This window comes from Heloderma suspectum, chromosome 3 (genome assembly GCF_057233095.1).
Source record: "Heloderma suspectum isolate Gila_16-S chromosome 3, 16-S_ref, whole genome shotgun sequence".
Taxonomy (NCBI): domain Eukaryota; kingdom Metazoa; phylum Chordata; class Lepidosauria; order Squamata; family Helodermatidae; genus Heloderma; species Heloderma suspectum.
Window position 1 is genome coordinate 318,187,669 of NC_139460.1, and position 71,835 is coordinate 318,259,503.

The window sequence follows — 71,835 nt, forward strand, 5'->3', positions numbered from 1 at the left end:
ATTCAGTCTCTTCCATTTTTAGTAGTGTTTTTTATTCAATCCGCTCATTATAATTGTTGTGCTTTTTAAATCAAGTCTGGTGGATTCAACTTTTCACTTTCTTATGGGGCCTTTCCGAGAAGCGTAACCCTACCTTAATCTGTTTCTAATAAATAGTGCCTATGATAAAATCACATCCCGGGCAACACCGGGTGTATCAGCTAGTGAATAAATAAAATCAATACCCAGCTATGCTCCAGATACAAGTCCAAAATTATTCATGAGGATTGGCAAAGGAGGTGTCAAAGAGACAAAACATGTGAATGTTCCATCAGCTGTTAGCGGCCTGGCACCTGACTCTGAATCTAGGACCTAGAATGGACCTAGAAACTGAGGCCCTCACTTTGCCTGAGCAAAGCGGCCCCACACGTATGGCCACAGAAAAGAAGGATGATACATTTGCACAATGTGTTAGGAGACTTCAAAGGAGCAGGAGAACACCCCAAAGACTAGGAGCTTTTCTACATGAGCCTAAAATCCCACACCTTTACTGGGGCTTTTGCTTCCGGATTCTTTGCAGGATTAAGATGGGTTCCTTTACATGAGTGGACACATGCTTTGATTCGGGGTCTTCATTTGTCTGCAAGTTCTATATGTTTAATTATACAGCCACTAGATGGCACTGGGGTATAGTGGAACTGCGCAATTATACTCAGCCAATATAGCAGATTAAAGGTCCTTGCCGTGTTATCTCTGATTTTCAAAAAATGGGGTAAAGGTGACAAAGCACGGGAGATGCCCTGGAGGTTGCCAACATCATGTTAATGACTGCAAACTTCTGTGAATGACCAATCACAAGCGTGCAATAAAAGCCTTGTGTAGAAATGCTCTAGATCGCTGACTTTAAGGAGCAAACTCTATCTTTGTTTTGTGTGTTGGAGATGGGATTGCATTTGGGGAATTTACTGATTTGTTATAGGAGTTTTTCTTAGAAATTTCCATATTGCCTTTTGGAGCTTATCTCACTATTCTTGATTTGTGTCTTGTGCATGCTAATCGTAGTGGTGCTGGGAATTCTAATTGATTTCTTTTAAAAGTACCTTGTTTAGATATTTTTACTAATATGTGCTTTTAATCCTGCACATTCTTCCATGTTTTGCTTAATGCTGTTCATTTGTGTCTTATAGGAGAGGCTATCATTTTTGTTGGCCTGTTTGTTTTTAGTGGTCTGGAGTCCAGATCATATCATATACATTACACTGGTTGTTTCATATTTTGACTATACATTGGGGCTCTGTCTGACCCTAATATCTACTAGTCAGATACTGGCATCAAATAGTTATTCAATTTACAGTCAGAATCTTAAACCACCAATGAAATGTATTCAACAATGGTTTTAATTTTTATCTTGTTAATTTTTATGCTTTTTACAAGCAGAGGTGGATTGAATCAGGAATCCCCTAGTCCAAGTGTGTGGTCAGGCCTTGGAGCACTTAGACACAGAAGGGAAAAGGTGTGTGCAGCATCGAGCTGTAGGTCAGTTGAACGGAAGATGCTGTGCACGCACAAAGTCCTCGGTTCCATTCTCAGCATCTCCAGGTAGGTCTGGGGCAGGCTGTTGTCTAAGACCCTAGACAGCCACTGCTAGCCCGTGTGAATCAGGGGTGTTGAACCTCTTGCTGCCTAAGGGTCAAATTCAGTTTTGGAGAAGCGCTTGGGTGGCTACATTCCAGTGGTGAGTGGGGCCAAAGACAGGGCAGGGTAAAAAATGCCAGCATATTTTAGCTCAAAGCTCTTACCGGCAGTAACAAAGCTTTAGGAGAGGCAGTGCAACCTTTTAGAAAGGGAGAAATACTGTGCAAAAGCCAGGAAACCACAAAAAGAGTCCATTGGTGGAGGGGTTGGTGAAAAGGGTACAGCCATCTGCAGAACCCTGGAGAGCCAGATTGGGACCCTGGGGGGCACGGGGCAGGATTTGGCCAACAGGCCTGAGGTTCAACACCCCTGACGTAGATAAATTAGATGCATCAATGTTCTGTTTCAGTATAAGACAGCTTTCTATGTACCTAACATCAGCCCTTGCAATTTGCAAGAAGTTTGAAACCTCTGGATTCTGTCCTGGCCCAGTCAAGACAGCAATATTTTCTGCCTGCTGCACTTGAGGGTTCTGCTCAAGATCCCAGCTTCCCACCACTGATTTCAGGAATCCTGAGGAGGAAAATCTACTCCCCCGTGCTAGATTTAGGTGCTAAACTAAGCAGAGGATTTGTGGTTCAGACAGACAGACCATAAGAATATTCTTTGAGTGAATCCTCCCCCCACCACCCCGCAATCAAAGAAATCATGGTATTTTCTGTATATAGATATTTTATTTTTCTAGGTGACACCTCATGGGAATATACCACGTGACCAAAGTCAACAGAGTTACATGTTTAGGCATTACAGACATTTTCATTTAAAGGAAATGCATTTCACTCTGTAATGGACTGTGATGGATATAAAGACAAAAGGCCTGGTGGCGGCTCATATTTAGGCTTCCCTGGACATGACTTTGATCCTGAGAAAACTTCAGGAAATGGCTGAGCTACTGGTTTCTTGTGTACGTGTCTGCCAGGCAAAGTGGGCTCCTTGTGCCTTCCATGTGGACCGTCTGGATGGTACAGGAAATTTGCACCAGGAGCTTGAAGGACATCATGTTGACCCAAAACTGGAATACGATAGATCGAATCAACTTTGATGTCATGGAAAGAATGGCGGTCTCTGAATGAATCATGCTTTTCTGAGGAGCCTCCACCTTCTCTTTCATTTGAGGTGTTGTTACACCTGCGGCCATGATGGTAGCCCTGACAGCAGCCATGTTTGTGAACCCGTCGAAGTGATGGATGATCACGGGGCCCATCGGGAGGGGGAGGAGGGAGACTATGCGGGCTGTGAGGAGGTGGGGGAGTTGGAGGCCCAACAGTAGGCAGGGGATGTTTACTAGAAGGAAGAAGTTGTGGGCCACCAGGGGGTGGAAGAGGGTTATGAGGTCCCGCAGGAGAAGGAAAGTCAGGATATTCTTTTTCGTCCTGTTCAGAGGAATTGTGGTGGCCTATGAGCCCTGTAAGACCATGGCGAGAATGGTCAGGAGGTGGTGGATATCTATAACCATGGCCATGTCTATGCCTATGATTGTGCCCGCAGCCATGATGGATGTGGTGCTGAGGATGCTGATGGTGATGATGATGCCTGTGTGATGGACCAGGTGGTGGATATCTGCATCCATCCCCAGACACGTTGCAATGATGATGGCGTTTTCCTGAATCATGGTGGAAGTGACGGTCATGGTGGAAGGGAAACCTGCCATACTTTCCGTGAGCAAATCAACGGGACACATCCACCATTGAAATGTGCATGAAACATGCGTGAGAATTGGAAACAAAGGAAAACTGAATTAGTCAGAAGTCCTTCACAGGGGATCCATCTTTATTGCACCTGTGAATGTATCCAACCAAAATCTTTATGGCAGTACCTCTCAGTCCTTGAATTGTGGTCTGCTATTACAGTCACCATATGGCGTTGGCTTGAAACAGCATTCCTGGGATGTTCTCTCCATGCCGCCGCTTGTGGGGCTTGTGCACCACTCTCCCTACGATTCTGATCCATGCCAGTGCCACACATTTCAGATGTTGATTGGTGCTGGCAGAGCCCAGGTATCAGGAGGATGGTACACTTTACCGTAGCCTGCCCAGGTTACAACCCCATTATTATATTTGCCTGTATCTATGTACCTACTGTGCCGATCTTGTGAGATTTGCTGGAGCCAATCAGAAGCAGTATTAGAATAAAACAAGCAATACTCTGAGCTGTGCCCCAGACCCTTCTCTAGAACAGGGAGTGGGTGCATGTGCAGTTAAACTAGGACTTGTAATTTGAGACAGAGAGATTTGTGCTTCCCTATGTGACATGCTCTCTCAAGAACTACCAGTCCCAGAATGCCTTGTGCATAAGCAGAAAGGAGGGACAACTGATAGGAGGGACAAAGCACCATCATAATCAGGGACATTGATCACAGGGACAGTGGGAACCAGCGCTGCTGGTAGTATTTAAAGCAGCCTTCCCCAATTGGTGGCCTCCAGATGTTTTGGAGTTGGACTCAAACTCCCAGCATTCCTGACCATAGGCCATGCTGGCTGAGGCTGATGGGAGTTGTCATCCCTAACATCTGGAGGGCATCAGGTTGGGGAAGGCTGATTTACTGGCTCAAAACATGTGAATTAATATCTAGTTCAAACACCATACTGGCTGGCTGTAAGGGGAGATAATTCATTATTCTGCAATGAAATAGACTAACAACACCAACAAAGCTTTAAAATGAATTACTCTATTTATAGACTGGTTGCAGCCACATTGGTCTATTAGAATAAAAAATAAAAACATCGACAGGATAATACCTTTAGGAAGCAATTCTGTGTCCCCCAGATAGTGTCTGGGGTGACATGAGATTGTTCAGTTTCCTGGCTCCAAGCTAGTAGGTAGGGCTCTGAGCTCAGAACCAGGAAACTGCACCCCCCTTCCCCTTGTAGCAGGCGCAGAGAGAACTGTGCTGGCTACCTCTCCTCGCTTGCAAAATGGAGTGCAGAGATGGGGAAAAGGAGGCGTTCCCAGGGGCGGGGAGGAGACTGGGGACTTGGGGCTACGAGGTATCTCCAGCTGTCCTCAGCCTCCTTCCTTTCCGCTCCCCAAAATCTCCGTTAGGCAGGAGAAATTGCTCGTCTAGCTAAAATGCAGAGCAAGAGGCACGGGCATCTCCTTCTCTGCATTGGATACTTGCAAACCTCCGAGTTCGGAGGCTTACAAGTACCCAGGGTGCATCCCATAGGACTGTGCCCTTCATCTGTTAATACAAGATAGTCTACTCCCTAGGGTGGCCGTGTGTCCTCTTTTACAGGGACAGTCCTCTATTTGAAGGGCTGCCGGAGGACCATGTTCTGTTGGAAGGTGCCCTCTGTTTGAAGGGCTGCCCTGCCCAATTCCAGTTTAAAGATAGAAAACCATCAGAATTGTTACCCATCAATAGTTAGCACCTGGACACCAAACTAAACAAGTAGGCACACAGGTCTCCTGGTCACAGTCTTCTGCACCATGGTGAGATGTACTGTATTTCATTTTAAATTATAATGATTAGTTCTAAATTTGCATCTATACATATCAAAGAGCATATGCAAATTTGTGTCATCTCTTGGGGATGCATTTCTGCTTTTTTGCCAGTTCGTAAATGGCCACCCTACGGTTCCCTGGGCAGCTGCAACGTTCACATACAAACATTCTGTGCCACCACACCGGCTTAGTCAAGAGGATCAGACGTTCCACTGCAGTAACTGGAGTACCAATTAAAGTTACGCTGGCTGGTTGGATGGGTTGCTGTGCTTTGTTTATACCAGAACATCTCTGATGCAATCGTCATAATATGGCTTCGCTTATAACCTTATATTTTATTTCTTCTTCTCTATTTTTTCAAGTGCCGAAGTGGCACTGGAGGTGGTCGAGGCGGGGATAACATTGGTTTTTCTTGGATGTCTGTTTTTCAGGCCACTTGGCAAACCATTCTCAAAACTGAGGAGAGCATTTGGTATTCTGCGATTCATTTCCATGCTGTCCACTAACATCCTTGCCTATAATGCACATACTTTCCCATATGGTAGCAGAAACATTGCAACAATAGGATTAAATTGTCCACTTACGCGAATACCGTAGATTTCACATGCCTCTACTTCAACGCCATTGGGGTCATTTGTGTCTTTAACTACTTTTCCTGTACAGAATCCCATGTACTACAGAGAAAAAGGCAACAACAACATCTATTTGTGCCCCTGTGGTCCAAGACTGGATGCTGCAGATACTCCCCTGGGGAAGCGGGAACAGCAAGTCCTAGCTTTTATGCTTAAGCTTCATTAACTTAATGAAGTTAATAGTTCGAGTGTTGGTTCTTGGTTCGAACACTTGGTTCGAGTGTTGGACTGGGAACTGGGAGATCCAGGTTCTAGTCCCCACTCAGCCATGGAAGCTCCCTGGGTGACTTTGGGTCAGTCACAGACTCTCCGCCCAACTGACCTCACAGGGTTGTTGTTGTGAGGATAAAATGGAGAGGAGGAGTATGATAATGTAAGCCGCCTTGGGTTCTTTGCAAGAGGAAAAAAGGTGGGATATAAATGCAATAAATAAATAAAATATTTGTTTGTATTTATTGTGCCCTGGAAGAAGGAAAAAGTGTTAAAAACGCATCGAGCTTTCTCTCCCAGCAATTGCTGCCTTCCCACTTTCTTTTCCTCCTGTCTCTTGGGATCCCTTCTGCAGCCACCAGTCCAGAGCACTGGTTTTCAGTGATACAAATTTGGTCCTCAAGGCCCCATCAGTGGGGCCTGACCCACAGTGTGCCTGGGAAAGGATAAGGATAAGGCAAGCATGGCTTAATCTGGGCCAGAAATCACATTGGGAACTTGTGGACTGAACCCTAGAACTTGATTTCTGTCTGTCTGTCTGTCTGGAGATTTCTACTCTCTGCCTTTCTAGTACCTAAGCACCACTCACAGCAGGTTACAAATTCTGTTTGCACAGTGGCCAACCAGATGCCCCAATGGGAAGTCCACATGCAGATCATGAGTGCAATAGCACCGCTCATGTTCCCCAGCAACTGGTAAACAGAGGCATATTACCTCCAATACTGTAGCTAATATTTTGCTATCATGACTAGTAGGCATTGACAGCCTTATGCTCCATGAGAAACCCTGATACCATATAAAGCCATGATGCAATAACTGTAAAACCATGATACAATATAAAACAATACATTCAATAAAAATACAAACAAACTATAACAACTGAGTAAAAATATGAAGACAGAGACCACAGGCAAAACATAGCTTTAAATAAAGCATCAGCCAAAAGCCTGCCATAATATAAATGTCTTCACCACCCAGCAAAAGGACGTCAGAGTAGAGACTATTCACACTTCATAGGACAAGGAATTCCATAATATTGGTGCAGCCACTGAGAAGAACCTATCGTCACCATCAATCATGCCTCCACTCTAGTTGGGACACAGAGTCAGACCTCTGCTTCTAATCTTAGGGAATGGGCAGGTTGGTACAGGAGGAGGTGATCCCTCAGGTATTCTCAGCCCAAACCATATAGGGCTTTAATGCCAGAATGCGGCCCTAGAGCATAAGCAGTAACAACTAAGCGTACTCACTGAGACATGAGCATGTTGAGAATGCATGTCCATCATGTAAATATGGCCCTACTTAGGCAACATCATACCTTCTAATGTTTAACATATGAAAAAAAGACATGCTTGTAACACCCCAATACTCATACCAAGGAGCATAGACTAAGGGGACCCACTGACACCATCACACATTGCTGAAGGCTCTATTGTGCCTATTATATGCTTGGATGTTTGTTCTTTTGGTTCAAGGTATACTAGAACTATTTGGCAACCTATGCTTGTATAGAACTTTAAAGGGAGATTCCGGTGTGAAACAGCTGAATGAGAACTTATCAAGATGTTTGATTCTATCCATTTGGGCTTGAACTGAGACGATGGTTTCCTGACCCACTACCAGTCCAGGGCTCTACAGCCCAGCCCCTCCCACCCAATCAAATAACCACCCAGAGAGTGGCAGGTGATCAGTACAGGGGCAAACATATTGACCCATATTGGCACCTTGTCATCATGGACATGCTAGGGTCCACTCAGGCTGATGCTGCTCACTGTAGGGCACCCGGCCAAGCATGTGCATGATTACAGATGATTATTTCATTATTTTACCTTAAAAATATAGTATCCTTTTCTATAACAAAATGGTGTTTACTCCCAAATATATGTGTTAGCATCAGGCCAGCAGAAGCAACCTCCATTTTATTCCTGTACTCATGATGGCGCTATCATTTAGAGGAGTTTAAAATGTGAAACTGCGCATATTCAGAGTATTGTTTTTTTTTAAATCAGGGTTGGCAAATAGTTCTTGGTTTTTGCTCTAATATATCAGGAATATAGAAGCAGTTGTAATGCATGGGATAACTGGTGGTGCAGGGGTGGGGGGTGGGAAGAGAAATGTTAGTTTTGTGCTGAAGTAATACGCATGGCTGACTAAAGGCCCCATTAAAGACCATCAAGTCCAGGGTAGGGATGTCCTAAGGATGTCAGAGAATTCCGCCACGGATTCCAGTGAGGCTGGATTCATTAGAATCTGCCCCCCCGGAATCTGTGGCGGAACGGCTTCCCGCCCCCCCCTGCGAAATTACCCCGCGACGGAACTTACCTGGGGCAGATGCGGCAGCGGCTTTGGCAGCGGCGACTTGTTTCCCAGCTGGCCATGGCCGGGCTGCTGCGGCCACCATTTGCGTCTTTGCACGCAGCCATGATAGGCTACGTAAGTATTTACGTAGCCTATCACAGCAAAGAGCAGGGGCGCAAATGACGTAGCGGCCGCCATTTGCGTCCCTGCTTTTTGCCGTGATAGGCTATGTAAATACTTACATAGCCTATCACGGCTGCTTGCAAGGATGCAAATGGTGGCCGCTACAACGGCCGCCATTTGCGCCCACGGCAGCCTGGCTGTGGCCGGAAGTCCGGCTGCAGGCAGCCCCGGCCAGCGGCTCTGCGGAGCCGGCCAGGGAGGATTCCAGGGGGAGGGACAGAGCGCCACCCCTCCGCCACGGATGTCCCTGCGCAGAGCCAGGTAAGGGATTCGTACATCCCTAGGACTCCAGGTAGGGTTGGCGGAGAATTTCTCCCCGAAACTTCGGGGGGCCGAGCACCAACGTGTTTGGCCCCCCGAAGAAATTTCAGGGAGAAATTCTCTGCACCCCCCCGCCCCCCTCCCCCGGGACGGGACTTACCTTTCCCGAATGTCCCTCCCGGCGGCGGGTCCCGGTGGCGGTTCGTCGGGTCTTCGTCAGGGGCGGGGGCGGCAGCCGATCTTTCGACCGGCTGCCGCCGCCACCATTCCAATAAAAGTAAAAAAAACAACAATACGCCCCCGTGATAGGCTACGTGACGATTAACGTAGCCTATCACGGCTAGATTTGCAAAGTCAGCCGTGATAGGCTACGTAAATCGTCACGTAGCCTATCACGGGTGACTTTAAAAAAAAAACAACGCGTACGGATAATGGCGGCCCCCATAGGGAGCCGCCATTCCCGTTCCTTATTTGGTTGCTGTAGTCTACGTAAATCTTTATGTAGACTACGGCGAAAATAAGGGCAACGCTATTTGCGTTGCCCTTATTTTCGCCGTAGTCTACGTAAAGATTTACGTAGACTACAGCGACCAAATAAGGAACGCGAATGGCGGCTCCCTATGGGGGCCGCCATTTGCGTACGCGCTTTTTTTTTTTAAGTCGCCTGTGATAGGCTACGTTAATCATCACGTAGCCTATCACGGGGGCGTGTTGTTTTTTTTACTTTTTATTTTGCGGCCGGGCGAGGCGAGGCGCCTCCTCCCCAGCCTGAATTTCAGCCAGGCAAGGCGGGAAGCCTCCCCCCCAGCCTGAATTTCGGCTAGGCGAGGCAGGAAGCCTCCCCCCCCAGCCTGAACTTCGGGGGGAGAGCAGCGAAGCGCCTCCCCCCCACCGCGAAAAGCTGCGAGACCAGGTAAGTGGCTTTCGTGCACTCCTACTCCAGGGTCTAAAATTACCTTGCTGCACCACTGCCCACTACAGTTGTTACTGAACGTAGCAAGCAAAGGATGATTGTGTTAACACCAATTAATGCTGTTGTCATGAATGGTTACTGTGCTTATTTTTCTTACATTTAAGTTTTAAATCAGGGGTGTTGTTCCCTAGATGGCCATGCCCCCTTCCCCGGCTCCATACCCTTTTTCCTGACTTCCGATCATTTGGTGGTTTCTCGGGTTTTTGTGCAGAGGCCCGCCCTGCCCATGCTCCATTCTAAAAGGTTGAACTGGCAGTAACAGCTTTAAGCTAAAATATGATGGGTTTTTTTTGTATTTTGCCCCCACATCTTTTGGCTTGGGACCCACCCAGTACTGGAATGCGGCCCCCAAGAGCTTCTCCGAACTGGAAACCAGCCCTCTGGAAGAAAGGATCTGAACTCCTGCTTTAACTGAATTGTCACAGACTGTTCTTTTTACAGTTTATAACCAAGGCTCCATCTATGTGGAAATGGAATGAGAAGCGCTTTCTGGTTATATCTGGATTTTCATGAAATTGCTTTGGTCTGTCAGGGGCACACAAAGAAAGAAAAGCAGAGTATACACTACCTAAAAACCTACTTTTATGGGTCACACAGCACATACTTCAGGGTTGGGTGGGCAGAGTAGAACTGAATGTCATCAACCCCATAGGTGCTGCTCAGCGAATGAGAGAGGCTTGTTCCCCGCCCCTGTCAACACTCCCCTGCTCAGGGAAGTTTACTGGAAGTGCTGAATTAAGCCCTTATAGTTTTCCCCACACCTCTCTGCTCTCATCCACAATTGGGATATTGTGAAAGATTAAAAGATACTGCACTATTGTGAATGCGAAAAACAGGCTACATAATCTAAATGGGTGAAGCAACTACTATGTTATTGTAAATGCTTGAAACAGCACTACTGCGCTATTCTGAATGGGAAATACAGGCTACAGACAGTGAATGGGGAAAGCAGCTACTGTGCTATTGTAGATGCTTGAAACAATACTGTTTCAATACTTTGATACTGTGAATGGGAAAAAGAGGCTAGATATTGTGAATGGGAAAGCAGCCCTACTGCAAATGAGGACAAAGAGGGAATAGGGGGAGGAAAGGGGGCGGCCCCACCCCTTGACAAGGTCACAGAAACAGGCACACCCAGGATTTAATGTGGAGGGACAAGGCACACTGCAGAGGAACTGCATGGAGGCACGTTTAAGGAAAAAAGATGCACTGAAAGAACTTTCCAAAAATGCGCCTTTTCCAGAGGGAAGCTGTGGGCTGGTGTTGCTGCGGATTGGCAATAACGTCACCTGTCATGAATGACCCTGATGTGCTCTCGCTCCACATGAAATCAGCCGTGTAGATTGGGCCCAATTACCTAGGGACAGTTGAGGAATTCCATCTTTGTGGATTCCGATTTAAAGTGACCTGATCTATACCCGGACTAATTTGTATGGAGTGATCTTAGTTATCCAAGTGCTTTTGCACTTCCTGAAAGTTTTGACACGGTTCTCAGCTTAATAAAGTATCAAAATCTATTTTAAAAATGTATGTATCAAAAGAAAAAAGGATTTAGAAAGGAGTTGAGAGGAAATGCATGTAAAATGTATGTGTGAATTTTCATGCGGATCTTTTAAAAAAATTGAAGTTATTGAAGCAGACTGCCACCTGTCAGGGATGCAGTATTTGCATCCTGTATTGCAGATGCTGCATTGGGCAGGAGGCTGGACTAGATGACCTCCAAGATTCCTTCCAGCTCTAGCGTACTATGTGACTCTAACCACTTTGGGAGTAAGGGCAGGCAAATCTATCTTTGTAGCCTTGGAACACATCTTTGTAGCCTTGGAACACACAAAACTTCTTAAATTCTGTTTTTAATCCAATTATTAATTACGGTTCAACTGCATGAGAGTTTGCTCTCTGCAATGCACTGGTAGTTTTGCCCCCTAATTCCATATTCATTAGACCCCTTTAGCTCTCTCCTTACCGCGTATCTGTCAGGTAGAAATTCGCATTCTGACACATCTGTTGGAGGAGTGGTTGTGGGGCAGGTGGCCTCCTTTATGGTAAATTCAATGATATATACAGTACGATCAGCTACCTGCATAGGACAGACCACACATGAGAATCAAGAGAATTAGCAAAGGCAATTAAAAGATTTGGCAATTCATTCATTTTATTCATTTATTACATTTCTGTACAATCCAACAGCCAGAGCTATCTGGACAGTTCACAAAAAACAAACCCCTGAAATACAACATGATAAAACATTATATAAAACTGTTAACATACAAACATTTAAAAACGATTGGAAACAGCTAAAAACAATTTACAATAAAATACCAGGACCCAATAAAACAACCAACAAACCTTAGAAAGCCCCATCATATGCTGTCAGATGCCTGAGACTGGACAAAAGTCTTCACCTGCCGCCCCAAAGATAACAATGATGGTGCCAGGAGGGTCTCACTGGAGAGATCATTCCACAAGGGCGGGGGGGGGGGACACCACCAAGAAGGCCCTCTGACTTGTTGCCATCCCCCGAGCCTCCCAACGATGTGTACATGGCAAATGTAACCAGCTGAACTAAAATGGTTTCCTCCAACAAACCCTGGGAATATACTTGTCAACCATGCTGTGCCTTCAAAAGCTTCCTGATACACAGAAAATGTAGATGAAAGCTTTTAGGGTGGCCGCGTGTCTTACTTTACAGGGGACAGTCCTGTGTTTGAAGGGTTATCCAGTCCAAGTCTAGATTCAAGATAAAGAACCATAAGACGGGAGAGAAGGGCCCTTGAAGTTGCACCTGGACAGCAGACTGAGCAAGCACACAAGTCACCTGGTCACAGTCTTCCCCACTATGGCAAGGCGTACTGTATTTCTATTTAAACCATAGTAATTATTTTCAAATTTCCATCTGTCTGTCTGTCTGTCTGTCTGTCTGTCTATCTATCTATCTATCTATCTATCTATCTATCGGGAAAGCTTCACCAGTTTAATTTTTCACATACCAGGCAGCTGATAAAAGCACAGGAGCAATGGGACCAGTAAACAGGGGCAGCTCCATCTTTCTGGGGGCTCCGGGCAAAATACCCTCTGGTGGACCCCCTCTCTGTTGGAGGGACCTCGTGAGCTTACCTGGCAGCAATGTTGGGCAGTAGCAGCATGCTCCAAACAGACCGGGTAGCTGGGAGCTGCCATTTTAATTTCCCACAGTGCCCCAGAGTGATACTGCATTGGAGGCATTGTGGGAAATTAAAATGGTAGCTAGATGCAGCCACAAGGGCAGGTGTCGGCAGTGGGCCCTGCCAGGACGTTGGGTCCTTGGCACCTGCCCGTGGATCCCAGGTGCTGCTGCTGGCCCATGCAGGAAAAATTGTGGCATCTACTGATGGGTGCTCCCCCCTATCTAATTCAGAATTCATTTTTAAGAGCTAATTCAGCAGACATCTACTGGAGCGTTTCCCCCCTCCCCAGGTGAATTGTGAGTGGTGGACCCCTGTATGCTCCCGATGATGTCACTAGGAGCACACTAAGGCCTCAAGGCCTCTGTCTGCAGCCTGCAACCCACCCTAATAGCTGTGCTGGCAGGGGATGACACAACCATAGCTGGGTTGACCACAGGACTAAGGGGGCTGCAGCCCCCAGCCCAACACCTTTAGAGCTTTCAAATAAAAACAGTCTCTAGCCCTTGTAGAACTGAGATATAAGGCAAAATGTTCTGGTACATTTCAATCACTTTGTGAGAAATGGACAATTGTTTTTTCCAATCTTTTTTGTGAGAAATTAGCCTGCTACCACCTTTCAACGTATTTAGCCAATGAGTGAAGTCACAGCTATGATCGACAATTGGCCATAGTGGTAAGTAAAGAATGAAGACTTGCCTGCAGAAGGGACTTCCAGGTTCATTTTGAGCCCCCTCCCCTTTGGTTTACCCTCACAGAATAGTGATTACTGCCCATAGAAAACAATTTGGAAATCCAGAATTTTAGTGTAGCTCTGATTGGGCAGTACCATACCTGGCCTCAAATAGTAGGTAGCAGGAATAACAAGAGTTCATGTTCCTTGTGGGTCAGGTCTTATTTCATGCAAAAAAAACCCCCACCACCTTTTTTTTTGGCTGCATTGGTAACCATTAAAAAACACCCACCAACATAAATAAAGTCTGTCATTATACCCTTATTGGGGGTAGGGGTGGGGTGGGGTGGGGTGGGGCTGTTGCTGACCATGGGTTATTAGCACTGCTTGTTATACCCACATTGCTGGCAGGGAGAGTAGTGAATGACATCACTGCCGTGTAGTTCAGAGTTGTTATAGTCTGCTAGTAGTTTTTCTTTCTTCCTTTCTTTTTAGGGAAACACAGTTCAGGTGGTGGCGGCTGTGCGTATTTAATGAAAAGAAGGACAATTGCCTTCATTTCCTTCATTAAATATTTTCTGCATTTAATTTCTGCACTTTTTACAGTCCTCTCCCCCTGCACCATATCTACCATATATATATATATGGTATATAATATATGGTATATATTATATATATATATATATATATATATATATATATAGCTGAAAACCCACATAATACTCCATGCATCTGATAAAGTGGGCTACAGTCCCATGAAAGCATATGCAAGAATGCATTTGTTAGTCTTTAAGGTACCGCAAGACCTTTTTGTTTTGTTTTTGCTGTTAATAAAGTATATTTGGGTTGATGTTCATTCATGTGGGTGGGGCATATGAGAAGCAAGAGAATGTTCTTCAAAAAAATTAATGTTTAATATGAGTTATAAGAGTTGGTGTCCGTCTTCAGGCTCCCTAACCAGGGCATCTATAAGATGTTTCCAAGTGGAGTACTGGATGCATCTTGTCTCTGCTGCACGTGTACGTCAACGAGTGCACACAGTAATGCAATGCACAGATGGCCATTTTACATGGTAGAGAGGCTTATTATGAACATAGTGTAAGATAATTATGTTTTTCTAGTATAGAATTATATACTCTATTATCTTTACATTTTGCCTTTCCTCCAGGAACTAAAGATCTCCCAATTTTTACCCTCACAACAATCCTGTGAGGTAGGTTAGGCTGAGAGGTAGTGACTGGCCCAGATGATCCAATGAGAAATGGGAGGCATTTGCTGGTTCTCCTCAGGCAGCAAAATGTCATGGGCCAGTGCTGGCTGTGTATGTGTGTGTCTTGTTCAGCTGTTGTGTCTGAATAAGGCAGTTGAGTCAGTCTATGAGTGCATGTGCGTATGTGTGAGAGAGAGCACGCTTCAGCGTGTTTTTATGTTTTTGGTGTCTGTGTGCTGTATGGTGTAAAAGAAGAAGGTTGTGTTTGTATTTGAATTCTCTACCATGGAAGATGGATTAGCCTTTTGCTTCCAGGAAAGCATGGAAGATGATTTACGCTGAAACATGAAGCGAAAAAAGTTTTTGCATTATAATTGTACATTGTTGACTGTGTATGTGTGCGCATGTGCATAAATGTAATGTGTGAGTTCAGTATTGGGGGAAGAGTAGCTCCCCCCCACTACAGATGGCTAGCCTCTGGACCCATCATTGTTGTCAGGAGCGCCCTAGCGGCCTCTTTCAGTACACTCCAATAGCCAACTCAAGACACAGACGAAAGGATTCTTTTCAAGGCTTTAATCCTTTTACAACTTAATGACTCTTTCAGATGCTAATCACCAGCGACTAAGCAATGAACAGCAGAGTGGCCTATGCTCTGGGTAGGCAGTTGATCCCCATTTGAAGGAGAATCACTTGAAGACCCTGAACTTAAGGGCTAGGGAGAGATCCTCCCTCTTTCCCTTGGGTCCACGGGAGGCGGCCTTTGCTTGCGTGCCAAACGGGCACTACGCCTCCTTTCTGCGCCCTCCATCGCTCGTCACTCCCTGCGTCTGCGTCGAGCGTCTAGCAAGCCCCCCTCCCGCACTCTCTCGCTGCCAGGGTCACTATCTCTCCCAGGAATGCCAGCAGGAGGAATCTCTGCCAGCTGCTGTGCCTGTGAGGGATGAGCTGGCTCCTCTCCCACGGATTGCTGATCCTCCTCAGAATCAGAACTGCTCTGGGGTTCTATCGGCTCAGTTTCCACCCTGACAATTGTTTTAGGTATATGTTGTTGTTGTTTGTGTTATTTGTTTTATGTCATTATGTGAAAAGTGTTTATATTTTATATAATGTATTTGAATGGTTTTAAATTTTTGTGAACCACCCAGAGAGCTTCGGCTATGGGGCGGTATAGGAATATAATGAATGAAATGAAATGAATGAAATCATGGCCTTGATCCAGCCCTGAACAAAGCTGGAGAGCACTAGGGAAGGTTATCCCATATCATATTAACTGTGTGATGTTAAGCCTGACTGGAGGTAACTGGGTGATCACTGGTAACTTGCAAATGAGGCCCCGGGCATTCTGTGCTCCCAAGAAGTCCTCAAAAATCATTTTTATGAGATCAGAGATTAAGGGCACATTGATACATACCGCACTAAAGACTTTTTGGACTTTCTCCACCTTGAAATCGCGTGTTTCATTGCTCTCCTGATGGTATCTCTCCAAGATCCTGCTGGCTTTGTCTGCGTACTCTTCGCCATCTTCTAAGACTGTTACTCTTACTGGACAGTGCTTGCACTCATATAATTGTGGTGGAACTGTGAAAAGTGCGCAGTCATCAGCACTGTAACCCTCATTGCCCTGGATTATATTTGTGCAAACTGGAGCTGGGACAAACAATTCCAAAGTCCAGCAACATTTCAAAGTCTTGACCCCAAAATGCTGAAGTTCTAAAACAACACACACACAACCACGACCACCGGATCTTGTTCTCAAACTTTTGATTTGATGTTAACTCTTGTTGGTGATTCTTTAAAGCAGTGATGCTGCCTAATGAAATATGCATTGTTTAATCTGATTGCGATTTGTGGTGTTTCTTGTTGCAGAATTTGGATTTGGGAGGGGGTAGGGTACACACACTTATGGATGTCATCACCTCAAGTCAACAGACTTATTGCCCATGTTGTTATGTCACCCTAAACCATGGATTAGTGTAGGGGTGCAAAAAATGTGCCCCAGGCTGCATGCAGCCCACCAAGCAATTTTTGGCGGCCTGCCAGAATTCCCTTCCCTCTGATGATAGAGAAATAAGCAGTGGACTCCTTGGCTAGAAACCACAGCAGATGGGGTGACCGGGGCAGAGAGGAGGCTGCAGCCTCCCCCCCATCCCAGTGACCCTGAAGCACCCAGGATCACTGATTTACTTCTGCTGGCAATGGTAGTGGTAAAGCAGGGACCATGCCAGAGTCCCTGGGACAGGGAGAAGGGGTCTCCTCCCTTCCCCAGTGACCCTGAAGCAGATGTATGTGTCCCCCAACCCCAGTGTGTGTGTGTGCATGCATGGCCAGGAGGAGGACCTCTAGAGCTTACTTCCCTTGATTCTGAGACTGGCTTTTGTTTAAACTGAACAGAAGTTGTGTTAAACCACGATTCCTGTTTTGCATGAAATTGGAAGCTGTGCTTTAACAAAAGCAAAAGTGGAAGCTGCCCAAGGGCTGAATTCTAGTTTGGATAAGCACTGGGGACTGCATTCCTGTGGTGGGTGGGGCCAAGGGAAAGGGGCGGGGACAAAATGTCAACATATTTTAGCTTAAGGCTCTTACTGCCCAGTAACTGAGCCTCCGAAGAGGCATTTTAATGTTTTAGATTGAGAGGGAAAAATGGCACCAGAGCCAGGAAACAACCAAAAGCTTGCTGGTTGGGGGGAAGGGGGTGGAGGCAAGACCCCGTGGGGAGCCCCAGAGGGCCAGATCTGGACACCAGGAGGGCCAGATCTGAATCCTGGGCCTGATGTTCCCCACTGCTGGCTTAGTATGATGTGCAGATGAAACTGTCCGCAGTGTGGCTCCATGCACATGTGTGGATAACATGACCCAATGCACAGAGCTAATTGCAAGAGCCTAACCCACAAAATCAGTGTCGATGGCATGGGAAAGACCCAGTCCACTGGACCCCCACGGCACGATTCACATCCTACCTCCCTGCCTTGCCAGGACCATGGGATCGCAACGAGCTGAAGTGGCTCTCGGCATCCTTGTGACTGGTCATTGGTTTAGGGAGGAAGCTGGTTGTTCAAATCCCACCTGTGCCCCTGGGTCACTGGATGACCTTAGGTGAATCACTGTTCTCTCAGTCTGAGTCTTTCTGCCCTGCCCCCTCCAACCCCCCTGCATTGTTGGGATGACCTTATTTATAGGGTTGTTGTGAGGCTTATTCATATAATACATATGAAGTGCTTTGATTGATCAGAAATTGCTATAGAAATGCTAAGGAGGAAGGAGAGGGTTATGCCTCTTGGCTGAAGAGGTTGCAGCTCCAGCAGTAACCTTTACATATGGCTCATTCTTAATTCATTGTACTGTGTGTCAGAAAGAATTATTACATGACCAAAAGAATTGGCTTTCCACTGGGGAGTTGCAACACATAAATGGGTCACAACCTTCCTGTTTACCTGTCTTTGCCTGTTGAAGCCGGTCTGCCCTTCTCTCCCCTTCCTCTGCTGTTTCCCCCATGTTGAAGTAAACTCCTCAGGGCAGGCAAACACCATTAGGACCAGTGCCAGGTTTGGTGGGGGCCTTGGTGCCCACTGCTTGGTGGGCCTCTTGTGGTCGTTAATACATCCCCCCAGGTGAGCCCCCTTCCCTTCCCTCCCCTTCCCTTGAGGCAGAAAGGCATAGCAACCGTGGAACAGCTGGTCTACCTGGCAAGGCCTACTGCTGGCATCCCCCATTTTAATTCCCCCACAATGCCTTGGGACGCTGATGTAGCTGCGTTGGTGTAGAGGAAAACCACCGGAAGACTATTGTATATAGAGGAGATAGGAATGGTGTGCCACAGTTGTTCCTTCTATTCCCATGTCTCCTAGAAGACCTTAAAACTTAGGCCTCCTTAAGGCCCTTGGCTTGAAATTTATGGAATTTATTCTCCAAAGTCGGTTGCAGGTGGGGATGGTACAGCCTTGGAATGCGGGAGGATGTCATAAACAATGGAGCTGGATGGTGCAGCGTTGGAATGCGAGAGGGTACCATCTGGCTACTGTCCACTCACTTTGGCTAATCTTTTGAGTGGTACTGCCATGAAATACATCATCATGAGACTTAAGCACAACAGGTGTGATTAATTGAGGTGCTGCCCTAGGTGGCACGTAGCAGTCAAGAGATTAAGGTATAAAAAAGCCTGGTGCTTCTGCCCAAGAGGAGCTTCGATGCAGACCTGACTGGGAAGATGCTGCATATTGGCCGCAGACTGGGGTCTCCTCCTTGTTGTTCCCTGGGGCTCCCGACAACTGATTGAGGACAGCTTGCTTGGTATTGTATATTCTTCTAGATATCCTTTTGCCTGCTTTAAATAAAATCCTTTGACTTCAACACCCTGTGGGGCTGTAGAGAGCATTCAGGGTATGCAGTGGGCCCTCCTAAGGGTTCACCCCATCGACAACTTCTGCACTGAACCCCGACAAGGCATGAGTGCCATGCACATTAATGGCACCATAGAAATATATACAAATTCTTGAGAGAAGGTTACAACAGCTGGGATTGTTTAGCTTGGAAAAAAGGAGGGTAGGAGGAGACATGATAGAGATCTCCGCATGGTGCGGAGAAAGTGGATAGGGAGACATTTTTCTCCCTCTCTCAAAATACTAGAACCCGGGGTCCCATGAAGCTGATTGGTGGGAGATTCAGAACAGATAAAAGGAAGCACTTCTTCACACAGCGCAGAGTTAAACTATGGAATTCACTACTGCAGGATGTAGTGATGGCCACCAGTTTGGATGGCTTTCAAAGGGCATTGGACAAATTCCTGGAGGAAAAGCCTATCAATGGCTACTAGTCCTGATGGCTATGTCCTGTCTCCAGTACCAGAGGGAGTTAGTCGATGTACTTTAGTTGCTGGGGAACATAGGTGGGAGGGTGCTGTTGCGCTCATGCCCTGCTTGTGGGTTCCTGTTCGACAGCTGGTTGGCCACTGTGTGAACAGAATGCTGGACTAGATGGACCCTTGGTCTGATCCAGCAGGGCTCTTCTTATGCTCTTATGTTCTTAGATTGTAGCAGCAGTGCTACAACCAACTTTGGGCAAAGAAGGGGAGTGTGGGGAGAGAGACAGGAGAACAGCTAGAAAGATGGTGAAGGTGAAAATAAAATACAAAATGGCTGACAGCTGGGTCTGAAGTTGCAGGCTGGTGTTCAAGGTGCATCTTGGGTTTAGAAAGGTTGATAGCAGCTTTACCCAACCTGGTGCCCTCCGGATGTATTAAATAACAACTCCCAACATCCACACTGGTTGCGGATAATGGGTGTTATCCAACACATTGGGGGGCACCAGGTTGGAGAAGGCTGACGTATAGAACGTCTCATGTAAGAGCAGCCCCTTTTTGTCCCAGGGGATGAGCCTCACTTCCCTCCACCTGTACCTGTCTCTGCATCCCTGATTCTCTCCAGCATTGCCCTTTCCCCCGTGCTTCAGCTGGATTGCGTGCTTAGCTTTTAAAAATTGTGCATTTATACATTTAAGAGAAAACCTAGTGCTAACTGTTGTTGTTTTAAAAAGCTTTAAAGTGGGAAAACTGTTCTAGGAAGGAGCTTTGTGGCATAACACACACACACACACACACACACCAGTCATCAAAGCCTCCAGGGAGCATCTGCTGGAAACGGCCAGAACAGCTTTCCCCTGAGAATAGTCTGGGAAAGAAGTTTGTACATCTGATGACCATGTAGTGTGTAAGCTGCAAGAGCCCAGTGATTTTAACCTACATTTGTATTCTCTCTGAGTTATCCACCACTTCACTGCTTCATTTACAAGATGCAAATACCTGGGCTCACAGTGCAGTTGTATCCGTACAGCTTCTCTCTCTTGAAAAATCGGTCTACAGATATGACAGCTTTACACTGCCCAAAGTCCTGGAGAAGACCAAAAAAAAAAAGGACAAAAAAAGAGAAAAGAAACAAGTTTTACTTTGAAAGGTGTGCACACACACACACACACACACACAATCCAGGAAGGTACTTTTTCCAGTGGATAATATTTGGGTGCTGGTTTACTACTGCAGCAGAGCCTCGTGTGGCGCAGAGTGGTAGGCGGCTGTATAGCAACCAAAGCTCTCCCCACGACCTGAGTTTGATCCCAGCAGAAGCTGGGTCCCAGGTAGCCGGCTCAGGTCGACTCAGCCTTCCATCCTTCCGAGGTCGGTAAAATGAGGACCCAGCTTGCTAGGGGGAAAGGTAGTCATGACTGGGGAAGGCAATGGCAAACCACCCCGCTATAGTCTGCCACAAAAACGCTAGCGCAAGCGGCGTCCCTCTAGGGGTCAGTAATGACCCGGTGCTTGCACAGGAGGAACCTTTCCTTTTTACTACTGCAGCAACTGTAAGTATTTATTGTTGAAAAATAAAATAAAATATTGTTGCAGCAGCACACTGCAGGTTAGTAGGATGGGTGGAGGAGGGAACATTTCTGTGCTCTCAGATCTCTGGGTTGGGACGTGATTACTGACCAGGGATGTGCCAGCTCCGATAGGAGCACACAGGTAACCCAAGAAGCATGTGCTGTATGTAAAAAGTTGCCTGCTCTGATTGCTACTGCATCTGAAGGGCCAAACTACATGTGATGTTAAATGTATTAAATGGGTCTTTGCATCTAACCTGGATTTTTTTTTTTAAAATTCAAATTGCATCAGCTGCGGGAAGTGATAGTTAATGAACTGAGAGAAGGTGTGCAGGGTGGGGTGGGAAATGTAACTCCTTCCTAATCCAGAGGAAAATCCCTCTACTGAAGCTGGTATTGGCTTGGGTAGATGGGAAACCCATATTGCAAGGGTGCACAATCTGTTTAGTCCTGAGGGCCACATTGGCTGTCTGCTGGGGTGGTAGCCACACATATTTATTTATTATTTGCAAGATTATATCTATCTATCTAGTTTATTTGTGATATTTATATACTGCTAAATATAATACAGTTCCTAACCAGTTCTATATACATGCACTCACATACAACTCTCTCTGTCTCTCTGTCTCTCTCTCTCTCACCCCGCCCCCCTACTCACACACTTTTCTCACTCACACTCACCCCAGCAGCATCAGATCTTGGTCTTGCAGCAACAGCATCAAGGTACTGAAGCCCCCCCTCCCCCTCAATGTAATGGCTACAAAAGAGGAAAAATACTCTAGGAACAGGCTCTGTGGTTTGTGACATGGAGCAGGAAACTCTTTCCTGGAGTGTCCCAGAAAGTAGGCAGGAACTTTCAAACATTGCTTTGTAGGATGCTCTAGAAACTGATCCCAGAGTGTTTTTTCTCCCCCACACAATTTTTTTTCAGCAGCTGCAAATGTTGGGGATCTGGATACTGCCATATAGGGCTTGGGAGGCGTCCTGGAGCCTGCACTTTTTTGCACCCCTGCCATATAGGCATCTAATGACGCAAAGATGCATTAACATCATGGCGTAGTTTGGCCCTGAGTTTCAAAAGCACCACTTTCCTCATAGGAGGAGAGCGTCAATGGTATCTGTGACTGGAAGGAACAGAGATGCTGTTACTTGCCGTATTGCGGTAGAACTGCCGGTGTCCACAAGATGACCAGTGTTTCCTGGATAATACAGGGCATTCCGTCTCCAGCACATCCAGAGTTACGTACACGATGGATGCATTGCTCTGAAAGGGGTGATGGTGGAGAGAAAGGCAACAAATGCAATTAGGTTTCTGTAGAACAGGGGTGCAGAACAACAAATGGGTGGGAGCCAAATTGCCCCCCGCTGGGCCCTCAGTGGGCAAGATAATGACAGTGGGTGTGGCCTTTCTCCAGCTGGTGCTGGGAGAACCCGCTGCTCCTCTCAGCACTGGCTGAGGCCCTGCCTTTGTGCAGAGGCAATAGCAGGGATTCCTCCAGGAAGAGGGACTTGGAGGCTAAACCCCGCCCACTGGAGGAACCCAAGGAAGCTCTATGGGCCAGACTCAGAATCCCGTGGGCCACATTAGGCCCATGGGATGGAGGTTCCGCATCCCTGCCATAGAAGATGTTTTTGCTGAAGGAACAGGCAGATTTGTTTAAATACTAAGCAGTTTTTCTACAGTCTAGCCCAATTTCCAGCATCCAGTCCTTTCATCTTAGTTCTGTGCAATCCAACCATTCTTGCCTGATGCTGCTGTGATGAAATGGCAATGGTAATGACAACTTTATGCTAGAACTGAAATGAAAAAAACCCAACAACATTAAAATTTTGCAAAATTTCAGAATTCACATTCAAATATTTTTTTGGGGGGGATTTCAAAGATATTCAAATTTTACTTTTAAAACATGTCACTGAGGGATACTTTTACAACAACTGCATGTTACATTTTGTTGAGAGGAGGAACCATACCTCAGAGATACAACACATGCTTTACATGCAGAAAGTCCCAGGTTCATGCCTGGCACCTCCAGTTTAAAAGGACCTAATGGAGCCTGGAGAGCCTGCCGCAGCCAGCCAGCCAGCCAGCCAGCCTTTTTCCGTTTTGTTTTTACCTGTTGGTGGCTCCTTCACTTCTTATCCCAGCCCTGCTGGCAAAGGGAAGCGCCATGGCAGCTGGCTGGGAACAGCTGCAGGTCTCACGGTGCACCGTTTGAAAAGAACCTCCTACTCAGGTTTTGAGCAGCAGCAATCTCAACTAATCAGACATTGACTTTGGAGGGATGTGTCCAGTGAGGGCCCAGGAGCACTGACGGGGGCAGTCTTTACATCACTCGTTGGCTACGTTTTTATAAAAGTTTTATCTATTGGTTCAGATCACTCCTACTCAAAACTTAAAGCGGAGGTGGGGGGAGAGCGATGGAGTTCTTTTCAAATGATGTGCAACCCCTCCCGCCATGATGCTTCCATTAGCCAGTGGGGCTGGGCTAGGAGGAGGAGGAGTCATGGCCGCCTTCAAGGGGGCCATTTGGGGGCCATCCTGGACTGGGGCCCTGGTACCATGCCCTATGGCCACGGCCCTTGGGTTTTTGTTCTTTAAAGATTGCTTTGTACTTCTGCAGATCTTGGTACTTCCTAGCGTGGCCATGTGCTCTACTTTTCTGAGGACAGTCCTCTCTTCCAAGGTGCCCTCTCTTTGAAGGGCTGTCCAGTCAAGTCCATCTTAAAGATGAAGACCCATCAGAAGGGAGAGCAGTGCATGGGCCTTGAAGTTGCCCATCCCCAGCACATGGACAGTAGACTGAGCAAGCACACAGGTCACCTGGCAGGGGTCACAGCCTTCCCCACTATGGTGAGATATATTATCTTTCTACTTAACATTGTATACTTATTTCTAAATTATACCTACAAAGTTGCATTTAAAAATTCTACACAGGTCTGTGTCCTCTTTTTCGCTGATGTGTAAGTGGCCGCCTTAGGTTTCCCCCAAGCATGCTGACACCTTTCTCTTGTTTCTCAGTGGCCTCATTCTAGCTACAGTCCTGTTGGCACTTACCAGCTGAGTTTGATATTAGTGGGAAAAATTAACAATTTCAGAGCTTTTGAGAAAACAAAATGCCTCGGAGACTATGTAGCTGTCATAGGTATTGAAAAAAAGAGCAAACATTAAAATGTCAGACTTTTGTTCTTTCTCCCAGCAACAGGCATATCCAGACTTATTAAAAAGTTAATAAATTATTAACAGCATTATCCACCTCCATTACCTACAGTATTATTTGATGTGTATAACAGAATCCTTGATCTTCTAATCATGATGTGGTCTTTGGCACTCCATTACTCTTCCAAATGAATTTCTTTACAGTTGACCCTTTTAAGGCTGTGATGGCAAAAAGGCTGTCAATTGGGGAGCCCAACTCTATGTATGCTTTGAACGAACTAACAAATTATTTGGACTCAGGCTTCTAGTAAATTAGAATTTTTGCAAGCATGTTTGAGCAGCACCAATTCATGCTGTGCTGGTGGCTGCTTCCCCACAAATAAAAGGCATGCATGAATAGGAACTTCTTGGGCTCCTTCACAGGGAGCTTTTATTTGTGATTGCTCACTCACGGAAGTTTGCGGGTCGTTTTCATGATGTTATCAACCTCCAGGGCACATCCAGAGGCATTTCCTGGTTATTCCATCTCAAAAAGATCCGGAACTAATGAACTATCTTTTTTAACTCGGAATGTTACGTGATTAAAAGAGCCACTAGATGGCGCCATTTCATTGAATTCTATGGAATCTTGAAAACTAAAATCTTCTTGTCTCGGCAATCATGCGGTTGCTGTCTGGGAGCCCGCAATAAATGCGGAAAGGCTCCACAACGGGAGAAGTGCGGGAGTTTTCTTTAGTGTAAAGGCAACCCCTGTCAGCATGTCACAGAATGGTCTCGTGAAAGTGTCCCCACCAGATAACATCACCAGTTTTTAGTACACCCTCAAAAAACCCTGTACAAAATGAGAAAGGAATCCGAGGAGCAGAAATGCCAAAGAAATTCTTCCCGCTCAAATGTAGGGATGTTAGAGAATTCTGCCACAGACTCCAATGAGACTTCTCCCGGAGTCCATGGCGGAATGGAGCACTCCCCCGCGCCACCCTGCGAAATTTTCCTGGGACAGACTCTACCTGGTGTCGGCCGGTCCGGTCCGTCCGCTGCCCCAGTCTGCGGCCGCCATTTGCCTCCCTACTTTAGCCGTGATAGGCTACGTAAGTATTTACGTAGCCTATCATGGCTAATGCAGGGACGCAAATGGCGCCCACTGTGCCATTTGCGTCCCTGCTGTTTTCATGATAGGCTATGTAAATATATACGTAGCCTATCATGGCTAACGCAGGGACATTATGCCATTTGTGTCGCTACTCTTTGCCGTGATAGGCTACGTAAATATATATGTAGCCTATCATGGCTAACAAAGGGACGCAAATAGCGGCCACTATGCCATTTGCGTCCCTGTGTTAGCTGTTATAGGCTATGTGTATATTTACGTAGCCTATCACGAAAACAGCAGGGACGCAAATGGTGTAGCAGCCACCATTTGCGTCCCTGCTCTTTGCCATGATAGGCTACGTAAATATATATGTAGCCTATCATGCCTAACGCAGGGAAGCAAATGGCGCCCGCTATGCCAGACGCCATTTGCGGCCGCAACCCGGCAGCGGACGGAAGTCCGGCTGCAGGTGGCCCTGGCTGGCGGCTCCGCAGACAACACAGACCGGCCAGGGAGGATTCTCGGGGGAGGGAGAGAACGCCTCCCCACCACCACGGATGCCCCGGACCGGAACGGGGTAAGTAATCCGCCCATCCCTACTGAAATGTGCTTGCAAAAAATGAACATGTATTTATTTCTTTATAAAATGTATTGATCATGTCTTTGCCATGAACACTCAAGTGTTATTACAACAAGGGAGACTTGCAATAAAAGGTTGCAATATGGACCAATGGAGGCTGGTGGCTCTGATGTCAGTGGGGTGGTGAATCAGAGCACATTCCCAACCCACTGACATTGGAGCTACCAGCCTCTATGGGGAGTGCCGCTTTTCAAGATTCCAGCTACTTCATTCTATTCCCCATCCCCTGCCTTGGAGCATCTCTACACCAGCCTGAAATCCTACATTTAAAACAGGGCTTTCTGCTTCCGTTTTAAATGCAGGATCACCACGGATTCCCTTTACACGTGCTTCCTCCCCTGCTTTCCCCCCTTCTTCCCTCCCCATCTGAGACTTCCATATGTTTCATTATACAGCCACTAGATGGCACTGTGGTTTAGCGCCTCTCATTGCAGCTTTTCCTCTTTTCACAAGGGAACTCAAGCGGAACTCAAACGCTGTAATTTGATAGCTCATGATCTCGGATCTTTTAAAAAATGGTAAAAAGGTCATTTAGTGCGGGAGACGCCCTGGAGGTTGATGACATCATTTAAAGGACCCACAAACTTCCATGAGTAGCCAAACTCAATAACAAGATAAAAGCTCCATATGAAGAAGCTCTTGGTTTCTCATCCCCCCCCCCCAACAATCAGTCATCGTTCTTTGGTCACCCAGCACCCTCATATGGCTGTTTTGTGTGTGTGTGTGTGTGTGTGTATAATCTCTGCCCCATTAAGGTTTTTTTTTTTTTGTATTTTTGCAAGTTTGGGGTTTCTGTGATGTGTAAGTAGACACCTTAGGTTTTCCCCAAAAATTCTAAAACAGATCTGTGTCCTCTTTTTTGCTGATGTGTAAGTGGCCACCTTAGGTTTTCCCCAAGCATGCTGACACCTTCCTCTTGTTTCTCAGCGGCCTCATTCTGGCTACAGTCCTTTTGGCACTTACCAGCTGAGTTTGATATTAGTGGGAAAAATTAACAATTTCAGAGCTTTTGAGAAAACAAAATGCCTCAGAGACTATGTAGCTGTCATAGGTACTGAAAAAAAGAGAAAAAAGATATTTCCGTCTTGTGGGTGGGTGGTGCCATTTTGGCTCCCAAAAACACACTCCCAGCCCAACCATTGAAAATAGAGGGAATGATGAACCCCAGCAGTGAAAAGTAGCAATAACGTGAAACAGAAAATGACAGTGCAGAAATTAAAACCATCTAAGTCACACAAGAGAATCAAAATGTTTGCAACTTTGCACCAGAACAATGAAAATAAGATGCCTCTGGACTCACCCTGGCATGGCTGAGTCTGGAGTTGTACACCACCATGGAGAATGCCCTATGTATACTTAGTAATTTTCCCACCCCAGCATTACCAGTTACAAGTGCTCTTGGATGATGTAGGATTTGTGGAGGGGAAAAGGTATAAAATGATTTAATTTGGCATGCTAATAATTAATATTATTCCTTTGAAATTCATCACAATATTTAAAGGTCGAGACCCTGGTGGGTGGGTGGAATGCCGCAATCACTGGGGCATTAGATCGGGTGGCTCCGAAACGCCCTCTCCCCCTAAACAGGGCTCGGACTGCACCATGATTCAATCAGCAGTTACGAGCTCTGAAACAGGAGGTGAGATGGCTAGAGTGCCGGTGGTGGAAGTTTCGCTCCAAAGACGATCAGACACGGGCTAGAGCTGTATCTTCAGCCTATCACGTGGCAGTGAAGGCAGCAAAAAAGGAATATTATGCTGCCTCTATCGCGTCTGCAGAGTGCTGTCCCAGGAGGCTATTCCCAGTGGTCCAGAGCCTGGTCAGTCCAGTGGCTCCGGAACCGCTGGAGCATTCTAAGGCCTCCTGTGAGGCCTTGGCAAGGCACTTTGCAGATAAAATTGATCAGATTAGGAGTGTTACTCCGCGCACTGTGGATACAGTTAGTGAGCAAGAGGCGGCCTGTGGCAAACTGGTTTTGTGGGATCGGTTCCAGCTTCTTCCTCCTGATGAAGTGGACAAGGTGCTTTCATCTGTAAGGCCAACCACCTCCTTACTTGATCCTTGCTCATCTTGGCTCATTATGGGCTGCAGAGAGATACTGGGTGAGGGGATCAGGGCAGTGGTGAACGCCTCCCTTGAGGAGGGAGTGATGCCATCAGCCCTCAAGGAGGCAGTGATAAGACTGCTCTTAAAGAAGCCCTCTTGGATCCCCAAGTTCTGAACAACTTTCACCCAGTCTCGAATCTGCCATTTTTGGGCAAGGTGATTGAGCGGGTGGTGGCGATGCAGTTGAAGGCACACTTGGAAGAAACCGATTATCTAGACCCATTTCAGTCGGGCTTCAGGCTTGGGCATGGGGCAGAAATGGCCTTGGTCGCCTTGGTGGATGATATGAGGAGGGCTCTGGATAGGGGTGAATGCTCCTTTCTTGTTCTCCTTGACCTCTCAGCTGCTTTTGATACCGTTGACCACGGTATCCTCCAGGACCGCCTGGAGGGGTTGGGCATTGGAGACACCGTATTGCGGTGGTTCCGGTCCATCCTCTCCGGCAGGTACCAGCGGATAGCACTGGGAGGGGAGGTTTCGGACCCGTGGCCACTCACTTGTGGGGTGCCACAGGGTTCTATCCTCTCCCCGATGCTATTTCACATCTATGTGAAGCTGCTGGGGGCTATCATCAGGACGTTTGGGGTGCGGTGTCATCAATATGCGGATGACACGCAGCTCTACCTCTCATTCAAATCTTCACCAAGGTTGGCCGTAGAATCCCTGTCAGCTTGCCTGATTAAAGGCAGCTGCCGGCGAGATCACATCACTCCAGTGCTGAAGGAGTTGCACTGGTTACCAGTTGTTTTCCAGGCCAAATTCAAGGTGTTGGTTTTGACCTTTAAAACCCTATATGGTTCCGGCCCAGCCTATCTTAAGGAGCTCCTCCAGCAACACCAGACAGGCCTCTTAACAAGATCAGCCTCGGATGGCCTTCTCTCTGTCCCATCAGCCAGGACAGCTAGACTGGTGGGGACGAGGGAGAGGGCCTTTTCTGTGGTGGCCCCCACTCTGTGGAACTCCCTCCCTAGGGAACTCCGCCATGCCCCCTCTTTAATGAGCTTCCGCCATGCATTAAAAATGTGGTTGTTCAGGCAGGCATTTGGGTTGGGTTAGGGTATTTTAGAAAATGTTTTTATTGTAGAATTTTATTGTTTTAAACTGTTTTATTATATGCTTGTACATCGCCCAGAGTGGCTGGGTGACCAGCCAGATGGGAGAATGAATGAATGAATGAATGAATGAATAAAGGCATATTATGTCCCACTGAAAACCTGCAGCCATATAATTGGCTGGTGGTATTAAATAAATATATTGATTTATTTTGTGGTTAAACCCTTACATAACGTAAGCTGTGGTTGGCGAATTAGACTGCAGAAGATAAATAAGGCCAGCTCTATGGAAGTGGCCCAATACAGAGTCCATTTCAAGTCAGTGGACTGATACTAGTTTATGAAGCAGCTTTTCCTCCCCCAGTTCCTCCCCCATCTTATCCGATCTCAGAAGCTAAGCAGGGTCAGGTCAGCCCTGGTTAGTACTTGGATGGGAGACCGCCTGGGAATCAGGCTTCCTGCATTGAGTGGAGGTTGGACTCTATGGTCTTGTATGCCCCTTCCAGCCCTATGATTCTATGGAATCTGAAGATAACATCACCAATGAGCCAGTCACAGCAATGGGACTTACCATACGTTGTACGTGAGCATCGGCGATACGCAACAGAGTGAAAATGTAGCCATCCCTGCGATATTTATTGATCAAGTCGAGGGCCACCTCTGCATCTTTTTCTATTTCTACATCATTGCAGTCTGCAGCAACCACAGAGGGTTGGCTTTGGGCATTAGAGCAGAACAACACTGTAATAAACACAACAGTGGATAGCAGCTCCATTTGCGCTACACTATGAAATGACTTCCCCACCTCACCCCTTCTGTGTTCTGCTGAGTTTACATCAGAAAAGCCAGAGACACCCAGGTTGATGCTCCAGAGGACAACTTTTTTTTATAGATACAGGCTCAGTGCCATGAAAGCCATTTGCCTTGATCCCTGGTTAAGAAATGCAAACAGAAAATGAATGATTTATGGGGCAAACAGTGGAGGAAGAGGATCAAAAAGGGAGACCAAAACCTGAACATCATGCAAGTCGGTAGGAATAACAGGTGTGACCCAAGTGGCACAAAGGGTAGATACGTTGCCACATGGGCCCACTGGAAGAATAAAGGTGTGGTCTTTCGTGCAGTTGGCTAAAATAACAGGACCATATATGGGGAACTGGATGTTTTGACTGGCAATTAGATTTGATTCCAGCACAAAAAGTTATTGCTCCACCAGGATTCAGAGAATTCTGGCTCTCGCTTTAAAAAAATAAATAAAAGTAAATGGAGTCTTCTAGTCTTCGTTGTGGAGACATGCGCAAAAGGATGGAGGCAGAGAATGCACCAGGCTCTGAAACTAGAGGAGCTCTAGAAGAGGCTTCCAGAACAGGTGGCAGTCTAGTATGTCTTCCCTCTCTGCACACATGCTCTGAGGTGCATCCAACCAGCCACTCACTCCAGGCATTTGTCTCTACCAGCTGTTCCCTCCTATCCCCAGGGTAAGATTCAGGACATCTTGCAAACATCTGATCCGGTCTGCAGTTTATCATGGGGGGTTTCTCCATGACAATGGAAGGAGACAGAAGGATAAGCCAATTGTGGCTTATCTGGATGTTTCAAGGAGCCGGCTTTGCTCCGGGCAGGGCTCCGTGAGCTAGTGTATTCCATCAGTAAAAGTAGCTTCACAGAACATACTTCTAGATAGGGTTTGGGGGTTGGAGTGAACATCACCTGACTGGCAGGGGCTGCTCAACCAATAAGACAGGCTCCCTGCCTTTCTTCTTTGAGAATAAGAGAGGCTGTCTGCATTCAAGGGACACTCTTCATTGACCACAATGGGAGTTACTTCTGAGTAGACTAATTGGTTTGTGCTGGGAAACACAGAGACAGGAAACACCCCTTGACTGGGGTCATGGTGAGAGGCACGCCCCTGGGCAGGGCTAGCATATCCAAGGTCAGTGTGGGGGTTAGAGCACACAACAGCTATACTGTGGAGGACCTGACTTAAGGAAAAGAATCAGACTTTAAGCGGTCTCAGGAAATCCAGTTTTTCCCTGCTAAGCTCCGGGGTGGCTGCTGGATGGCCACGGCGTCATGTATCCCTAACAACCTCCATACTCAGCCGGCTCGGAGTAAATTGCTCATGGAGACACCCACTCAGATGGTGATCCTGTAATGGGCTCCATGGGCAGTATCCAATGATACTCTATGCAGAGTAGATCCATTGAAGTGAATGGGCCTCATCTATGTAGAACTACCACTGGATATTGCCCCATATCTGGGTTTCATCCTTGGGAAGTTAGTACTTCATTCAAGAGCACTAACTTTCTTGCAAACAAAAACCAGAAAGGGGGCACCTAGACTGAACGAAATGCAAAAAAGAGAACATATTCCCAAAGATGCCAAAGGGAAACTTCTTTATTTGAGCCCAACGGGTTTCAGAGTCAAAAGCGCCTTCATCAGGGGCAATCTTATAAAATGCAAATGCTGAAAACAGAGTAAGCCAGGTTACAAAGGTGGTGGCTATCTTTCATATACCATCAAGACCATTTTTAATGCATTTTTAAAACCTGCACATTAAATGCAAGGACACATTTAGCTGTGGTGGCTTCTGGCTAATGAGACTGGTGGGGTGAAGAACAGGTCAGCTGAGACAGAGCCAAGGGGCCAACAACATCTACTTGTCCTACACAAAACCAACAGGGCATCCATGCAATCACAAACCCAACTGGAAAAAAAAGTCCAGAGCTAGTTTTCTGCAACCCCAGACTCATGTAAGTGTGCACACACAAACATACACTTGTCTGTCTGTCTGTCTTTTCTGAGCAAGATGTGGTGGTTATGGGCAGTAGGCCTTTTTTCTGAACAAGGTACTGCAATGGGCTTGGGAACAGGGAGCAGAAATGGATTTGATAAAAATTCCCAAGCCCACTGCAATATCTTGCTCAGAAAAAATGCTACTGCCCCACAACCACCACACCACAGCCGCCAGATCTTGCTAAAAGAAGAAAAAGAAGGACCCTCAGGCTCAGCCACCAGGGGTGCATTTCCATGCTATCAGCTTCACTTTGCAACTTTGTTGCGGCGTTCCCCCAATTGCATCTTCTTCTTTTCCTGTTTCCACAGCCCTGTTTCCACAGCCCTTCCACTTAAAGACCTGGCTTATCATCACTGTAGCCGGAGGCTCTGTGCTGTTTCCACTGAGCTCTAATTGAATTATTTTCTTGATGGCTGGGTGGAGTCTGAGTGGAGTCTGGGTTGGGTCTGATGATTTCATCCATGTTCCCGCCTCCTCCTCTTGCTCTCTCTCACCCCCTTCTGCTCTGCTCCAGTTTCCCTCTCTGGCCAGTCTCCTCCCTGTCTTCCGAGCCCTTTTGTTTTTTCCTTTAAGCAAAGTCATGTGTGCAGCATCTCCCATTTTTATCCCCCCCAATGGGGACTTAAAGCGCAATTTCACTTTAATGAAGGAGTGAAAAAGCAAAGTCCTATGTGCAGCATCCCCATCCCTAGCATCCCCCACCCCCAGGCAACTGCTTCACAGAGACACCTTCTTCATTAGACCTGGCTTCCCCCCTCCCCCGCGCTGTTGTTGCTCTTCTCCCTTATTCTGCCTTCCCAACGACCCTGCGAGGCGGGCTAGGAAAAGAGATAAGCTGAATCTACACATAACAGTTATACCATTATCATACTGTTATCATAACTATTGGTACGCATGACACCAAGGGGCACCAATAGTTATGATAACGGTATAACTGCTATGTGTAGATTCAGCCATAGTGGCTGGCTTTCTCTCCCCCCCTCCGCCCCCCGGCACTGTTGTTGTTCTTTCTCCTTATTCTGGCTTCCCAACAACCCTGCAAGGTGTGTTAGAAGAAGTAGAGGCTGGCTGGCTTCCCAATCGAAGGCACTTTTAATACCCATTGAAATCCTAACTGTCAAGCCTTTCTCCTGCATGGCTGAGAAGGGAGACTCCCCCATCCATCCTGGGAGGAAAAAAGCTCATCAAACTGGTGAGCAAAAGGGAGAAGAAGCAGTCAGTAAAGTCAATGGGAGGGGGAGGTTCCAAGTAAATGCACTGAAGGGGATGGGAGACTTAAGACTGCTACTGTAAGTAGACTTACAATGCACTCCTATGCATGCCTACTCAGAAGCAAGCCACACAGATTTCAATGGCACTTACTCCCAGGAAAGGAAAGCCTTACAGCCAATGAGTTTACTCAGAAGTAACACCTCCTAGCACATGCCAACACAAAGCGGGACAAAGCACTAAAGGGGAAATAAATACACAGAGAGGAAATGGCAAACAGAACCAGTGGATGATATACAAGTTGTGCATCTCTTCATCTCTGCCTCCCTTGCCCCCTTCTGCTGTGCTCCAGCCCTTTTGTTTTTTTCCCTTTAAAGTGAGTTTTAAAGCACCCTTTCACTTTAATGAAGGAGTGAAAAAGCAAAGTCGTGTATGCAGCATCCCCCCACCTTTAACCCCACCCAAAAGACAGGGACTTAAAGCATACTTTCGCCTTAACAAAGAGGAGCATAAAAGCAAAGTTTTGTGTGCAGCATCCCTCTCCCCTTTTAAACCTTTTCTTCTCCTAAACCGGGGACTCGCCTTGAGGACTGAATGACTTAATGACTCTCCATGAAGCTGTCTTTGTGGCTCTCCTGATTCCCCTGCCACCACCTTGACTGGGAACTTCATATGGATATCCAGTGTGGGTAGACACTGCCCGTCTGTGCCAGGGTGCATCTGTATGCATCCCTTCATTTCTGCCTGACTGCTTCCTCCAGTATCATCTCCCCCTCTCCTTCACACACACCTGCTTCCAGTGAGGACAGGGGCAGGTGAGCGACACACCCACAAGGCCCGGGCTACATGCCCCATGGGCAGGACTATGATACCAAATCCAGCGCGGTTGTGGAAACAGGTCAGTAATGGAGCTGTGGTTAGCAGGAAAAGTCGGACTATAACCAGTCTCAAAAGAAGCGGTTTTTCTGAGATAAAACGCAGCGCTGGTGCTGAACGGCCATGATGTCATGGAAATACAGAGACCTCACCACGCAGCCAGGTTGGACTAAATCGCTGGTGGAAACACAGCCCAGATCTTGCTCAGAAGAAATAGGAAATGATCCACAGCCACCAGATCTTAGAACAAATGCAATGCCACCCAGCAATAACAGTCAGCAACCCACCCCGACTCCTGAATAAAAGTGGGGGAACCCCCCTTTCATACGGTTTTTCTCAGCTCGGCAGAAAACACAGAAGAAAAACAACTTCACTAGCAAGAAGGGCTCTCTCTCTCTCTCTCTCTCTCTCACACACACACACACACACACACACACTCAGTCACACAAAACTATTGCTTTGATTTTAGTGAAAAATTAATCCTCTGAGGAGTGGAGGAAAGAAGCACCAGATTGGTGGCATTAAGAAAAGGGAAGGAGAAAGGGAAAAAGTCTCTCCCCATGCCAGTCCCATGGCCATTTTCACTGGCTGCCTGGCTGCTGGCTCTTCCCCTGACAATTCTGAGTGGCCTGACTGGCACCCCTTGTGCTTCTCCCAGACTCTGTTCTGATCAGCTTGGAGACTGCTGGGCAATGTGGTTTCAACTTTTTTTTTCTTTTCTTTTTACCAGAAATTCCTGCCTATCAGGAGGAGTGCTGGTAAGTTCGCCCCAGGCAGGCCTCCCCAGTTCCTTCCCCTCCCACATCTTGGGATAGTTGTTCTGCACTTGCATGCCTTGCACTCGCATACGCAAATGAAGATAATAAAGCTGTGCAGGTGAAAAATACCCCCCCATTTTTTATTGTGAGTTTTAACAAAACAGAAACAAAACAAAAATTAAAAATATAACAACATATTCAAAAATCCTCAATTTCAAATATTACAATATGCTGGGGAGGAAAAAAGAGAGAAAGAATAGGTTACAAGTAAACTACAGTAAAGGCAGACCAGATATCCAAATATGAGTCCATTTGCAAGTTATGCATATATACCACTCTTTCAAATGTTGCTAGGGTTGTTAAGACTTCAATCCACTGCATTATAGGTGGTGAGCTTTTATCCTTCCAGTGTTGTAGTATCAGTCCTTTAGCAAACAAAAGGGTGCAAAGGATCCATTTGTGCTGACCATGTGTTACATCCCCAAAAGCAGGTAAGTAATTTAAGAGAACATTTACATCGGTAAATATTAAAGAGCTTTCCAGTACAGAATTTATCCGTATAATAACTTCCTCCCCAAAGGAGGCAATTGTTAGGCATTTTCAAAACATATGAATAAGAGAAGCATTAACTGCATTACACCTTCAACAATTAGCTGAGTTTGACAAACCTTTATTAAAGAGATGTTGTGGCATCCAATAGACCCGAAACAAAAGTTTTTGCTGAATGACGCATAACTGAAGATCCATAGAGATATCCGATACAGATGCCAATACGACGGTCCACTGATTAGACAAAACAGGACATTCCAATTCCCTGTTCCATTCCTGCTCTAGACCACATGTATCATATTTATTCATTGATAATAAGTATTTGTAAACATGAATTGTGGGTCGATATACCTGGTCAGCTTCAATAAGTGTTTCCAATAGCAAAGGAGACTCCGAGGCAGTAAAAGCAGCAGGACCAAATCTAGATGCTAACAAACGTTTCAACTGCAAATATTGTCTTTCCGCTGTAGCTGACGAATCAAATTTATCTCACAAAGTTGAAAATAGCAAAAACTCATAATCAACACCCAATAACTGATCTAGGGTAAAGATAATTTTATCTGTTCAGGACCGCCACAAGAACATTTTCTTTCCAATTCTTAAATCTGGATTTCCCCATGAAGTCAATTTGGCATGGGAAAATGGGTCAAACTGTAATTGGCATGACATTATATGCCATACATCTCTAACTGCCAAGAGTGTGGGATGAGCTGTATCAGCATTAATATGTTGATAACCTAATGCCATCCATTTAGAGAGAGGCTCCAGACAAGAAGATTCCAACACTGACGAAGGTGGAAAATGAAATCTGAGTGGGAAATGTCCAAAATTTAGTACAGGTCAGCAAATAAGCCTGATCGTATGTAGTAAGATCTGGAAAACCGAACCCACCTTCCTTAATTGGAAGTTGCATCCTTTTCAAAGATATTCTTGATGGAAAGATATTCTTGGTGGAAAGGAACCCCAAAAGAATTTACAAAACAAAGCATTATGTTTTTGGAAGTATTTGCCAGATACAAGTATGGGGATCATATAACATAACATAAATAATTCGAGGTATAGTATTCATTTTAAATGTATTAACCTTGCCCCATAAACTCAACTTTAAAGATGCCCATCTATCTATATCTCGTGAAATATCATTAATCAACATTTAAATTTAACCTAATCATTTGAGATATATCTGTAGGGATAATCATACCCAAATAAGTAATAGGCTCTGGGCACTGTTGAAATTGCCATTTGGCTAATACACTAGAGTATATCCTGTCTCCAATCGGCATTATTTCCTATTTTGACCAATTAATTGAATAGCCAGACAATTCACCAAAAGTATTAATCAGTTTCATCAAAGCTGGAACCAACCATTGGAGTTTCGAGATAAACAACAAAAGATCATCCGCATAAAGGCTAATTTTAAATTCTAAGCCAAAATGGACAAATCCATGAATACTACTATTTTGTCTAATAGTGTCAGGAGCAATTCTGAGCATGTGGAGATAGTTAGCAGCTCAGACTGAGAATGGGAACATCCAGAACTGGGGGAGGCTTCCCCCCTAATGAGCTCAGATATGGATAGGCATTCTTCTCAGGACCTTGGCACATGGGTGGCTGAGACCTGAAGCCCCCCCCCTTCCCTCCTCCATGAGAACTCAAGTCTCGGGGGAGGAGGAGAGTGTGGGGTGTGACTTGAAGGATGCCAGAGTCCGGCACAGAGCAAAGCGGGAAAAGGTAGAGGCGGAGCTCAGACGTTCCACCCAGTTGGCTATGCATGATAGCCTATGTAGGAGGGTACAACTGTAAGGGAGGGGCATCCCCCCCCCCAAGTTATTCTGGCTGGCAAGTTCTTGTTTCAAATTGCTGGCAATTTGATTCTCGCTAGGCTTAGGAATCGTGGTAATATAAGAGTAATTTAACTATGAAGAAAAGGAGCCTGCCTCAAAAATATGGTTATAGAGGCAGTACAACTTGGGAGCTAAAAAACTGGAGAATGTTTCATACCACTCAGTTGGGAATCCATCCGGAACAGGTGATTTCCCAGTATTCATTTTCATAATTGCATTCATAATTTCCTCTAAACACAGAGGAGCTAAAAGGAGCTGTTGTTGTGAGGAATCTAAACATGGAAGATTGATTTGAGAAAAAAAAAGCATCCATATCTTGCTCTGATATCTTGTACTGGAAAGATCAGAATAAAACTTTTAAAATTGTGAGTTTCTGTCTATAGGAGAAGTATATACTTTGTCACTCTCATATTTAATAGCTGAAATGACATTTTGATGTTGATGGTGTTTAAGACAATGTACAAGGATCTTACTAGGACGTTCACCATTTCCCCAATATTTCTGTCGTAGACAAGTCAGAGCAAATTCTGCCTGTTGTGAAAGAATATTATTCAGCTCATGCTTAGTGTTCTGCAGCTCTAGATAAAGTTGTGCAGTGGGGGAAGTGGCAAACTGAGTTATAAGAGATTACAGCTTCTTATTTAAAAACGTTTGTTGAGGTTTTTTTAAGTTTCTTTTGATAAGAAGCATAAGAAACAATTCGGCCCCTTATAAAAACTTTACTGGCCTCCCACTCAATGGCACATGAACCCATTGTGCCCTCATCATTGGTATTAAAATACTCTGTTAGTTCAGCTAACATCTGAGTTTTAAACTTCTCAACACTGAGAAGAAAAACATTAAAGCGCCAAAGACCGGGGGCCCTAGGAGTGTCAGAAAATTGCAGTTCCAAACATACTGGGGTGTGATCTGACACTACCAGTGTGTCAATCTTGCAATCTTTAATTTGACATACTGAAGATGTAGAGATCAAAAAATAGTCTAAAGCAATTGTGGTGAAGTGGTGAAATAAAAGTATACTCTCTGTTGGCAGGATGTCAAATTCTCCAAACATCAATTAAACCATATTCCATCATGTAAGCCTGGAGTGCCAGTCTCACAGCAGATTGGGTCTTAGGAGAAGGTGTACTCTTATCTAACAAAGGATCTAAGGCCTTGTTAAAGTCCCCACCCGCAATCAAATAATCATAAGTGATATCAATCAGTTTAGCAAAACAATCATGAAACATAGCCGGAGAATCAATATTTGGCCCATATACATTGATCATAGCAATGAATTTACCCATATACTTCCCTAACAGAATAAAAAAAACACACCCCTCAGTATCAAGAATCACCTGTTGGACTGAAAAAGAAAGTCACTTATGAATTCAAATCACAACCCCATTACACCGTGTTGAAGTATCTGTAACATAAGCCCCACCAACCCAGTCCTTTCACAACATCTATCCATCTGCACCTGTCAAACTGATTTCTTGTAAAAATGCCATGTCAACATTAAGTTCTTTTAACTTAGAAATAACTCTTTTCTGCTTGTTTACATTTCGCAGCCCCCTGACATTCCATGAAGTCACGTTAAGCATTGCAAAAGCAAATTATTTGCCCCTCAGTCCAAACACATCTTTCCAGATTACAACAAATAACTAAATTTGTATAACGTAAGTGGTATAACAAATACATCCTTATTTAACATCTAGGACTAGCCATTTCAAACATCATCAGAATAGTTCTTATTGCATAGAAATTGTGAAAAAAAATTATTCAAAAATATAATAATAATTGAAAAATCAAAAAATTCAAAATAAAAAGCAAATAATCCAATTTGTGTCCACATCTTTTATCTAATACCCCCCAAGTGCCAACCCCCCAACAAAGCAAAACAAAAAAACCATGACAAAAACAAAAAATAAACACTTTTGCCTTCCCTTTGGACTGACATGCAACTGTAGTACTTAGCAAGGCCCCTCCTGCATATTGAATACATACAGAGAGCAAAATTACAAACAAGCAAATGTAACCACCATGAAATTATCATCATCATAATGAAGAATAAAAAACAAACAGGCATTTTAAGTAATATTTTATCTGGAGATATATACATCTATATCTATATCTGTACACAGACACACACGCACACACACACACACAACCTTATTAAACTAAGTTTAATGTGATAATTACATATAATCTATGTTTAATCAAAATACATAAATAGACACACTCAGGAACACAAATTATCTATACATGGTTATACATATGCAAAAAGAAAAAAAGGAGGGGGAATAGAAGAACAGAAAAAGGAAAAGAAAAAAAAAGGAAGAGGCAATAGAAGGCGATACAATTGGGTTTGGCATGTTGCCTAGACCTGATATCAGAAAACGTCAGTGCAACACCAAAACAAGACATGAAAATACTGACTAGCATCCAAAAAAAGAAAAAGTATCTGAAGTCCAAATTCAAGGAGGTGAGGAAGACAGATACTTAGTTTGAATTTTAATGCCAGTAAGAAATGATTCTGCAGCATCAGAGCTTAAAAGCGTATTCATCTGGCCTTCAAAAAACAAGCAAAATGTGGCAGGATATTTAATGTGATATTGCAAATTAATTTGCTTTGCCTGGTTTCTTGCCTTGGTAAATTGTCTTCTTCTATCTGCAATTTCTTTAGTACAATCAGGAAATAGCATAATTTTATCATTGGCAGGCCCCCACTGAAGCTCTACTCTCTGTCTTGCTGTATGCAGCAGATATTCTTTAGTGGAGGCCCATAGAAACTGAATGATAACTGGCCCGGCTCTGGAACCCTGTGTAGAACCAGGAACACAATAAGCATGCTCAATATCAAGTGGAAAATCAGAAGGAAAAGCCAGTAACTCATGCAGAAATTTATTCAAAAACTCAGCAAGATGGAGATCTGTAGCCAACTCTCTTAAGGCCAAGAATACGCAGATTAGCTCTCGAAGTGAAGGCTTCTAATTGAGAAATTCGAGCAGATAATTAGGGGTGTACGAAACCCTGCTTACCTAGCTCCGCCGGGTTCCGCAGGTTGGGGGAGACGATCCGTTCCTCCCCCCAGAATCCTCAACGGGGGGGGAGGCGATCCGTTCCTCCCCCCCGGAATCCTGCCCGGCTGGCTCTGCTCTGTGGCCAGGCCACGGAGCTGCCGGCTGGGCCAACCCGCAGTGGGGCCTCCAGCTGCTGCCGGGCTGCTGCAGACGCAAATGGCATCCTGCATAGGGGACGCCATTTGCGTCCCTATGCAAGCCCATGATAGGCTACGTAAATACTTACATAGCCTATCATGGCTAAAGCAGGGACACAAATGGCGTCCCCTACGCCATTTGCATTCCCGCTTTAGCCGTGATAGGCTACGTAAATATTTACGTAGCCTATCATGGCTAAAGCGGGAACGCAAATGGCGTAGGGGACGCCATTTGCATCCCTGCTTTAGCCGTGATAGGTTACGTAAATATATTCGTAGGTTATCATGGGCCGGCGTAGGGACGCAAATGGCGGCAGCTATGATGGCCGCCATTTGCGGCCGCAGCAGCCCGGTAGTGGCCGGAGCCACTGCCGCTGCCGGGGCCGCAGCCGCAGCCAGGTAGGCTCCGTTTCGCAGGGCTTTCGCGGGGTGGTGGGGAGGGGGGCTCCGTTCCTCCACGGATTCCGGGGGGCCAAATTCACTGGAATTCGGCCCCCCTGGGATCCGTGGTGGAATTCTCTAACATCCCTACAGATAATACACTATGAGCGGCATCCATTGCAGTTTCATGAGCAGTGATCCGGTCTTCAAGTGCATTAATTTTTGACCCCATCTTTTGAGGACAAACATTCATCACATCTACAGACACTTGAAGAGCGGTGATGGAATCTTGAATCGAGCTGCTTTGACTGAAAAGCTGTTCGAGCCGCTTTGACTAAAAAGATGACTGCGAAGACAATTTTTTTAAAAATCAAAACAAGCAGCTCCTCTTCCTCAGTCACTTCTTTAGAACCTTTTGGGGGGGTGGGGGGGCGGCACTGATGGCGTAGGCAGTGTTCCCAAGCTCTCCTTTCCTTTCGGTGTTGCCATGCCCCCTCTCACCTCCAAAAGCACAACAAGCAGATATAAATGTAGAAAACGAGAAACAAAAGCTGAAGCAAGGTTAATAGCAAACAAATACCCAGTCTCAAAGCGGTATTTTTGAAGCTGAAACTCGGGAGAGACGCAGTGAAGATCTGATCACGACGCCATCTCCAACCGGAGTTTTTTGCCAGAACTTCCTGCCTATCAGGAGGAGCGCTGGTAAGTTCGCCCCAGTGTGGTTTCCCCAGTTCCTTTCCCTCCCACATCTTTCATGGGAAAGTTGTTCTGTGCTTGCGTGCCTTGCACTTGCATACACAAATGAAGATAATGAAGCTGGGCAGGTGAAAAATACTTGGTAGGAGCAGCTGGCAGCTGGGTGGACACCACATGAGACTTGAGTGGCTAGGCAACACGCTACAATGTAAGTTTCAACAGAGACAGTATTGTCCCTCCTGCCAAAAAACACTAACCAGCATAATGGCTAGTTTGCAGCTGTCAGTACCATCAACCATGGTATCCTTCTGGATTAGCTGTCTGGGTTGGGAGCTGGGGCACTGTTTTACCGTAGTTCCCATTCCTACTTAGGTAGCCATTTTCAGAAGGTAGTCTGGAAGATTATTACTCTGTCCCATGGCAATTATGTCACAGGGTTCCATAGGACTTGATGTTACCCACCATGCTATATACATCCATATGAAACTGCTGGGGGAGGATATTCAGAGATGGGGGCTGAGGTGTCATCAATATGCAGATGACACCCAGTCTTAAGTCTCCTTTTCATCTAACCCAGGTGAGGCAGTGGATTGGTGCCTGAGTGGGGGAATGGACTGGATGAAGGCCAACAAACCTAAACTCATTCTAGCCAAGACCAAGGTACTGTGAGTGGGTGGGTGATCTGCCCGGTTGAGTGGTGTTTAGCTTGTTCTGGAGGGTGTTCCACCTTGATGTTATTCCTGGGAAATAGGAGGGTGCACTCTCCCAGTACGAAATAATAAGATCCAGCACTTCATGGCATCACGGTGGCACAAAAGCCCAGATCCATTGCATGGACCATTATGGATACCCCCCCCCAAAAAAAAACCCATTCATTCTTTTTATTGTTTCATATGCCAAGACAATAACGGAAGGCTGCCTTTCAAAACCATACCAGGAGAGTGGTGTGGTGTTTCTGTCTTTGTTAAATTGCAGTTTGCACAGAACTGATAAGAAGCTGGGCTTGCTCAACTCAGGGTAACACATCCATCCAAGTGCCCTTCAGAATGGTCCCCCCCCTTCACCTCTGTCAATGTTTTATCCACACAACACTAATCTTTAGACATGTAATAAGTATGGATCCAGGGTGTGTTTCTTGGGATTCTGAGAACCTGAAGACCTGCCACAGCAAACTAGTGTGGTTTTATAGCAGATATTAGTCAGCTCCATGGGATGCAACAGCCCGCCAAGTCCTCACCATGTTCAGCATTAGGTATCTGCCTTAGATGACCATGGGGTGGGTACATCCCCAACTTGTGGGAAGTTCAATGCCCCACACTGCCTGACTGTTTCTTATCTGTTTCCTTTGGACCTTTGATGACTGAATTTGGTGACTGTATGCCCTCCCCCCTTTAAAAAAAAATGCTCTGTAAAAAGTAAATTTTACATTATATTCGCAGAAAAGTAGAGACAGATATTATTAAACAGTCACAGAAACAAAACTTTTTTTTTGTATACTTGGATAATGTCTCAAATGACATCCAAAAAGAAGCATACAAAAAGAATTCTACTTGTGCTGCTGGATGGTTACAACTCACTCCATGAATCAAGGAAGGAAGCATGATGTTACTATTGGGCCCAAAGCTGTCTTAGGCTCCCATCAGGTACCAGGGGCCACTTGGCACTAGTCTTGGCCTCCTCCTTTGGTAGAGAGTGGCTCAACCCTGGGACAGAGGCCAGTACAACAAAATGCCAAGAAGAGTTGGGGGGATAACCTCATATCTCAGTCATAATAGTCCAGGGGAGTGTTCAGTGTTGCTGTATTCTGAGATCCAGGGCAGCTGACCTTCCTTCATGGGTCATGTGTGCACAGTCGATATGTTCACAAGGTCTCTCCGGCATCATGCTGAATGAGCAGAGGATGTGGGGCCAGTTGGCACAACCCTAACCCCTCCTTTATGCCTATTTAGATGGACAGTGGTCAAGTCAAAGACCACTCCAACACCTTTTCCTATATAACTGAGGTCTGCAGAAACCACAGAGGGCTGGCTGTTGGATGTTAGCAGAGCAGAGCAGCAATTATGAAGTATAGCAAAACAGCTAGCAGCTCACCTCAATCCTTCTGTGCTCTGCTAAGTTTACATCAGAAAGGGCCTCCCAGAGACACACAGTTTGATGCTCAAGAGGACAATGTGGGGTTTTTTTTTTTTTTTTATGGATAAAGCATCAGTGTAATTAAAACTGTTTGCCTTTAAAAAAAGAAATTCTCAAGGCACAATTACAAACAATTCCAACAAGAAAAAAAGACAACAGAAGAAGCCAAGGTGGCTTCACAAAAAGCTAAGAGATGACCTGAAAACAAAAAAGGACACATACAGGAAGTGGAAAGCAGGCCAAGCAACAAAGGAAGAGTACAGGCAGGTAGCAAAGAATTGCAAGGATGGCGTCAGGAAGGCTAAAGCTGAGAATGAGCTGAGGTTAGCGAGGGATGCTAAAAGCAACAAAAAATCTTTCTTCAGCAACGTGCAAAGTAAAAGACAGAGGAAAGAAATGGTGGTTCAGCTATTAAATAAGGATGGCAAAATGATAACTGATGACAAAGAAAAGGCAGAAGTGCTCAATTCCTACTTTGGCTCAGTCTTCTCCCAAAGGAGGGTCTATGACCCCCCTGGCAAAGGTGAAGTACAGGCTGAAGGGGCAGGATTGCAGCTTGAGATCAATAGGCACATGGTCAAGGAACACCTAATTACTTTGAATGAGTTCAAATCTCCAGGGCCAGATGAATTGCATCCTAGAGTAATAAAGGAACTGGCAGAAGAACTCTCGGAACCGCTGTCTATTCTCTTTGAGCAATCATGGAGGACAGGTGACATGCCAGATGACTGGAGGAGGGCTAATGTTGTCCCTATCTTCAAAAAGGGTAAAAAGGAGGAACCTGGGAACTACAGACCAGTCAGTCTGACATCAATCCCTGGGGAAATTCTGGAGCAGATGATAAAGAAATCCATCTGGAAGCACCTTGAAAACAATGCAGTGATTACTCGAAGGCAACATGGATTTGTCAAGAACAAGTCCTGCCAGACGAATCTGATCTCATTTTTTGATCAGGTCACCTCCCTTGTGGACTGTGGGAATGCTGTGGACATAATATACCATGGATTCAGCAAAGCTTTTGACAAAGTGCCCCATGATATCCTGATAAGCAAACTAGCTCAAAGTGGGCTAGATGAAACAATGATCCAGTGGATCCACAGTTGGTTATAGAATCGGACTCAAAGAGTGCGTATCAATGGGATCTTCTCCAGCTGGGGATAGGTAACGAGCGGGGTACTGCAGTGCTCAGTCCTGGGCCCAGTGCTCTTCAACATTTTTATTAATGACTTGGAGGAGGAGGAGATGCAGGGAATGCTGATCAAATTTGCAGATGACACAAAATTGGGCGGGATAGCTAATAACTTGGAAGACAGAAACAAAGTTCAAAGTGATCTTGATAGACTGGAGCGCTGGGCAGAAAACAACAGAATGACATTTAATAGGGATCAATGCCAAGTTCTGCACCTAGGAAAAAGAAACCAAATGCACAGTTACAAGATGGGGGATATGTGGCTCAACAACACTACAAGCGAGAAGGATCTTGGAATTGTTGTAGATCACAAGCTGAATACGAGCCAACAATATGATGTGGCTGCAAAAAAGGCAAATGCTTTTTTGGGCTGTATTAATAGAAGCATAGCTTCCAAATCCTAGGAAGCACTAGTTCCCCTCTACTCAGCACTAGTTAGGCCTCATCTGGAGTACCGTGTCCAGTTCTGGGCACCACACTTTAAGAAGGATGCAGACAAGCTGGAGAGGGTTCAGAGGAGGGCAACAAAGATGATCAGGGGACTGGAAACAAATCCCTATGAAGAGAGACTGAAAGAACTGGGCATGTTTAGCCTTGAGAAGAGAAGACTGAGGGGAGAGATGATGGTGCTCTTCAAGTACTTGAAAGGTTGTCACAGAGAGGAAGGCCAGGATCTCTTCTCGATCATAGAATCGTAGAATAGTAGGGTTGGAAGGGACCTATAAGACCATTGAGTCCAACCCCCTGCTCAATGCAGGAAGCCCAGAGTGTAGGACACGGAATAATGGGCTCAAGTTAGAGGAAGCCAGATTCCAGCTGAACATCAGGAAAAACATCCTGACTGTTAGAGCAATATGACAAGGAACCAATTACCTAGGGAGGTAGTGGGCTCTCCCACACTGGAGGCATTCAAGACGAGGCTGGACAGCCATCTGTCGGGGAAGCTGTGACTTGGATTCCTGCATTGAGCAGGGGGTTGGACTCAATGGCCCCTTCCAACCCTACTATTTTATGATTCTATGATCTCTGGTTAAGAAATGCAAACAGAAAATGAATGATATATGGAGCAAATGGTGCAGAAGAGCATACAAAAATTGAACAATATGCAAAGTCAGCTGGAATAACTGATGAGGCCAAGAGGCACAAAGGATAGATATGTTGGCACATGGTCCACTGCAGAAGGTGTGGTCTTCGATGCAGTTGGCTGGAATAACAGGCCCATATACAGGTGAATTAGTATTTTGCACAGTTATGAGGACACCTTGACTAGCTAGATTTGAGCATACAGTCTTATGTTCCAGCTTTGATTTAAAAAAATGAAGTCCTCATTTTTATGTAGAAAGGTGATTGCTCCCAGAAGCACATCTGAGGTATTTGTGTGCTTCTGGTGTATCGGGACATATTGATAATGCTTCCATGAGATCCACAGAAGTTAGAAAGTTTCCTTGCTGGAGAGTTTTTGTTCCTGTCCTGAGAGTTTCTGTGCTGGGTTTGCAAAGAGAGCAGTAAAGCACCAGAATTTTTGTTGGGGACATACTTGATAAGTATCCCGAATACCAAGAAAACGTGGAATGGAAGACTTATCTGTGCAATATCCCCAATACCAAGGAGATGCTTGAAAAACTGAAGGATTTTTGCTTTGAACCTGCACTTTGGAGGAAGAACACATCTTGAGGATCACAATATTATTATTTAGACAATAACCTTGAATGGTTTGAATCGCCCAACTGGGTGTGGATAAAGCTTCCACATCTAAACCCTCCATTGTACCAGCACTATATTGGCATCCTGCTAGAACCTTTGAAGCCTCTATCATCACCATCATCATCCCTGTATTTTCAATATTTAGGCTATGAGCTCTGTTGCTTATATAGCCAAAACGGCACTGCCCAGAGTGAGGTTATTGGAAGAGGGAGGTATGGTTGGGGAAAACAACTCCAAGATCAGTCTCCCCACCCCCAAACAGCCCAGTGGGGACTGAGCATGTTCAGTGGCCATGCATGCTGTCTGTTTTAATGTGGCAGAGGGACAGACGGATGGAAACAGGGTAGTGGAATGGAGTGCATGGAATCTTGCACAGGGAACATTCCATACTGCAACATTTTGTTGCAGGTTGCACTTGTAAGTGCTAATGACAAACTGAGGTGCTGAGTTATGTTGGTTATTCAGCCAAAACAGGGCTACTGAGAAATAAGGGGGAGCTCAGCTATCAGCATGCTCAGGGGAACCCTGTTTGCAGAAATAGCAACAGTCTTTAGGAAAAGAATTCCAGCCTACACAGGAAAAAAACATAAGAGAACAGCCTCCCTTCCTCACTTGCGCAAGACTTCCATTTTCTGAAGGATGCTCTCTTTTCTCTAATAGCTCCCTTAACACTGCTCGTTAACCATGCTGGCGACCTCTTGGACTTGGCGCTACCTTTCCTAACCTGTGGTATACATTTTTGCTGAGCTTCTATTATTGTGGTTTTGAATAATCTCCAAGTATTTGGAAGGGATTTAATCTTCTTGACTCTCCCTTTTGACTTCCTTTTCACGAGTTCCCGCATTTTAGAGTAGTTTCCTCTTTTGAAGTCAAATGTGACTGTGTTGGACTTCGTGGCAATTTTCCACTTAAATATATATTAAATCTGATAGCACTGTGATCACTGTTTCCAATTGGTTCAACAGCATTTACATCTCATACTAGGTCCTGGGTGACACAATTTAGGATTAAATCCAAGGTCACCTCTCCTGTGGTCAGTTCCATGACCAAATGTTCTAGGGCACAATTGTTTAGGGCATTGAGAAATTTAACTTCTTTGTCATGGCTGGAACATGCGTTTATCCAATCAATGTGGGGGTATTTGAAGTCACCCATTATTACAACACTTCCTTGTTTGGAGGCCTCCCTGATTTCGTTTTCCATCTCAAGGTCACTCTGAGCATTCTGGTCTGGGGGACCATACCATGTTCCTAGCACACTAAATTAGTTTCGGAGCCTGGTATTGTCACAGTGCTTCTGCGGAAGAGCCTACCCCTTTTAGGTGTTCTAGATTGCTCGACACTATGCCCTCTTTGATGTAGATGGCAACACCTCCCCCAGTACGCCCTTCCCTGTCCTTCCTATAGAGTTTATATCCAGAGATGACCATATCCCACTGGTTCTCTCCGCTCCACCAGGTTTCTGTAATGCCCTCTATATCCAGGTTTTCCTTTAAAAATCAAGCACTCCAACTCTCCCATTTTGGCTCAGAGGCTTCTACCATTTGCATAAAACACCTATACACGGTAACCTTCCCCAGATGCCTCTGACGTGTGCATGTTTTACTATGGGACGTTGGCCCCTTTGATTGGCTATTATGCTCTACCATGTACTTCTGGCCTATTTCCTCCCCGTCTACATTTGGACAATCAAAAACATTTTCATCTTCATCCCTTTGGGATGATTTAACCCGAACCGGATGTTTCCCAGCTCCTGTCGGCTTTTCCCCAGGGTTAAGTTTAAAAGCTGCTCTGCCACCCTTTTTATGTTTAATGCCAGCAGTCTGGTTTCATTTTGGTTCAAGTGGAGTCCATCCATCTTGTACAGGCACAGCTTGTCCCAAAACATTCCCCAGTGCCTAACAAATCTGAACCCCTCCTCCCTACACCACCATATCATCCACGCATTGAGACTCCCCAGCTTCACCTATCTAGCTGGCCCTGTGTATGGAACAGGTAGTATTTCTGAGAAAGCCACCGGTGGTTCAGGATTTCAACCTCCTACCTAGGAACCTGAATTTGGCTTCCAGGACCTCACAACTACATTTCGCCACAGCGTTGGCACCAACCTGGACCATGACCACTGACTCCACCGTAGCACTATCTACTAGGCTATCTAGTCAGTGCGTGATATCCACAACCTTCGCACCAGGCAGGCAATTCTCCATGTGGTCTACAAGCCCATCACAAACCCAGCTGTCTATGTGTCTCCCACTACCACAAGCTCCCCTCCCCCTGGAGGCTCACCCTCGGTGCTAGAGAATATTTGTTTGTCTTCTAAGGAATGGGTCCCTTCTAAGGGATCATTTCCCTCTTCCTCAGAATGACGCCCTCTTTCCCTGAGACCCACATTCTCCATGACAGCAGAGTAGCTGTTACCCAGGGAGTGGGGACACTGCTAATAAGTCCCTGAAAGTCTTGTCCACTAACCTCTCTGCTTTTCTTAGCTTCTCCAAGTCAGCAACCTTGGCCTCAAGGGAATGCACTTGTTCCCTGAGAACCAGGAGCTCATTACACCGAGCTCACACCCATGACTTCTGTCCAGCAGGGAGATAGTCGTACATATGGCACTCAGTACAATACACTGGATAGCCCCCACCCCCCTGCTGGCTTTTTACCTTCATAACCTGCTTTTTTATTTGGATGTGTTTTCCCTGGAAATCTTAGTTGTTTACTCTGAGAAGGTAGGGAAATTATTTATAGTTATTTATTTACAGTTACTTACTGTGAGTTCGGAATAGGGAGGAAAGAGTCAAGTGCCCTGGCTTCCTCGTCCTGCTGCTAAACTTGCACAGTCGCTTAACTCTCTTGTTTGCTGACACTTTGTCAGTGAGGCTGCTGAGATGCTTTGTCAGTGGGGCTCCTTGCGCTCGGAGAGCTGGCTCCCTTGCAAGTACGCCTCCTTATATAGATAGGCCCAACTGCTGCTGCAGAGAATCTGATTGGAGTTTGAAAAGCAAGGGAGGCTGTGTGTGAACTCCTGATGAGCACTGGCTTTCAGAGGCTGGGAATTCCAGCCTACACTGGAAAAAACCATAAGAGAGCAGCCTCCCAACAGCCTGATAGTACTGAGCACGCTTCCTAAGAACATAGGAAGAGCCATGCTGGATCAGACCAAGGGTCCATCTAGTCCAGCATTCTGTTCTCACAGTGGCCAGCCAGCTGTTGACCTGGAAGCCGCAAGCAGGACATGAGTGCAACAGCACCCTTCCGCCCATGTTCCCCAGCAACTGGTGTACATAGGCATACTGCCTTTGGTACTGGAGATAGATAGCACGTAGCCATCAAGACTAGTAGCCATTGATAGCCTTTTCCTCCAGGAATTTGTCCAACTCCCTTTTAAAGCCATCCAAATTGGTGGCCATCACTACATCCCATGGTAGTGAATTCCATAGTTTACCTCTGCACTGTGTGAAGAAGTGCTTCCTTTTATCTGTCCTGAATCTCCCACCAATCATCAGCTTCATAATCATAAGACGACCCCAGGTTCTGTTATTATGAGCGAGCAAGAAAAATGTCTTCCTATCCACATTCTCCACACCATGCACAGTTTTGTACACCTCTATCATGTCTCCCCTTACCCTCCTTTTTTCCACGTTAAACAATCCCACCTGTTGTAACCTTCTGTCATAGGGGAGATTTTCCAGCCCCTTGATAATTTTGGTTGTCCTTTTCTGCATTTTTTCCAGCTCTACAATATCCTTTCTTAAGTTTGGTAACCAGAACCATACACAGTATTCCAAGTGTGGTCACACCATAGATTTGTATATGGGCAGTATGATATTGGCAGTTTTATTCTCAATTTGTGGGCATAGAATGCTGACTGACTACTGCAGATGGTGGTGGATAGAAAACCAAGGGGTGGGGGGAATGGAATATTGTGGGAAGGGTCATGGCATTTTGTTACAGGTCTCACTTGTGAGCCCTAAATTCAAACTGTTATTTAAAGGGACATAAGGAAATAATAGAGGACTTGCAAGGTTTCTTCCTTTCTAATTTAGGGAGTGAAGGAAGACAAGCTTCCTTCTTGTTCTTTAATTCTATAAGAACATTATTGCAAGACTCTCAAAAGAGGGGACACCTGCTCCCTCCACACACAGAAATGCAGTAGCAGCTACCTGGATTAGAATCATAGGGTACAATCATAGAATAGCAGGGCTGGAAGGGGCCTACAAGACCATCGAGTCCAACCCCCTCCTCAATGCAGGAATCCAAGTCAAAGCATCCCTGACAGATGGCTGTCCAGCCTTGTCTTGAATGCCTCCAGTGTTGGAGACCCCCCCCCCGGGGGGGGGGAATTGGTTCCATTCTCATATTGCTCTAACAGTCAGGAAGTTTTTCCTGATGTTCAGCCGGAATCTGGCTTCCTGTCACTTGAGCCCATTATTCTGAGATCTTGGCCTTCCTCTCTGTGACAATCTTTCAAGTGCTTGAAGAGCACTATCGTATCTCCCTTCAGACTTCTCCTCAAGATTAGTGTTCAAGTTAACACACACACTTCATTTCCTCCAGTCCATAAATGTAGTCTGGTCACATTGTCTGCCTTCATGGTGTAGGAAGAATAATGCACACGGCCCAAGGATAACTGCAGTAGCATTGGCTAATTCAGCGGTACAGCGGACTTGTGTTTTCCTGTGTTACAAGGTCCTTAGGCTTAGGTGAAAGAACTTGAAACCCTAACAAAAACAGAGGGTAGCTGAGACTGTCCTACTTGCTAAGGTTGAGGCCTCATGAGATTTGCATCATCACTTTTAATTTAGGCTCCAGCTTTTGGAACCACAGTGGCAGAAACCAGTACAGAGCTGGTATAGTGTAGTGACTAAGAGGCTGATGAATCAGGCAATCCCCAGTTCAGATCTGGTGAACTCACTAGGTGGCTTTAGGCAAGCCGTTCCTTTTCAGTCCCAGTCCCCCACTCCGCCCCTGCAATATGGGGGATAGTAATGCCAACTTAGCTTTTTTCTCCCGTATTCTGCCCCACCCCGACATCAGCCAACCTACTTTTTGGAACAACTTGCCTGATAATGAAGTCTGGAGATCTCGAAAGCTTGCACATTTTTGTGACCTTTTGGTTGGCCTAATGAAGTTTATACAGTAATATGGATTTTGGAACTTACCTGAAGTTGTTTGGAGGGAGCAATTGAATGTGGATCGATGGTTGCCTCCAACCCTGGGGGCGACTGCCTATCCACTGGAGGGCAGGAGGAGCGGTGAGGAGTGGATCTCCTCCACATTCCCACTGCCCTGCTTTTGTGGCTAGACAGCCGATTTCAGCTGTCTAGCCGCGGGACCTCAGAGCGTGGGGAGAGGCAGCCGGATAGGAATATGACATAGGAAGTGTCATACCAGCACTTATAAGCTCCCTGCCCCACCCCCAGGAATGCCCCATTTTCCCTGCTCCATGCTGCTCTTATGAATGCGGAGCACGGGGCCGATCCGCGCTGCCTATGAGGCGGTGCAGGAAGGGGTGGAGGGTGGTTCTCAGGGAACCGACCAATCCTGTGGCCGTCTAGCTGCTGACTAGCAGCCATAGGATTGCACCCTAAGTGGCTGAGTTTTTAGATTTCATGATAGAATGGCTGGCTTGAAATGAAATGTTTTTGTTTTGCTCTTATTTTTATTTTTATTTTTATTATTATGATTATGATTATTTGTCTTATTACTTTTAATGTTAACACTGATGTTTGTTTTAATATGATTGTATTATGTTTTGTATGCCGCTTTACATGTATTTTGAAAAACAACTTAGAAATCTCTTTTTAAAAAATATACAAATATATTTACTGGGTGTTTGCTATACGAATGGCCATCCACAAGGTGCAGTTGTGTGTTTGTGTGTGTGGCATGGAGCTTGCTGAGGAATTTGTAAAAAACAAACAACTGTAGGTATTGAGCCTTTGATTAAGATAGAGTCTGTATTATGTATGGTCCTTTGGCTACTCTTTTGAGAACTCTCTGCAGAAATGGCTTGGCTCTTCCTCTAGCTCTATCGTTTCAGTAGCTTTACTGAGGAGAGCAGGAAACTCCTCAGCTTCAGGCCAGGCATGAGGGAGTTGAACCTTGAGGAGCAGCCTAGAGTAATCCTAGCCACATCAGGTAGCTCACCTCCCCACCGCTCTTCCTGAGTGGGGTCTGATACTCTAAAAGCGCAATCTTATGCAAGTTTAGACAGAAAAAAGGCCTACAACTCTTAGCATGTCCCAGCCAGCTATGCTAAACCTGCTATTATGAGGCACAATGGGCAACTTGTGGCCCTCTTGATGTTTTTGCCTATAACTCCCATCAGCTCTAGCCACCAAAGCCACATAGTGAGCAATTATGGGAATTGTAGGCCAAAACATCTAGAAGGCCACAAGGCCCACTACTGAGGTAGAGCCTCCCCACATTGTACTAGAATGGGATGCCTCTGGGGGGTGGGAAAATTTTGAGGTGATTCCCTGCTGTTCCCCCAAACATTTGTGGCTACACTATGGGGTCTGCAAGGCTGCAGTCCAGCCCATCAGACAATCTGTAGCTTCTGCTCAGTCTGAACATAAAAACATGAGAACAGCCCTGCTGGATCAGACCAATGGCCTACCTAGTCCAGTATCCTGACTCCCACAGTGGTCAACCAGGTGCCCCAGTGAGAAGCCCACAAGCAGGACATAAGTGCAATAGTTTTTCCCAAGAACTGGTATTCAGAGGCAAACAGTCTGATACTGGAGGCAGCATAGGGCCATCATGACTAATAGCTACTGAGAGCTTTATCCGCCATGAATCCCCACCCCCCTTTAAAGCCATCTAAGCTAGACGCCGTCACCACATCTGGTGGCAGTGAATGCCACAAATCAGTTGTGTAATAATACTTTTTTGATGAATTGCTTTGTGATGTGGTTTACCCTTGTATTGGCCCCAGGAGCGTAGCCAAGTCATTTATAGTGCTAGAGGGGCCTAGAGATCCATAATGCTTGCTTAAGCTCATTATTGGTGCAATTCCCATGCTAGTAAGCCTCCAAGCATGTGCAGATGAGTCAAAAGGCTGATAACATCCTTCTCACTGCATTCCTTACTAATGAGTAGAAAGCCTTATCAAGCACTCTGCCTGACAAGCGAAGTTTGTTTACAGGTGGCTGTGCTTGAGAACCAAACACTTCTAGCTAGGGATGGCGGAGAATTTCTCCACGAATCTCGGGGAGGCCGAATGCCAACGCATTCGGCCCCCCGAAATTGGTGGTGAAATTCTCCCCCCCCCCGGGATGGGACTTACCTCCTTCAAATGTCCCTCTGGGCGGCGGGTCCCAGCGGCCTTTCGGCAGGGCGGGGGCAGCGGCTGGTCTTCCGACCAGCTGCCGCCGCCGCCATTACAAAGTAAATTTTTTAAAAAACACCACACGCACGTGATAGGCTACGTAACGATTTACGTAGCCTATCACGGCTAGATTTCCAAAGTCAGCCATGATAGGCTACGTAAATCGTTACGTAGCCTATCACGGGTGTCTTTGGGAGAAAAAAAAAAAGTGTGTATGCAAATGGCGGCGCTCATGGGCGCCGCCATTCGCATTCCTTATTTGGGCACGGGTAGTCTACGTAAAGATTTACGTAGACTACGGCAAAAATAAGGGCAACGCTATTTGCGTTGCCCTTATTTTCGCCGTAGTCTACGTAAATCTTTACGTAGACTACCCCTGCCCAAACAAGGAACGCAAATGGCAGTGCCCATGGGCGCCGCCATTTGCGTATGCGCTTTTTTCCCCCCAAAGTCACCCGTGATAGGCTACGTAACAATTTACGTAGCCTTTCACGGCTGACTTTGGAAATCTAGCTGTGATAGGCTACGTAAATCGTTATGTAGCCTATCACGTGTGTGTGTGTGTGTGTTTTAAATTTACTTTTTTATTTCATGGCCGGGGAGACGGGGCGCTCCTCCCCGGCCTGAATTTCGGCGGTGAGGGATGGGGCGCCTCCCCCCCCGGCCTGAATTTCGGCCGGGAGGGGCGGGGCGCCTCCCCCCCCCCAGCCTGAACTTCGGGGGGAGAACCGAAGCGCCTCCCCCCAACCGCAAAGCAAGCTGCGGGACCAGGTAAGGGACTTTCGTCCATCCTTACTTCTAGCCTATTCTGGGAATGAACGCGAGGGGCACGTGCCGCTGTTACGCTGCTTATTGCTAAGCTGTAAAGTGTAAGACCCATTGTACCCAGTGGCTCGGGGTTCAGAGAAGCTGTCTGATCAACCATTGGGTACGCCTGTGTGCTGTAAGTTATCCAATAAAGTACTCCTTGTAAGTAAACTTTTGGGTCTGATTTATCACTATCTTGGCACCTCTAACCTAAGAGTTCAACGCCCACAGCTGGGGCGATACAACCCTCCTCTCTCTAACTCAGTCATGACACTCATCTAATTTCTAGCCTAGCTTCTACAGTATTGGACAGTCCCTCCCTATTTTATGTCATTTGATCTCATGACTTTTCCGCACTGGGCAGTTTCGACCAATTACTCTGTAAGAAGTAGAACCTGGACTGCTTCCACGCTAGGTGTTTAGTGTGAAATCACAGTGACTGGTTTATGCACATTTTACAGGGGGTCTACATGACAACATCCATTTATAGCCTGTGTTTTCCCAGTGCTTCATCCATCTTCCTTCTTACCACACAAAGTTTGGGGTGTATGTATTTGTTTCAAGGGGTGTTTCCTGTGTGTTTCCCATCCCTGCACAAACTAATTAGTGTCTCCTCAGAAGTAACTCCCATTGTGCTGAATGAGGCTTGCCCTCTGAATGCTTGCATCAGAACTTACAGAGATCCCCCTCAATTGACATGGTACAGTTTAAAGCCCAATTCCCTAAGTGTGGTAAAGTGCGATCTCGACACTCTGATTCTCCTTTGATTCGTTTATTTCCTTAGGAAGAAACTACTTCAAACCTTTGTTATAGTGATCCTGCGGGTTAAAATGGGGGCTGGACTGGTTCCCCATCTTTGTGTCCCTCCCCCTTTCCCAGAACAAGCATATGTATGTCTACTCAGAAGTAATTCCCATTCTGGGGCCGCGGTGGCTTAGTGGTTAAGACGCTGAACTGCAGACTGGAAGGTCGGCAGGTCAGCAGTTCGAGACCCGAGTGCTGCGTGACGGAGTGAGCTCCCGTCTTCAGTCCCAGCTCCTGCCAACCTAGCAGTTCGAAAGCAAGAAATTGCAAGTAGATAAATAGGTACTGCCTCGGCGGGAAAGGTAACAGCGTTCCGTGCACCTCGGTGTTCAGTCATGCTGGCCACATGACCACAGAAGCGTCTTCGGACAGTGCTGGCTCTTCGGCTTAGAAACGGGGATGAGCACCGCACCCTAGAGTCGGGCACGACTGGCTGGGGACACCTTTTTTACCTTTAACTCCCATTCTGCTCAATGAGGCTTGCTCCTGAAATTCAGGCGCATCTGGACTTTCAGGTGAAAGTGTGTGTGTGGGGGGAGCCTTTCTTATTGGTTGAGCAGCCCCTGCCAGTCAGATGACATTCACTCCAATCCCCACCCCCACTGTGAAGCGATTTTTACTGCTGCAGAGAACCTGCTTGTGCAGCCCTGCATGGGCCAAAGTGCAGCAAAGCTAATTCCTTTTTTAAAAAAAATCTGGTGCTCCTCCATTAGCCTCTCCTTCTGTGCTCATGGAAACACAGCCCAGGAAACAGAGTATCAGTCACAGGGAATGATTCAGGAGACAAGGTACATAGCAGAGACTGGATGGACCAAGTTGTTCCAACACTGGCTGGGCTTCCAGTGAAGGCTTTCAAACCCAAAGCCAGCCAGACCCCACCTAGAGCTTAGCTGCAGATATCAGAGCTCCCTTTTCAGATCCTACTCCTGAGGAGTCCCTTTCTCCCGAGGAGGCATCCTCTGGAGGCGAGCATTCCTCCACACAGGAGCCCTGCTAGCCTGTTGCTTGAGGTGACGACGCTCCTGGGGATTGGGGGTGGCTCAGCCTCTGCCTCAGAGGCAGAGTCCCTTTCTCCTGTCGAGGATGACCCTGCAGCCACTTCCCCTGAGGGTTCAGGCTCCTGTGGGTCTGGTGGCAGCCCCTGGTCTGTGGTACCTTGTGCTTCTGGGGCCTCTAGCTCCTCCTTTGAGGAGGACCCCTCCAGTTGGGGCATGACAAGCACTGATTCTGGCTGGTGAGTTTTGCTCCCTACATAGGGCTGGCCCTACCATCAGGCAGAGAGAGAGGCAGGTGCCTTAGATGGATCCTGGAGATCAGCGAGCAGCCCTGTGGTGCTGAAGGATATAGCTGGGTGTGACCTGTGGCAAAATCTCTGGAACTGGCCCTGTGCATGTCGCCTTTCCACCCCAATGATTGTGGGGGAATCTTCAGGGCCCCTTGCGACTCCCCTCTCCCTGCAATTTTGAGATGAAAGCTCTTCTCATGAGACCTCCCATCACTTCTCTCTCTACATGTCAGCTGCCTATAGAGCCTCCTGGTTTTCTGAGCCTAAAGTGCTCAGCACACATTTGCAGTTGTCTTCCTGCAAATCTGAGGGCTAGTGACATACTTGGTTTCAAAAGTGAGAATGGAAATGTTCTGGTTTCTGAAATAGCCACTAGAAAGACAATCATGTCACATTCCTCTTTTATTGAGTATTTCGTAAAATTCCTTCCAGCACAGAAAATAGTTGTCATTCTCACATCACAAGGAGGAGGCCTCGGATGAACAAGCAAAGGGGAGAAAAGAAGGGCTCTCTAGCTATCATGATGTCACTTTGGAAATGGGGAGGGAGAAACCGGCAGCTGGGAAGGGTCACATCCACACAAAAGAGACCCCCAAATTCTCTCTGGATGCAAATGATGCACAGATTGTCATATCCTGTGAGGATCATGAGGCATGTAGTTAGAAAACTTGGGGAGTGGAACTGGCACTGCCAGAGGGGTTGGGAAGTGGTGGGAGCCTCATTTGGAGTTGGGTCTAGCAGTGTTCTGAGCCGGACTCAAGCAGAGGAAGCCCTCATTTTGACCTTCCTTCAATGTTCTACGCCAGACCTAATTCGTAGTTCTGTGCTGATCGGCTCCCCTCCACCTCAGTCTGTTTTGCTTAAGGTAAAGTCTGTCAGGGCTTGGAGCACACAAACTAGATGGGTGGGGGCAGCCACATGGGTTAATTCAGAAGTCTGCTTCATCCTCATATAAAGCACGGGGCCGGGAGGCCATGTTTACAGCCAAAAGTGCACGAGGCTGAGGGGAGTTGAACCCTGACCCCTCCCCACCTTACCTCCTCTGTGCTCTGTTGCATCAGACCCTTTCCTCCCAGCTCAGCTCACTTGAGAAGCAGATTCCCCCATCCCAACCCCATGCTTTATATGCAACCAGGTAGGCGCATGCATCACAATTGTAGCTGCCCCTGTCAAGTCTAGTTTGGACCAAATGGTACAGGGAGAGTGCAAGAAGGAGCTCATTTGCGACAGCATTTTCACTCATGCAAACCACTATTAACTTTTATAATGCAGAGCTTCCTCTGGTACCCTTGTGTGAATTAATACAATCCATAATCCAATGGGAGCATGTTACCCTTCGAAACTGAGAGATCCCAAGAACCAGCCTATCCTTCCTTCTCTCAAAGTTTCCCTCATGCAGAGCTGATGCTGTGCCTGTTGTTGACTCCCAGCATTCTACGTTACTCAGCGTGGGACGTTTGGGGGGGTAATTTTACTACAGGCCTTTTGGGCAGCTCAAGGCCAAGGATGTCTATTCTGCTCTCTCCTGGACATGTATCTGATTCTGAAAAACCAATGGGGAATGGAGGGATGCTTGGCCCAGCTGGTTTGGTCAAGCCTGGCCGCCGTCCTGGTGTGTCCCCCTCAGGAGCACCATGTATATCAGGAAGGCTGGGGTTGGGCTCCTGCACTTGAGGGGGAACTGGTTTCCCATCCAGTTGTTCTGCTCCAATTTCGGGTAAGGAGTGGAGAGACACATGAGCGTTTGAAGGAGGAAGAATAGTCACCCGGCCCACTGTTTTTCTCAGGTCTGGGAAGGTCTGAGCGGTGTCAGGATGCTGCGGCTGTGAGTCTTGGTGCTCAGATGAGTGATTACCATGATGTTTGTGATGATGTTTGTGATGATTATCATGATGGTGGGGGTGGCGATGGTGGGGGTGGCGATGGTGGGGGTGGCGTCCCTTCCCTCTTTGGTGATGGCCATGGTCATCTTCGTGGCTTTCACCATCATCGTGGTGTCCATCCTGCCTGGGTTCAGGTCCAGCTTGTGGAATCTGCTCGGTGGTGTTAGTTGCCTAATAGGACAAAACATAAGTAAGATTTCCTCAGGGGTTGTTATCAATGGGATGCTTGAGGACCAGGGTGCATGATTATCCCTGCTTATGGTGGAAGCTTTTCCCCCCTATGCACAGCGAGGCAACCAGCTTAGGGTGGCTTACGAGTAGCATTCAATTTTTAATACTTTAAACTTCTGTTCATGGTGAACAAGTCCAATCACCCATCCCCCGAGCAGACAGCTGCCACAGGAATAGATATAAAATATACACCAAGAACAGGGTGAACTGATGGGCAAACAATAAAGGGAGGCCATTTCCATGCAATACGGCTGTTGTTTAGCTCAGTGTATCAGATGCACACATAGATTTAGCCTTTGCTGGTCTCCCACCAGTTCCCACAGGAACATAGGAAGCTGCTTCATAGTGAGTGAAACTGTGGGTCCATCTAGGCCAGTACTGTCGACACTCACTGGCACTGGCTCTCCAGGCTTTTAGGCAAGATTCTTTCCTAGCCCTGCTGGGGGATGTCAGGATTGAACCTGAGACCTTCTGCATGCCAAGCAGATGCTCTTTTATGGAGCTGTGGCCCCTTCTCCCAATTGATGGGGATGACTGTCGGGCCAGCAGTGGTGTTGCGGGACCTTATGCAGCTGGATTACTGGGTTACTGAGCAGGGGGATGTTGCCTATTGGGTGATTTAGGGTGCAATCCTATGCATGCTTAGACAGAGAAAAGGCCTTTTCTCTGTCTAAACATGCATAGGATTGCGCTTTAGGGTCAATCAACCAAAGGTGTTCATTAGCAGTAGGTCTGGCAGTGACATATGTCTTACTGGAATGTAAGATCTATGAGCCAGGGCAAATTGGATGTGGTTATTGGGGACATGTCAAGATTAAATATAGATATTTTGGGTGTCAGTGAACTGAAATGGACTGGAATGGGCCACTTCACATCAGATGACCACCAGATCTACTATTGTGGACAAGAGGACCACAGAAGAAATGGGGTAGCCTTCATGATTAATAATAAAGTGGCTAAAGCAGTGCTTGGATACAATCCAAAAAATGATAGAATGATCCCAATTCGAATTCAGGGTAAGCCATTTAGCATCACAGTGATCCAAATATACTCCCCAACCACAGATGCTGAAGAAGCAGAAGTAGATCAGTTCTATGAGGATCTGCAGCACCTACTGGATAGTACGCCAAAAAGAGATGTTGTTTTCATTATAGGAGACTGGAATGCGAAGGTGGGTAGTCAAACGACACCTGGAATTACAGGCAAGCATGGTCTGGGAGAACAAAATTAAGCAGGACATAGGCTGATAGAATTTTGCCAAGACAACTCACTGTGCATAACAAACACTCTCTTCCAACAACCTAAAAGATGACTTTATACATGGACTTCACCAGATGGTCGACACCAAAATCAGATTGACTACATCCTTTGTAGCCAAAGGTGACGGACATCTATACAGTTGGTAAAAACAAGACCTGGAGCTGACTGTAGTTCAGATCACGAACTTCTTATTGCACAATTTAGAATCAGACTAAAGAGAATAGGGAAGACCCACAGATCAGTTAGATATGAGCTCACTAATATTCCTAAGGAATATGCAGTGGAGGTGAAGAATAGATTTAAGGGACTGGATTTAGTAGATAGGGTCCCGGAAGAACTATGGACAGAAGTTTGCAACATTGTTCAGGAGGCGGCAACAAAAAAGTCCCAAAGAATAAGAAAACCAAGAAGGCAAGATGGCTGTCTGCTGAGACACTGGAAGTAGCCCAAGAAAGAAGGAAAGCAAAAGGCAACAGTGATAGGGGGAGATATGCCCAATTAAATGCAAAATTCCAGAGGTTAGCCAGAAGAGATAAGGAATTATTTTTAAACAAGCAATGCACGGAAATGGAAGAAGATAATAGAATAGGAAGGACAAGAGACCTCTTCCAGAACATTAGAAACATCGGAGGAAAATTCCAGGCAAAAATGGGTATGATCAAAAACAAAGATGGCAAGGACCTAACAGAAGCAGAAGAGATCAAGAACAGGTGGCAAGAATATACGGAAGATCAGTATAGGAAGGATAATAATATCGGGGATAGATTTGATGGTGTGGTCAGTGAGTTAGAGCCAGACATCCTGAAGAGTGAGGTTGAATGGGCCTTAAGAAGCATTGCTAATAGCAAGGCAGCAGGAGATGGTGATATCCCCACTGAACTGTTTAAAATCTTGCAAGATGATGCTGTCAAGGTGATGCATGCCATATGCCAGCAAATTTGGAAAACACAAGAATGGCCACCAGATTGGAAAAAATCAAGTTTTATCTCCTTACCAAAAAAGGGAAACATTAAAGAATGTTCAAACTATCGAACAGTGGCACTTATTTCACATGCCAGTAAGATAATGCTCAAGATCTTGCAAGGTAGACTGCAGCAATTCATGGAACAAGAATTGCCAGATGTACAAGCTGGGCCTTTGACAACAAAGGTCTGCATAGTTAAAGCAATGGTATTCCCCGAGAGAGAGCGCAGGACAGGAAGGCCTGGCGTGCTATGGTCCATGGGGTCACGAAGAGTCGGACACGACTGAACAACTGAACAACAAAATTCCCCGTAGTAACCTATGGCTGCGAGAGTTGGACCATAAGGAAGGCTGAGCGAAGGAAGATAGTCAGATGCTTTTGAACTGTGGTGTTGGAGGAAAATTCTGAGAGAATTCTGAGAGTGCCTTGGATTGCAAGAAGATCAAACCAGTCCATCCTCCAGGAAATAAAGCCAGATTGCTCACTTGAGGGAATGATCTTAAAGGCAAAACTGAAGTACTTTGGCCACATAATGAGAAGACAGGATACCCTGGAGAAGATGCTGATGCTAGGGGAAGTGGAAGGCAAAAGGGAGAGGGGCCAACCAAGGGCAAGGTGGATGGATGATATTCTGGAGGTGACGGACTCGACCTTGGGGGAGCTGGGGGTGGTGACGGCCGACAGGAAGCTCTGGCGCAGGGCTGGTCCATGAAGTCACGAAGAGTTGGAAGCGACTGACCGAATAAACAACAAACAACTGGCAATGACATAAGGAAGGAGGAGTCTGCTTGCCAACTGCTTGAAGCAATTTCATATGTCTATTGAGAACCCCCTACTCTACCTGTGTAGCCAATCCTGTGCATGTAAAAAAAAAATTAAATGCTATTTTGGTGGCACTGGCCTTAAATCCCCCAACGTAGATTTCACTTTCAGGACCTCATGACTTTTCTGCATCGGAGACACAGTATTATGGTAACTCTGCTTCTGCTCTGAGTAGTGGATCCATGGGGCCAGGCTTCAGGGTACAGGCCCAGGGCCCTACAGCCTGGGGTGGGGAATGACCACTAGAGACAGCAGCAGACCAAGGGGGTTGGGATATAGCATGGCTGGAAATAGGCCAAGCATGAACACCTGGCCTGGGCATCTGAGAGGTAATGCCAGTGACCACAACATTCCCTCCCTCCCTCCCTCTCTTGTCCGTCCGTCCGTCTGTCCGTCCGTCTGTCCATCCGTCCGTCTGTCTGTCTGTCTTTTCTTTCATTTTACTGGCCTTTTAAACACTGAGTTTTAACCCTTTTAACCTTCTGCTCCTTTGAATTGCTGGACTTCTTGTGTGTGCGTGTGTGTGTGGTTTTTTAAAATGTCCATTTCTATCCTGGTTTTGTATTCTTTTTCTTTTGATTTGTTTTATTGTGAACCACCCTGTGAACCAATGGCAGGTATATAAAAGCATCAAAATAAATTAACTAATAATGTTTATAGACTACGGGTTATTATTTTCGGCAAATAATGGCTGACTGAACAACATACCTGAGGCTGAAATAAATCACATTTTGCACTGACAAACTTCCGATTTTCTATCTGACTGTCTACCACAGAGCCTTTGCATAGACCTGTCTCCTAAGGGAAAAAAAGATACCTTTGTCAGTAGAGCCAATGAATAATCAATTTCAAGCTAGCCTAGACATTAAGTTCCAAAATTTAAAATGACCAAGGCCAATTATCTTACATGTCACAGCAGTGGGTGTGACACTTTGGATGTTTTCCATCAAAACCAATCTTCATTCTTCTCCACTCTTGCTATGCCATCTCCTCTCCTCTGAAATAGCTCTCAACTGAGCTTGAAGCAGATGCTTGCACAGTAATGTTGAATTCTTCAGGCACATCCATGCTAGAGAGGCTGCAGTCCTGTGCTCTCTGGGAGGGCGTCTCAGGGCCCATAGGATAGTTTGAACCTTCCCCTCTGAGAGTGGGGAGGGAAGGCTACTGTCAGAGAGGGAGGTCCGACCTTGGATGGGGGGCTCCTTGGCACGCCCATAATCTGCCCCTTTTTGAAAGTGTTGCAGGACCTGCCTCCCAGCTCCTGAGGAAACCTCCACAGTGCTTTCAAAAAGGGGCGGATTGTGGGCGTGTCATGGTGGATCGCGGAAGGGACATACACCAGCCCTGGAGGTATTTCACTCCCATTGGTTGGAACTGGAGGGAAATCACTCAAACAAAACAAAACCCTGGGACAGGAAGGAAAGGAGGAAAATGCTGCTCCTCCCTCTCTTTTGCCCTGCTGGTTAGAGCCTACATCATTTGCATTTGGATCTTCCCATGGTGGTTAGTAGGACTGCTTTGTAAACTTGTTTAGGAAACATTTCTTCTTCCCCTGGAATCCTGGGAAATGTAGTTGCATGAGGGGAAAAGCTAACGGAATTTTCAGCAACTTTGCCAAACCCGAGTCCCAGGATTCTTTGGAGGAAGCCACAGGCATTAAAGTGGGATAGAACTGATACACGTTTGAAGTGTAGATATGCACTTTTGCTGCAATTGGGACTGGGGGGAGGGCCATGGAATTCCCAAGGACAGGACTGTGGTATCAAACCTGCTTAGAGAACAAATGAATGGTGCCAAGATGGCAGGTTTCTACAAAGGTGAATTTCTGTGCAAGACAAACGAATACTCACTGCAGTTTCAGGTGGGAGGAATGGGCACTTGGAGATGTCAGGCACAGACTTGCTTTTGGGGCAGGATGTCTCCTGGATGGTAAATTCCACAAAGTTCGAAGGACCAACAACCCACTGTGAAAAGGGTACAGGCAAGGGGTTAGAGAGTTTGCATCATCTGCAAGAGGGACCAGTTAATGTGCTGGTCCCTTTGCCCAAGGTGTGTTGTAATTTGAAAGGGGGATGGTGTTATAATTGGAAAAACGATTTCCTAGCTTTTGTGTGTTCAGGTCAACCATAACTCACAAACCACTTTAGGTTTTGCCACTGATATCACAGGTTTCGTTAGGAAGAGTGTGGAGACTCTGGTGTTTATCAATGCTGAAGTTGTAAAAGAAGAATCCCCCCATTTAGAGCATGGGGGTACACTAGCCCACCCCCCACACAATAGGTTTGCTCAGAAGAATGCTGTAATCACAATATATACCCCCCAAAGCATAGTTCATGTTGGGGGTGGGTACCTGGGGGTGAGGCCTCATGCCTGGGGTGGGGGGGCTGGAGGTGGGGGATCCAGACTGGGGGCACTGGTTTGGGGAGGAGCTCTTGCCTGGGTCTCCTGGTAGGGGATCATGCTAGGGATGGGTGTCCGGGGTGGGGGCCCATGATGGGGGGGTCTGTGGTGGGCTCCAGGCTAAGGGGGCAGTTGGAGGGGCAGTTTGGGGGGTTCATACCTCAGTCTCTGCAGTGGAGGCTCATGTCCAATCTTAACTGGTAAGGTGGAAAGGGGGCTCACTGGAGTTGGAGCCAAGGGGATCACTGGAGGTGGACCCAAGGGCACCTATTTTGCTATACACAGGCCATTTGCTACACAGTGAACCCACCAACCCGCCCTCCCAGACATTTCGCCAGAATAACAACACAGAGAAAGCACTTTGTGGCAGAGCACACTTACTGAAAGCAACCGGGGGGTTGGGGGAAGGAAGAAACCCATTTCACACACATACACATGCTTACATGGGAGTAAGTCCCACTGAATTCTGTGAGATGTACTTCTGAGTACACCTACATAGGATTGTTGTATATATCCCATCATTTAAAAGCACTTGGCACACACAAACAAATAATGCCTATGTGTATTCTATCATGACAATGATGATAATGAGTGTCATCTTAAGTTGCAACACCATAAATTGAAAAGGATTTATATTAAGGATAGAATCCACTCACATAAAGCACCGTATACAAACACACACACGTAAGAATTTACCAGTTTGCAAATCCCTCCCCTGCCACACACACCAAGCCCAAATAGTACATTGTTACACAACATGGCAGCAGAGATTTAAATGCATTCCCCTTGTTGTTGTTCAGTCGTTCAGTCGTGTCCGACTCTTCGTGACCCCATGGACCATAGCACGCCAGGCCTTCCTGTCCTGCGCTCTCTCCCGGAGCGTGCTCAAGTTCATATTCATTGCATCCGTGATGCTATCTAGCCATCTCATCCTCTGCCGTCCCCTTCTCCTTTTGCCTTCAGTCTTTCCCAGCATCAGGGTCTTTTCCAGGGAGTTTTCTCTTCGCATTAGATGGCCAAAATATTGGAGCTTCAACTTCATTATCTGTCCTTCCAATGAGCACTCAGGGTTGATTTCCTTTAGGATGGACTGATTTGACCTCCTTGCAGTCCAGGGCACTCGTAAGAGTCTTCTCCAGCACCACAGTTCGAAAGCATCAATTCTTCGGCGCTCAGCCTTCCTTATAGTCCAGCTCTCACAGCCATACATTACTACTGGGAAAACCATAGCTTTGATTAGACGGACCTTTGTCGGCAAGGTGATGTCTCTGCTTCTTACTATGCTGTCTAGGTTGGCCATAGCTTTCCTCCCCAGGAGCAAGCGCCTTTTAATTTCATGGCTACAGTCACTGTCTGCGGTGATCTTGGAGCCCAAGAAAGTAAAATCTGTCACTGCTTCCATTTCTTCCCCTTCTATATGCCAGGAAGTGACGGGGCCAGATGCCATGATCTTCGTTTTTTTAATGTTGAGTTTCAAACCAGCTTTTGCACTCTCCTCTTTCACCCTCAACAAGAGGCTCTTGAGATCCTCTTCGCTTTCTGCCATTAGGGTGGTATCGTCTGCATATCGGAGGTTGTTGATAATTCTCCCAGCAATCTTAATTCCGACCTCTGATTCATCCAACCCGGCATTTCTCATGATGTACTCTGCATATAAGTTAAATAAGCAGGGTGACAATATGCAGCCTTGTCGTACTCCTTTCCCAATTTTGAACCAATCGGTTGTTCCATGTCTGGTTCTTACTGTTGCTTCTTGACCCTCGTACAGGTTTCTCAGGAGACAGGTAAGGAGGTCTGGAACTCCCATCACTTTAAGAATTTGCCACAGTTTGTTGTGATCCACACAATCAAAGGCTTTAGCGTAGTCAATGAAGCAGAAATAGACGTTTTTCTAGAATTCTCTTGCTTTCTCCATGATGCAGCGAATGTTGGCGATTTGATCTCTAGTTCCTCTGCCTCTTCTAAACCCAGCTTGTACTTCCGGTAGTTCTCGGTTCGCATACTGCTGAAGCCTAGCTTGTAGGATTTTGAGCATCACCTTGCTGGCATGTGAAATGAGCGCAATTGTGAGGTAGTTTGAACACTCTTTGGCGTTGCCCTTTTTTGGAATTGGAATGTAAACTGACCTTTTCCAGTCTTGTGGCCACTGTTGAGTGTTCCAGATTTGTTGGCATATTGAATGCAGCACTTTAACAGCATCATCTTTTAGGATTTTAAATAGCTCAGCTGGAAGACTGTCATCTCCGCTAGCTTTGTTGTTACTAATGCTTCCTAAGGCCCACTTGACTTCACTCTCTAGGATGTCCGGCTCAAGTTCAGTGACCGCACTATCATGGCTATCAGGGACATTCAGATCTTTCCTGTATAGTCCTTCTGTGTATTCTTGCCACCTCTTCTTAATCTCATCTGCTTCTGTTAGGTCCCTGCCTTCTTTGTCCTTTATCATGCCCGTCTTTGCACAAAACGTTCCCTTGAGATCTCCAATTTTCTTGAAGAGATCTCTAGTCTTTCCCATTCTGTTGTTTTCCTCGATTTCTTTGCATTGTTCATTTAAGAAGGCCTTCTTGTCTCTCCTTGCTATTCTCTGGAACTCTGCATTCAGTTGGGTATATCTTCCCCTTTCTCCCTTGCTTTTCGCTTCCCGTCTTTCGTGAGCTACTTGTAAAGCCTCATCAGACAGCCACTTTGCTTTCTTGCATTTCTTTTTCTTTGGGATGGATTGAGTTGCTGCCTCCTGAACAATGTTACGGACCTCCGTCCATAGTTCCTCAGGCACTCTGTCTATCAGGTCTAATCCCTGAAATCTATTCCTCACCTCCCCTGTATATTCATCAGGGATATGATTTAGGTCATACCTGAACGGTTTCGTGGTTTTCCCGACGCTCTTCAATTTAAGCCGAAATTTTGCAAGAAGCAGCTCATGATCTGAACCACAGTCAGCTCCAGGTCTTGTTTTGACTGACTGTATGGAGCTTCTCCATCTTTGGCTGCAAAGGACATAATCAATCTGATTTCGATATTGACCATCTGGTGATGTCCATGTGTAGAGTCGCCTCTTGTGCTGTTGGAAAAGAGTGTTTGCTATGATCAGCATGTTCTCTTGGCAAAACTCTATTAGCCTTTGTCCTGCTTCATTTTGTACACCAAAGCCATGCTTGCCTGTTATCCCGGTGATTTCTTGACTTCCTACTTTAGCATTCCAATCCCCTATGATGAAGAGGACATCTTTTTTTGGTGTTAGTTCTAGAAGGTGTTGTAGGTCTTCATAGAACCGATCAACCTCAGCTTCTTTGGCCTCAGTGGTTGGGGCATAGACTTGAATTACTGTGATGTTGAATGGTTTGCCTTGGATTCGTACTGAGATCATTCTATCATTTTTGATATTGTACCCCAGTACTGCTTTCCCCACCCTTTTGTTGACTGTGAGTGCTACTCCATTTCTTCTAAGGGATTCTTGCCCACAGTAGTAGATATGATGGTCACCTGAATTAAATTCGCCCATGCCTGTCCATTTTAGTTCGCTGATTCCCAAGATGTCGATGTTCAATCTTGCCATCTCATGTTTGACCACCTCCAGCTTACCTTGATTCATTGATCTGACATTCCAGGTTCCTAAACAATATTGTTCTTTACAGCATCGGATTTTCTTTTCACCACCAGACACATCCACAGCTGAGTGTCCTTTTGGCTTTGGCCCAGCCGCTTCACTCTTTCTGGCGCTACTTGGAAATACCTTCTGCTCTTCCCCAGTAGCATATTGGACACCTTCCGACCTGAGGGGCTCATCTTCCGGCGTCATATCTTTTAGCCTTGTGATACGTTCCATGGGGTTTTCTTGGCAAGAATACTGGAGTGGGTTGCCATTTCCTTCTCCAGTGGACCACATTTTGTCAGAACTCTCTGCCATGACCTGTCCGTCTTGGGTGGCCCTGCACGGCATAACTTATGGCTTCACTGAGTTACGCAAGCCCCTTCGCCACAACAAGGCAGTGATCCATGCATTCCCCTAACCCCTATTTATTCAGTTACAACCCCATGGAAACAAAAAATGCAAATCAACCACCCTTCTGCAGGGGCATGGTGCAGCCCCTTTAATTCCCTCTCCCTAGAGATGTACGAAAGTCTCTTACCTTTCCGCGGATTATGTTCATGGTGGGGGGGGAGGCGTTCTGTCCCTCCCCCCGGAATCCTCGACAGGGGGGAGGCGATCCATTCCTCCCCCCCGGAATCCTCGATGGCCAGCTGTGCTCCGTGGTGGCTCCGCGGAGCAGCCAGCCAGGCCCAGGCCAGAGCCATCTGCAGCCGGATTTCCGGCCGCGGAGGGCTCTGGGTAAAAATCCCCCAAAAACCGCGTACGCAAATGGCGGCGGCTATGGCCGCCGCCATTTTCGTTCCTGATTTTTCACCGTCTTAGTCTACATAAATATTTACGTAGACTATTATGGCGAAAATAAAGGGGAATGCAAATAGCGTAGTGGGTGCTATTTGCGTCCCTTTTTGATTCGCCGTTTTAGCCTACGTAAATATTTATGTAGACTAAGATGGCGAAAAATAAGGAACGCAAATGGCAGCGGCCGTAGCGTACGCATTTTTTTAAAAAACCCAGCCGTGATAGGCTATGTAAATCTTTACGTAGCCTATCACGTCTCTGTAAAAAAAAAAAACCCTCCAGACTGCAAATGGCGGCGGTGGCAGCTGGTCAGAAGACCAGCTGCCGCAGCTGCTGCCACTGAAGCCGCCACCAGAGCCGCTGCCACCCAGAACATCCGCCCCAGGTAAGTCTCGTCCCAGGGGGGATCCGCGGGGGGTGGCAGGCCGTTCCGCCACAGATTTCGGGGGGCCGAATGCACTGGCATTCGGCCTCACCGAGATCCGTGGCGGAATTCTCTGACATCCCTACCTCTCCCTGCCTTGATTGATTGACCTGGACCATGCTGCTCAGCCATGGGGCCCCAGAGGACCCCTTTAAATCCCCCCCTCCCTGACATATCACAGCTCAGCACAACTCCAACCGACTTCCCTCAATACAAACAAATGTGGGGTTTTCTGGGAAGCTCATATCTTCCCCAGGCCTTTGCCGATCTTGCTGGATTTTGACCTCACTGCTAGCGAACCTATTCTCTCCCCAGCTGGCAGATTTGATGGCTTTCCATCCATATTTCACGAGACAGGTGGTTGGTCACGCCTTTTCACTCTTTTTTCCTGGATTTTCACACTCATTTTTTGGCCACCATATTCTATGCAGTAGAACTCCCCACAGACCTGTATCTGAAAGGTCAATGCTAAATTCTGTCCATGAGGTCCTACATGTGGGGCGAATCTTTTTTCCTGATGACATCCCATAATAAGTTACGTTATGCACCAAACCTAGCTAATCTGCTGGAAGATTATGTAGCTATCTACATGCAAAATTTGGGGCAGATTGGACAAGGGGGGTGGGGCTTAGCTATGCTCCCCAAACTGACTTTTTGCCCCTGCGGAAAAATGCGCAAAATAGGGTTCCCAACCGTAACTATTAGCCTCTATTCTGTTTCATGCACAACTCTGTAAGATATTTACTTCATTGAGGCTGCGGAGAGGTCCCATTATGCCACAATGGCGTGTTGAGATTCAGTGTCACCTTACACGCCAATATACCGTTTCCTTGTTTAATGAAAACTTTAAACAAAATGCCAAGAATTTCGGTGAGCAATGTGGCAGGGTCAGGCCAGGGCCCAATGAGGTGGGGCGGGAGGAGGGGTTGCTTTGTGGGGGCCTGGGGTAAATCCCCCCAGTTCCCATCCTCCCCCGCAGCCCTGTATGGCTTGTGCACGATTGCAAAACGCAGTGGCGTAACAGGCCCCGCTACCCCCAGGCTTTCCCCCAGCAACGCCTCTCAAAACGGCCCAGAGCAGCTCTTATTTGCTGCTGCTGCTCCTCCTCACCATTGCAACTGGCTTGTTCACCTGCCTCTCACTCTGGCACAGACAATAGAGGTGGTGGTAAGATGGAGGACCAGTAGATGCCTATTTGCTCCCTGGCTCTGTCTGTCAAGCAAGCAAGTGGTAGCGATGGTGGGAAGGACTATGAGGAGCAATAGCTGCTGGGGACAAGGGCCACGAGAAGGGAGAATCGCTGAGGGAGGGGCCCCAGTGCACAGGGAAGGGATGATGACCCTCCCCTCTGCAATGCTGATCCCCCTGGGAATCCCCCATCCGGAATGACAGCGAAGCTTAGGGAAACTGTCCCATTGGCACCACTGGAAATACCTTTTCTAGGCTTAATTGCAAGGGTTCTTGTTGTGGATGTGTGTGTGCATGTGTGCATGTGTGTTGCAGCACGTGGGAAGGGGGGAGGTAAACCCTTCCGTCCCCGGATGCATCCCCCTTGAAAATTGCCCCTGGCATGGCAATGAAGCTGAGAAAAAAACACTTCCATTGCCAGCAATAGACACTTGGGTCTCTGGGGAATAGCTCCAGGGCCATGGGAAATGGATCTGGGCCTGGGGCCTCATGGGATATGCCCTGGCCTAGCATTGCCTCTGTTTGAGGGCACCAGGTCAGCGAAGGCTGCAGTGAGGTCTCTCTTCCAGGAATCCATCAATTCCGTAAAGAAACAAAATGCTTTTACTATCTGACCGTAACCTTACCTGTGATCTTGCTTTGGTGACATTGAGGATGGCGAAGTAATGCTGATGGTTGCTTTCTGCATTGAACTTGGCAAGGGCCTCAGCAGCTGTCTCTTGAAACCTGGCTTGAGTTGGGTCCCCGGGACTTGGGCAGTCAGGGCACAGACGTGTAATACTTATGGGAGGAACTATTTGGGGAAAACAACAACAAACCAGTTTCATCTAGATCAGCCTGCCCCAATATAGAGCCTGCCAGATGTGCTGGACTACAACTCCCATTGTCCCCAGCAGCATGAGCTGAATTAGATCTTTGGGCCAATAAAGCTGAATAATATTGCTTTTGTTGATTTGATGGGCAAACCTAAGTACAGAAGCCCTTGTTCCATATTTCTTTTCAATAATAATAAAACATTGTACTACTATTGCACAGCGGGATCTCGGAGATCTCCCATCCAAGGAACGGACTGGGTTCACAGTTGCTGAGTTACAGCACTGCTACATAATTAGGCCCATCTTCCTTACTTCTTTATATTTTTGCTTTGTCCTCTACACTCTCAGAATTGAAAGACAGGTGTTACATGAGGGCCGGGGCACAGGGTTGGGGTGTGGGGCTGGATGACTCCCACCTACCTCTCCACAGGCCAAATGGCATTAGGGGGCAGGGCCACACCCCTGACATCATTTCCTTCCCAACAGAGGCACCAGGTGCACCCACCCAGCACATCTGTCAGGAAACGGCTTCACTGCATGCCGGCTTCCCCCATTGTGGGAGGCCACTGTGCAGTGAAGTTGTCCTGACTGAGACGGTGCTCCAGCTGTTTGCTTGGCCAGGTTGCCTCACCTGTGTGTTGTCTCCCCAGTGGAGAAGGTACCATGTAGATGAGTCCATAACGCTTACGCACCATGCATTGTCCCCATGGGACTTGAGCAGACTTGAATGGCGCTCCTCCCAGTGCCATCTGAGTCCCTCAC

General features: G+C 46.4%; 2 protein-coding genes across 3 annotated transcripts in view; both read right to left on the reverse strand.

Annotated features, from left to right (window-relative positions):
• Nucleotides 1–2,332: 2,332 nt before the first annotated feature.
• LOC146351601 (histidine-rich glycoprotein-like) lies at nt 2,333–29,980 on the reverse strand. Of its 2 annotated transcripts, none has more exons than XM_084847624.1 (7): nt 29,711–29,980; nt 22,245–22,355; nt 20,520–20,607; nt 16,137–16,303; nt 11,642–11,755; nt 5,703–5,792; nt 2,333–3,326 (listed from the first exon to the last, which is right to left on the reverse strand). In XM_084847624.1, the coding sequence occupies exons 1-7, from the start codon at nt 29,912–29,914 to the stop codon at nt 2,451–2,453; spliced, it is 1,650 nt and encodes a 549-aa protein (XP_084703750.1). In that variant the 5' UTR covers nt 29,915–29,980; the 3' UTR covers nt 2,333–2,450. The 2 variants fall into 2 exon arrangements, with proteins under 2 accessions (XP_084703750.1, XP_084703751.1); XM_084847625.1 differs by having other exon boundaries at nt 2,333–2,686; nt 29,711–29,957.
• A 27,101-nt stretch (nt 29,981–57,081) lies between these two features.
• Nucleotides 57,082–71,835, reverse strand: part of LOC146351602 (fetuin-B-like) — a 19,587-nt gene continuing 4,833 nt past the window's right edge. The window contains exons 4-7 of the mRNA XM_084847574.1: nt 70,885–71,051; nt 63,707–63,820; nt 62,565–62,654; nt 57,082–58,750 (exon numbers count right to left, since the gene is read on the reverse strand). Coding sequence (XP_084703700.1) covers nt 58,136–58,750; nt 62,565–62,654; nt 63,707–63,820; nt 70,885–71,051 — 986 coding nt within the window. The 3' untranslated portion in view covers nt 57,082–58,135. The remainder of the gene's footprint in view (nt 58,751–62,564; nt 62,655–63,706; nt 63,821–70,884; nt 71,052–71,835) is intronic.

Coding starts and splice junctions, on each gene's coding strand:
- LOC146351601 (XM_084847624.1), bottom strand. CDS start 29,914: ATGGAGCTGCTATCCACTGTTGTGTTTATTACAGTGTTGTTCTGCTCT. Junction 22,356..29,710: donor ATGCTCACGTACAACGTATG/GTAAGTCCCATT, acceptor CACCCCTTTCAG/AGCAATGCATCCATCGTGTA. Junction 3,327..5,702: donor GTGAAATCTACGGTATTCGC/GTAAGTGGACAA, acceptor GCTCACGGAAAG/TATGGCAGGTTTCCCTTCCA.